Source organism: Haliaeetus leucocephalus, unplaced genomic scaffold (genome assembly GCF_000737465.1).
Source record: "Haliaeetus leucocephalus isolate CR32 unplaced genomic scaffold, Haliaeetus_leucocephalus-4.0 Scaffold2, whole genome shotgun sequence".
Classification (NCBI taxonomy): Eukaryota; Metazoa; Chordata; class Aves; order Accipitriformes; family Accipitridae; genus Haliaeetus; species Haliaeetus leucocephalus.
In genome coordinates this window covers 5,944,154-6,005,101 of record NW_010972438.1, presented here as the reverse complement: position 1 = coordinate 6,005,101, position 60,948 = coordinate 5,944,154, and the positions used below count along the sequence as shown (strand labels likewise).

Below are 60,948 nucleotides of genomic sequence, written 5' to 3'. Positions count from 1 at the left end.
GATTTGAACATCGCTCTTATGTAAAGCGAAGGCATTGAAAGTCGACTTTATTGTTTGTTTTTAATTCTTTTTTCATGTCAGATGCTGTTGGATCTCACCCGCTGCCCGTGCTCTGGGTGAGGGCAGGTATGTGCAGCTGGAGCGGGTGCAGCCCCAGCCCGGGGCCATCCTCCCTGCGCAGCCTTTCCCCAGGGCTGGGGCTTTGCCAGACGATGGTGGGTGGAGAAGCCCGTCCCCTCGACGGACACCTGAGCACTGACGTGCTGCTCTGCAGAGGCAGCAAACCCACAGCGGCATCCTCCGAGGCTGAGGGACAAGAAGCAACATGCATAATCCTGCAGGTAAAACTCCCTATGTGGGGTGAGGAGCTCCAGGAGAAGGTGGTGGTGACAGGAGGGGACACCGGGTGATGTCCCAGTCCTGGGTCCCCCGCTGCCCTGCAGAGATGTGACCTACAGGCTCTGTGGCTTGGGACAAAGGAGCAGAGGAAGGGTTTACTGGGGAGAGGAGTTTGAGGCTGAGCAGGGGAGATGGGTCTGCAGGAACCTGAAGTGGAGGGAGGAGGATGCTCCCAGGAGAAAGGGATGGGTGGGAAGGCGGACACTCGCAGTGCCAAGAGAAGTTTGGCTGTGAATGATTTCTGATGGATTGGGATGCTTGTTTTATAAATATATTTTTCTGCAGCTTTAACCTTGCCTCGGTGCATTCTGTGATAGCCATGTGTGCCTGGTGTGGCACACAGAGTGAGATGTTTGCTGCCTTTTTTGGCTGTTTTCTAAAATCGACAGCTGTGTGTGGGAATTGGGGCTTCTCAGAATGGGGAGACTTTTTCTCTCACAGCCTGATCTAAAGCCCATTGAAGCTATCGAAAGACTCCCCTCAACTGCCTTGGGCTTTGGATCCAACTGTCAGTGGGTGCCGCTTATTCCTGCCACAGACAGCGTCCTTTATTATGTATGAAAATAAACGTATGCTTTGCATACTCTCTGCCAGTGACTCCAGAGCCTCCCTAATGCAAGCAAAGGAGTGCTGGGGAGCATCCAGCTTTTCTATTTCTTTTCCAGCAATAAAGCCCATAGAAAATGTGTTGGCTGGCGTGTGTTTTCCTCACCTTTCCCTGAAGTTCAGGCAGAGTTTAGCACCCTGGTTCCTGCCACGAGCGGCAGCTTCCCCACCCCGGCTGCTTCCTCCCCCTCCTCTTCCTCGTGCTCCCGCTCCACCCCAAAGCTGCTACCTCTCCCCTTGCTGTCGCTGCTGTCTTTGCTGCAGGCTCTGGCACTACCGATGCTGAGGCCAAGCTGATAAATTCAGCTGAACCCGGCAATGTTTAATGGCCAGGCAGTTGGGTTTGGCCCGTGCTGGGGTTAACGTATTTCGGTCGAGCAGTAACATACGGTCTCTAAAGAGGCTGAAGTTTTGTGTGCAGGGTTCTGGTGGGGTAAGGAAATAGCTCGAGCATTGCATTGTGGTTTCCATAAACAGGAGTGCCTGGTAAAAAGCAATGGCTGAGGTGTATTTACACAATAAGATGAAGTTAGTGGTGAGTGTTGTGATAAGCTGTTGTCAACGCCTGCGGTGCCTTGGTGAATATGGTGGCTGGAACTGTTTGGGATGATCTTATCAGACTGGATTTCCAAGTGTTTAGCACCGAGCAGCTCCTGCCAAAGCGCTCGGCACCTGAGCACTGAGCTGTCTGGCAGCATGGTGTTCCAGTGGATCAGGTTCAGTGCTCTGCCCTGGCTGGGAAGGGGAGCTCTTCTAGAAGTCATTGCTGGGGCTGTGAAATAGATTTAGAGGCTGGAAGGTGAAGTGAGGATAGCCCCAAAAATGGGAACCGAAGATCTGGTTCTGCATCTTTGGCTGTGGCATCTTTGCTTTGTTTTTGCGAAATGCAGACTGCCTTCTTGTGCGCTTGTCTCCATGCCTTCTCCTGGGCAGCCCCCTGCAAACTGTACAGTGTCCTCCCCTTTCCTGGCTGAGCTCGCCCCCCCAAAAAAGTGCCATCTAAACCCAAGCTGCAGAGTTTAATTTCGCTTCTGGAGCAGCATGTCCCTCCGTGGCACTGCATTGCCTGCCTGCTCAGGGGATGCTAATATGCCCCACACAGAGCCCCCACCTGCAATCCTGACTCATCCTGGCTTGAACCAGAAGTGCCTGATTCTGGAAAAAGGAGAAGTTGCAGTGTGTAATTCAGCTTCCTTGTAAAACAGGCTGACGGTGCTCTCTGCACCTACCGAGGAAGATGCTGGGAACAGTCCTGCTGGCATCTGTGGTCCATTTTAATAACTGCCAACTTATCTTTTTTATGAAGCTGCTGGAGGCTTAAAGCAGCCTTTTCCTGCTCTTTCATGGTAGGGTTTGAACTCCTCCGCTTTGCACCTGGCAGCATTTTCCTCCTCTGAGTGAGTTCACTTTTTCTCCTTTTTTTTTCCTTGTATGCATGAAGAAAGATGATGCACAATTAAATGGGAAAGGGAGAGAGATGTCCGTGCATAGAGAGAGCCGTGGGGAGGCAACCAGGCAATTTAGTTTAGTGCTTAATATGGTCCAGCAGCTTTGCTGGGGTAGTGCAAAACTATGCACTGAAAATGAAGCAGTTTTCCTGGAGTAACGTTAAAAAAAAAAAAAGCATTTATATAAATTTTCGCTCACCTTAGTGCTCAGAGCTTTTAGCACAGCCTGGCCGGGCTGGGCAGCCAGCCCTGAGCTCTGCTCCGACTTGTCGGGTGCTTGCATAAATGAAGACAATTCTGACCTCTGCTGTTGGCCCAAAGCATCATCAGGCTGCAAAAAATTCAGCGCTTCCTGAGAAGATTGTATAATCTTAGCTGTAGAGTTGATCTTGGCATGCACTGCATGCTCTCTCTCCCCGGTAGCACTTCTTGGTACTTGCAGTTGGTGTTATAACACAGGTTACAAAACAGCTGGAGGTAAATCTTGTTTTCCTCCCCCTTGAGTGACAGGGAATCCTTGTCTGTTACTCATCCAGAAGCATAACATGATGATTACTAAAATGCAACATGGATTAAAACCATGTTTTTTCCCATAAATGAACAAAAAGCCTCAGAGCGCTTGGCAGGGCGGATGAGCAGATCCCAATCTCCAGCACCCTGCAGCCGTACAGCGGGAGCCCGGAGATGCTCGCTCACGTGGTGGTGAAAATGCTGCAAAAACCCAAGGTGTCTTCACGCGCGTAGCTAGGCTGAGCTCAACAAACTAGGATGGTCTGGGAAGGGGGTGGTTATTCCTGCACTTGCAATTAATTATAAAACTGCCGAAAGAGAAATAAGCCTCCCCTGATGGCGAGAGATTGGCATGAGATGTAAATCAGGGGCTGCTATATGTGGTCTAAATCTGCCTTCCTCATACGTCAGGCTGGGCTACTGCCACGAGCATGGTGCTGTTTAGGTGACTTCTAAGTCTGGTCCAGGCTGGCAGTTCCCACATAAAATGCACATATATTTTACGTTCCTTGTCTTCTTTCATATTTTTTTGTAATTTGGATAATGAAAATCAGTGAAGTTATCTCAAAAAGCAACAGAGCTGTCATCTTAGTAGCTACAGAAAGCTGAGAAACGCTGCTCTGAGAAGCAGACCTTTTGGGAGGTTTGGACCTTTCCCTGTTCCCAAAGACATGAGTTTATACATATGGTGCCCCTTGGCACCAGGGGAAGGAGCGGACCTCAGCAACTGGAAGCCCTGGTGCTCTTTTGGTGGTGGGGTGGTCTGCTGTACCTCCATTCGTCTTGGTGTGCTGGGGGGTGTGGAAAGAGACACTCAAAGTGGTCACGTCCACGATGAGGAGACTTGACTATTCTCACGTCCTGCGTCGTTGCTTGGTGTATCCATCTCAGATTTATCCCTTGAAATGCTCAGACAGAGAAGACATTAAAAACCCAAATACCCGCCTGTTGTGCTACCGCTTGGCTAGAAGCTGACGCCAGGCCACAGCCAAGGCTGTGTTAGAACACCCATAAAACCCGGTGTTTGGGGAATATATCCACGGTGGCATTTTAAGTAGGTAGGGAAGAAATGGAGAACAGAGAAGTCAGAGGCACATACGTATCTCCACTTTGCACTCTGATCCTTTAATGATCTTCTGATTAAAAGCTATTCCTAAAACATGCTGTTGCATTTGCCTTCATACAGTCTTTCTCAACAGTGGGCTATGGAGGAGTTAGCTATACGAGGTGATGCTCAGATGTCTTCGGTGGCTTTACACTGAAGCTGGGCCAGTAGGCCGTGGGGCGGCTGGATGACTTCTGCAGCGTCCAAGACCGCACCAGAAACCCGTCCTGGGATGGGGACATGGTGCCTGCAGCAACAGCAGTTTCACAGGGACAGGACTTTGCCCCACGGCTGCTGGGCTGGTCCAGGCCGGTCCTCCGGAGGAAGCATGTTCTCTTTTCACCCGCTTCACTTAGTTGTCTGCAGCTTTTCTATCATAGGGAATAAAATCCTGCCAGGGGCAATCTGCTCCACCCCAGTTATACACACAGCCTACTTGCCCCGTGCCTCTGAAATCTGGTCTCGCCAGTGCTTTCATAACCCAGCACGTGCTCTTACACTTGAGGAGTGGGGGAGTTTTTCTGAACCATGTCTCGCTCTGTGGGGCTATAGCTTCCTGAGGTCCATCGTTGCATTGCTGCCATATGGGTTTTCTGGGGTCTCAGGGCAAGTACAGTGCCATGGGCAGCATTGCTTTTGCCCCCAGGGCAGGGCGATCGTGATCCTGGAGATGTTTCCACAGCCTTTGAAACGCTGACATGTTGTTGTGTTGTGCAAAGCTATTTCTCTTTACCCGAATAATCAGCTTTTGGCAGGGTCCGGCTTGTGATAAGGTGTTGGGAGATTTGCCATGTGGTGCTGATGGGTTCAAGCATAGTTTTTGTGACTTCAGAAACAGAGTTCAGGATGGTGCATCGCCACCATGAGCTGTTGTGGCAGGTTGGAGGCAGAAGAAGGGTTAGGAGGCTGCGTTCTTGCCAGGGTGATTGCTACATCACCTGCTTGAAATCATTAGTTGAAGAGTATATTTGATTTTATGCCATCATGGATTTGGGACAATAATTTTTCATTGGAGTGTTTGTCAGTTTGGCTGCCTTAAGGCAGGTGTAATTGTATTTTTGCCATGAGCATCATGGGTTGCTCTGCAGACTCTGTGCACAACAGCCTCCATGGCACGGACATGTGTCGGGGGCACACGTGCACCCCGTTGGCACGCAGGCAGTGGTGATCCTCCTTTTTACAAAGCTAGACCCGGTGCCTGCGTGTCCTGGCCTGAGAGGATTTGCCTGGTTTTGCAAGAGCAGTTTGAGAAGCGCTTTGGTTTTTTCCAAGGAAAAAGCTACCTAGAGGGGAGTGGGTTTCGTATGCAGTTGTTTGGTGTCCAATGTTTGTCTCGGAGCTTCAAAAGTGAAAGTTCATGGTTTTGAAATATTCTTATGAGGGGAAAAAAAAGGAGAATGCATGCAACAACAATGAATTAGAAGTATAATATTTTTCCAGTTTGATAACATTTCCATGATTGTTTTCATAGTCCTTCAAAAACCTATATTTTGTATCAAAAAAAAAAAACCACCCACTTTTTTTTTGCAGTCTAAATTCCTCTTCTGCTGATTTGAGCAGTTACAAAATCATTGTTCTTCCTTTTATTTTCCGTTTCAGAAACCCCGGCTGGACTCATTGCTGAGAATCTTCTCAAAGCCAAAGAAATAGCCCTCAATGACTCTCGTGTTCCTGAACAGCTCAAGAATTACTTACAGAAAGCTCTTGATGTTGCTCTTGGACTAGACCCTTACCTGGATGCAATGGCAACTTCAAAGAGGTACGGGTACTCCTTTGTAACCTTCTGCTTTTTTCCTGTGATTTTATGAGTATGTTCTTAGATTTTTCTGTTCAGAATATGCCATAAACATGGGGGACAGTGGAAGGAAGAAGAATGAGAGTTAACTGCACCCAAATATATAGCAAAGTGTGCATGGACGTGTGTCCGTCCGTGTGTGCCTATGGCCTCAAGGAGACAAGGTGAGAACAAAAAGTCCTAACTCTAAATTTTGGAAGATATTCTACCAATTGACTATTGACTATGGCAATATCTGTGTTGGACCATATCCTGTAAAAAACCAGCAAGCCAGCCTCCACGCAGTGCCCGCTGAAAGGCTCAAAGAATGAGCCCCTGGGTCAAATTGGTGCTGAGATAAATAAAGAATGAAGAAAGCCTGCACCTCTGGATCCACCCTGTAATAACAGCCTTTATATGCAGCTTTTATCTCCAAGCGCTCAACAAACATTAATTAATCTGCTAACTAAATTACTCTAGTAACTAAACTAATTAATTAAACTAATTTAAGGTATCATTAATTCAGAAGTCCAACTGATACCCTCATTATTCTTTTTTGAGCTACAGTATATTACCCAGCCATGTGGGGTCTGCTAAACAATTCCCATTTATCAGTGTACATTTTGATATGTGGAAAAAGCCAGTTCTGTCTAAAATTGACAATGTGTAAACTGTTCCAGGCTGTGGATTACAGGAACGCTGAGTGTTCGTTCTGTTGCTGAAATAATAGCTGATAGTTGTTTGACTTACGCTTGCTGTACGATAATAGCTATACATTATCTTATTAAAGTTGTTAAAGCATTTGTGAGGGGCAGAAAAGAGGTTATATGAAATGTTCTACTCTTTAAGTCTTGGATTATCTGAGTGTGGCTGACACGGGTTATGAATTCTTTCTCATTTTACTGAGGAGTGGTAGGGGGAGCTGGGGGAAAAAAAAAAGCTCAAATGGCTCTAAATTCTGGCCCGCAGAAGTATCACCAGCCATTTCTGGTGGTTACTTTCTTCAGATAGGGTAATCTAATCTGTCTGGAGGCTATGGACTTCTTCCCGTCATCTGTTTCCTTCTCTTTGTAATAGGTAGCATCTCACTTCATCCAGAGACATCACAGGCCTGGCTTCTGTGAAATAGCATCTGGAGATACCTTGCTTTTCTCAGCAGTTAGTGAGGAAAACCATTTTTTGCCTGGTTTGTGAAAAATTTTACATTTTACATCTTTTCCCCTACTCTGCAATGAAACACTATTTTGGCTGAACCCCCCCCCGCCACCCTAGAGCTGAACGAAACCTGGCCAGGGCAGCTGGAGCCATTTACTCCAAACCAGTAGATAGACAGACACCTGTCTGGGACCAACTGGAAATGGGGAAGATTTGGGGTCGAGCAGTGGGGAACGCTTTCCTTCGGTCCCACAACCCCTTCTTCGCAAGCCCCTATGGCTGGAGTGGCTGCCAGCACTGAGACAAGCCTATTGCCAAGCCGGGTCCTCTTAGGACTGTAATTTAGGGATATTTATAACTCTTCTGGGCTAATTTTTCATGCTTACGCACAGATGAACCTTTTCCAGGAGTTCCCTCTTGGTTGCTGTTTTTTATGCAGGATATTCAGATTTTGGTTGTTACCATAATGTCGAAATTTCTTTCTTTTTCCAGAAAATCATCACCTGACCGTGGCCCGGGGGACGCTGGAGGAACTGAAACCAGAGTTAGGCTGCAGGAAGAACATGCCTTTGGCTCTTTGAACGGCAAGTTGGTCAACCAAGAGGATAAAATGACACCAGATTGGTGTAAAGGTTATCACTGAAGTTCATCATCCTCTACTCCGCCTTGAGTGGGGAAAGGATGAATGCCATGGAAATGTTCAGAAAACCTGGAAAATTACTTAAGGAGAAAGATAAGAACCTCCTGTAGGCTGTGATCTTCCTTTCGCATGAATTTTCCTTGTCCCCCACCTCCCATGCCCTTGTCCCCACGCACACGTTGGTGAGTGCTGTAATTCACAGTGCCAGCCCCATCCCTTAGAGAGCAGCAAAGAGATCATTGTCCTCACGGGAAGGGGAAGGAAGGGAAAAATCATGTTGGTTTGGGTTTGGTGGTGTCTGCTAGGGGTTTACGTGCTTTTGCGGTGCAGGTGGCCCATGGCCAAGCACCTGCACCTTTTCAAGTAGCAATACCCAGGCTTGTATCCCCATATAAAGCCTATTACACTAAATCTATTCCCAGATTCATTCTTCCCAGATGTTCCCATCTTTTGAGTAATATATCATCACAGTGAAGTACTCTTATAATGTATTACACTAATACATTGTTCAAAGGACACCACTGATGATAAATTTCTTAAATGATGGTGCTGTCTAGGGATAATGACTCTAAGAGCAAATGCAAGGTAATGTAGTGGTTTTTTTTTAACTGGGTTCCAGAAAGAATATGGAGACATCTTAAAGCCATTTTCATATGGGGGGAATGTTAAAATATGCAATATTTCAAGCACTATTTAACAAGCACTTGAACAATAGCAGCATTGATGATAAAGGTTCTACATTTAAAACCAGTCCCTTTATTCTGTTGTCTTTTAGCTGCATTTTAGATGAAATTTTGTCAGATTCTGTTGTTAAATCTTTATTTGAAAGTGTTTTAAGATTAGATTTTTTTTTTTAGTGATCACTTAAAATGTACATCTAATTTTCATTGTGAACAGGGTACAGTCTTTCCTATAGTTTTATTTTTAAATTTTCATTCTTGTCTTTCAACAGGCCAAATTTTTAGGATGTTTGTCCATATGATCAGAGCCAGGAAGATTTTATTAATTGGCAAGCTTAAAGGTTGCAGTATCCTTGCTATTGCAGAAGAATTGCCAGATGATGGCAAAATCTTTGCATGTACAGAAGTGCCGTATCTCGGAGCGAACAGCCAAGAAGCATTTGATTATTCTTCAGATGGCAAAAAGATAAGCATGCGAGTGGGACCAATGGCAGACACTTTGGAGGTAAAGTCAGTTGGAAGGGGATTTTGGGAGCTCTTGTGCAGAGCAGATTAAAGAATTTCGGGCAGGTCCTACATCCTCCCTGCAAAATGCTGGATGACGACCCTAGTTTGCTTGCAAATATGTGAACACACTCTTGCACTGGAGTTATTTCTTATTCGTGACAATGTATGATGGGACAGTTCTGTCACACAAGATACTTTTTCTCCTTTTTAACTAAAATACCGCAGCTTTTTGATCAGAGGAATCACCAGCTCTAACTGTAGGTCATTAGGCTTCAATGGCAGAGTTTTACTTGATGTGGGTGGGCTTTGTTTCAGGGTCTCTAATTCCAAATATAACAAGCTGGAAGAGTGTATCTGTGCCCTGCTGAGCCACCTCTTGAGTAGGACAGCTTGCTCCCAATGTTCACAAGAAGTGGGAAAGTCCTGAAGAAGTTTGTAATCCAACCACAACCTCTCACTATTTTCCCCCACTGAAAACACTGCAGACAATTAGACCCCAAGTTTCTCACTTCCAGAGCAACATGATAAGCTTCAGACAAGCAAATCTGTTAGCTGTATTTGTTTCATTCTGACTCGTGACTTTGTCCCAAGAAAGAGAAAAGCTTATGATTGCCAGCAGCTAGAGGAGTTTCACATTTAATTCCAGTTTATGGATCTCCAGGACATTGCTGCAGGTCCAGCACGCTAACAGGTGATGCCCATGCCGGGTTCATTAAATATATAGCCTTTCTATTATTAATGCAAACCAATTTGATTTGATTCCACTCCATTTTCAATCTGGATGTGTCAGTGTGAGCTTGATTGTAACCTTATTTGCATTAACAGGTACCATATTTGTTTCTAAATGAAATGGCCAGGAGCTTTCTGACCTCTGGCTTTCATGACCTCCAAGTTTGATAAGAAAGGAACAAAGAGCTTTGCCAAGTATATGAATAAACGAAACGTTACAGATCACCTGCAATGTGCAGCATTTAAAATCCCAGCTCCCCGCAGTGAGTGTGAAATTAATTGAATTGCTGTTGCTCTCTAGTGCCCATTCTGTGCAACTGACTTACTGTGACTGAATTAAAATATCTAGAGGCAGGCAGAGTACATGCTGTGTAGAGATTAAAGAAGGGAGCAAAGACATGAAAATTAAATCCTTAAAACGGAATGTTGCAATTGATTTTATATCCTCCGATTGCAACGCGAAGTAACATCCTGACCCCAGTTCTGCAAGTACTCAGGGCTTCAAATAGCTCTTGGAGCGGATGGGAGCGGAGATGCTCGTGTTCGGCAGGAGAGATCCCAGCACTGGGGACACCTCTGTGCAGGATTTCTGCACTGGGCTCTGAACTTTAGTTGCTCAACCTGGCAGGAATTTGGTCATTGGTACCAGGACAATCAGGATTGTCCTACAGGTCTTAATCCACCGTGGCTGTAAATGATGAAACAACGCATTTGGTCTCTCTGGTGCCTTTGCGTTTCGGGCTCATTGAGGTTTACGCGGCTGGTGTGGGGCAGCCATGTGGGAGCACACCTGGATTGCATGGAAGACGCTCAGGCTGGGGACAGTGTGCTGCCTTTTCCCTCCTAGAGAAAACCAGTTTAAGCTGGAGATCAAGCAGGCTTCCTCCACTGCCACATGGGCATGCTGAAAGGCAGGAGGACGAGGCAGTCACAGGCGGGAGATGGGCCAGGGATGGCAGAGCTGAGCTCAGCTTCATGGAGGAGGTGGAGAACAACGGTGTTTCTGTCCCCCACCGTCTGCAGGGAGGCTGGTCTAGAGCAGAGCTGGCTAACAGTTGTTGAAAAGCATCATGAGATTCAGGAGAGCTGGAACAAGCTCTGGCAAGGATTGCCTTTGTTGTCTATGCTGTCCGCAGCCTCAGGTCTCGTTCTTGTTCCTTTAGAGAAATTAGAGGGCAGAGAAGGTCACCTGCCATGTGCTCTTTGGAGGTGTTTGCTGCAGCTTTCTTGCTGTGGTGACTGTGGCTGAATTTTGCTTCCAGGCTGAGTGCAATAGGGCAGGACTTCTGCTTATCTGCTGCTTCTCAAATTTTTGCAGCAGTGCGAGCTCCTGGGAGCAGAGGATTTGCCTTGCTGCACCGACTCTTTCAAAGCACAAAAAATGTAATATGATATATAAATAACACTACCTGGCAGGGAAGTCCTTTTCTGCTGCATGAAGCTATGATTCAGAAAGTCCAAAATGCCAGAAGGTATACGATGTACTCTCACTTCTGGTGTAAAACTAGTCCACCCAAGAGTTACATCCTAGCCTTGGGTAGAGGCTACCATCCAAGTGCTGCAGGATGTGTCCAGTCCTGCGTCCACATCTGGCCTCAATGCCCTTTACAAAGAAAGCTGCCAGATGTTGCAGCAGTTGCCACAAGGATGCGGCACATCTGTGCCAGCGTGCCTCAGACAGCGGGGCCTTTGCAGCGCCCACGCGGCTCTGGCTCTTGCACCTACAACCGCGGCACATCAGGGCCGTGAGCGAGCGGAGGGCAGTGCAAAGGCAGCTCATCGGTCCGTAGCGGCACCTCGACCGGGCTTTCTGAAGCCTCTTGCTGCTCCTTTGCATTACCGCACAGCATTGGCAGAGTCGGCCAGATTCCCCGTCTCCTGTCCCAGATCAAAGCCAGCTGCAAAACATCTGGGATTTTGAGCTGTCAAAGGGTGATAAATACCAGACAGGGGCCACCCAGCTCAGGTAGACGGTGGGGTTCATTTTTCATACCTGAGAGCATGATGCAAAAAATCCACCTTTCCCACCCGTGAGGGACAGACGCTGCCGAGCTAGGTCCCCATCAAAACACGTAGCTCACATCCACCGTGGCACAAGCCTCTGTGCCCAATGACCTCAGTAATTTTTACGTAATATTTTGAAACGTGGACTGAGGGGGAGCCTTTCCTTGGGTTCAGGCTCTGATACAGGTGCTTTCAGTGGGATTTAGCTACCTCTTCAACATGTGCTGGGCCAGCATTTAAAAACCTTTCCCAACAAGCTCCTTAAGTCTAAACTCTGTCGTGCTGTGCCTGGATAATGTGCCTTGCCATACATCAGCTGTGAGCAAGAGGCCTGATCCTGCACAAAGCGCTTCCTTTAATTCCCGTGGACTTTCGGTTGAACAATGGATGCAGGATTGAGTTTGGAGGGAATGCAAACTACCAGGAAATTATTCCCATCCATGATTTTGATCCTTCCATTTTAAAATCGAAAATGCAACACAAAAAATAACACCTTGTTTGCAGCAGATTCTGCTGATTGCAGGGCATTGTGTAAGCATGTCGGGGTTTTCTTTTTTCTTTTTTCCCTCCTTTTACCAGACAGAATAGGTGAAGAGGTTGAGCTGCAGATCTCATTTCTCCTGTTTTGCTGCTTGTGAAGTCTGCCAACAGAATCCACCTTGACAAAGTCAAGGACTCTGCGTTTAATGTTGAACTGAGTGAATAAATTATGCATGAAATTGTGTCGGAGTCTCTAGTGTGCAGAATTGCTCCTTTTGATATGAAAGGTTAATTCAGAAAGGAGTCCAAAATAGCTGGAAATTGTGGGGATAAGTGGATAGTATTCACTGTTGTGAGCTGTTATTACTAGAAATTGCATTCCCTCTCTAGCTTCCCTAGAGATTTAGCTTTGCCGGTGAATATAAACTGTACTCAATAGAATAGCATTTAGGAGTAACAAGAGTGTATGTCCACATACAGTAAAATATTCTAATGGTGTTTTAAAAGGAAGCTGTACTTTTTCATGTATTCTGTGTACCCTAAGGATGGATTGCTATTACATTTAGGTCAAGAACAAGGCATAGGGAAGGTAATAAGTTTTGAGTACATCTTTATTACAAATATGCTGACTGTATGATCCATATCAAAGGAACTGGACAGTCATTTTTTTTCCGACTGAGTTTGTATGTGCCTTATGAGAGAGTGTTGTCTCTGATCAGGACTCCAATCAGGTGTTCTCTGAGCTTTGGCAGAAGACTCATTCATGTTTTCATTCGGGATGTCCTCTCCCTGATCTTTTGCTGTATCCGTCAACAGTGCTGCTGTGCCCTTTCTTATGCTCGTTTTCAATGCATCTCCTCTATGGAATGCAGTGCTACAAGTTTTTTTTTTTTCTTTTTTTAATCCAAAAGGAAGTTAATGACTCACTGTAAGCAAAAGCATTAATTTTAGCCAAGTTTGCTCTGAATTAAGACACTTCTTGTTGCCATCTGTTACCGTCTATGATGCCTCTGTAGCAAGGAGCAGGGATTGCACTGTAAACATTCAGGAAATTAGTTTCAGCGGGATATTTTTCAGGCAGATTATTTCCTTCTGGATCTCAGCTTTCCTCACAGTTGGAGAGGTTTGGGCTCTGCCTCTCTCCTAGCGAGGGACAAAGGCATCTCCAACGTGCTGTGAGGTCCTAGGCAGGGCCTGACCGAAGTCTACTTTGGGAGGACAAGGGTGGTCAATCGCTCCTCTTAACCCCCTCATCCATTTTGAGAGGGACAGCCCCGAGTTCTCCTCTCCACCACTGCACTGATATTTCCAGTGTTCAGCTCCACAGTCAGAGCTGCCAGTAGAGCGACATTTTTTCTTTCTGGCAGTCTTGGTTCAGCTGCAGGTGGTGGCAGGGAGGAAACCTTCTCCAGTGTGGTACCCAGGCCATGGTGACCACATGTCTGGGTGACCCACTCTCTGCTAGCCAAGGAACTCAAGGAGATGGAGCACTTTCCCATTCCCGTGGCTGTTATCCTCTTGTGTAGAGGCTGCTCTGGAGGCAAAGCTGCTTCATGGAATTTCATGGATTCCCCTTATACGCCTGGAGCTGTTTCCAGCTAAATAGGGAAAACCCAACAGCAATCTTGAAGCTGTGGAAACAAGAAGCTCAAATGGCAGGGTCCAGGTACGAACTCTGAGGCAGTGATGCAGGCATTTCCATATAGGTGCCTGGTACTAAGTATCTAGAAGAAATGAAAGGTGCCTAGGTGACCTTCGTGGCTGGCCGTTCAGGACTTGATGAACTGGCAGAAGAGAAATGCCTTCCAAACGGCGGCCTTGCACACCCGGGCAGTGCAAGGACAAGACAGGCGTGTGCTGGGTACACATACAACACAGGCACCCTCCTGGGATGAAAGCTGTGAAGTTAAAAGGTGGTTTATCTGTATCAGAAGATAGATAAGAAGGCTACAAGCTGTCAGCAGGTAGGCAGTACAGAAAGAGGGCTGAAATGAGAAGTCCAGCTAATATCCAAAGAGCTACACAACTCCATATGGACCTAATGAAGTCAATGCATAAAAGTGAGATTCTTTTTCATTAGGGAGCCATACCACGGAGCAGTAGTAACATATGTTCAGAGATGGCCACATCTGCTTCTGAATGTCTGTCCCCCACCTCCTCTGCCCGGGAAGGTTACAAGTCAGAAAGTAGTGATAAGTCATGATAATTACTTGAATTCGGCTTTGGCTCTTCTCTCTGGGGAATGAGACCTCTAATCTCTCTTCCTGATGGACTCCCGCTCCCAGCTTTCATCTTCTGACCCTTCCTAAAGTATCTACATTGGACAGACTGGCCGAGTTGCAAAGATGCCCTTCCACAGTAGCAAAAATATTCCTGCTGCTTTCCCCCAATACAGCTCAAGAGGGAACCAGGGCAAAAGTTTCTTACTGGTCATGAAATGAAAAGATGAATCCCAGGAAACCAGATGTCCCAGTTTCTGCTACGTTTATTATAAACCAGCAGATATTTGGCCTTAAGGTCTTCTTTCATTATAGTGTAGTATCAAAAGGTGTCCAAAATGTGGACTCATGAATGCTTTTGGCAGAGCTCCTGTGCTATCAAGCATCTGCAATTAAGTGTGACTATCCAGGCTCTCAGGCAGGCTTAATTTCTTAACCACTAACGAGCTCACAATGACACCAGTTTGCACAATAGAGTAATTCAGAGCTTCAGTGATCCACTTCCTGCTATTTCCTCATCTGAATGACGCACTCCCTGCTTCAGAAAGGCTCCTGAAATCTCTGTTTGGGAGCCATCAACCTCATTCCCGAAAACAAATTAGTTTTTCACATTCTGTTGCCATTTGTTGTTGATGCTTTCTCTCGTACATCTCAGGGGATCGCTCATCACTCATTGTGCACAATGTCTCCAAACACAAAAGGGAAATCTGGACGCAAGAAGTACTGTTAAAAGTTGTGGTAGAAACAGTGAGTTCTGGAAAACATAATTGTTTCTCTTTTCGCTCGAAATGCCAAGACTTGAAAGCATTTCTGCTTGCCGAGATAGGTGGATGAGCCGTTGTTTCATTGCAACGCACACAGATGCAGTTAAATAGTCCCAGATGGAATCTGAAATATTCCATAGCAGCCTCTTGGGCAGCGAGTGCATTAACTGCCACAGGAGAAGGCTGTAAAGGCTCCCATCTGGTCATCCATCAACACTTTTATACATTATCATCAGCAGCCTGCTTGGAGAGAAGGTGTGCCACATTTCTGAAAATCCAATTAGATGATAGCAGCCAGTTCTCTTTTATCCTCTCTGTTGCTGAGCCATCCAAAGCATTTTTTTAGATTAAAGAAACATCATTTTCCTTCATAGGAGCTGCACTGCTTTATCTCTATCATGACCTGTTCTTTTATGTGCTTTATAATTCTATTATTAATTGGGATTTCAACCATTTTCCTGCTACTAAAGTGGGACTTACTAGTTTGCAATTCCCAGGATCAGCCTTATACCTCTTTTTCCCAGACTGATATAATTGCCACTCTTCAATTTGTTAATAGTTACTCTTTTGAGAAGAGATAACATATTGCAGCACCTCAGCTGCAGGGTTTGATGCCAGTCCTCTCCCTCACCCTGATGGATTAATTCGCTTTGACTCTAGGTATGCAGATGTTTCTGCTGTCACTCTCAACACCACAAGTTGGGATGAGCCATCCTCTTTTATAGCCTGATTTTCTTGGAGAGTTTCAGAGTTTTGGGCACCAGCATTGCTGAAGAATTGTTTGCAAAGCATGGAAAACTCCCAAGATCTCCCCAAGTAATTCTAGCAATGTTACCTTAAAAGAACAGGATTCCCTCCGGTTTAGATTTTATATAAAGAACATTTTAATGACAAGACTTTAAGTTTCCAGGTAAATAATTAGTGTTTTCTCCAACATAATTTTTTTCCAGGCATTACATGCTGAGGATGAGCACTTTGATATAGTCTTTATTGATGCTGATCAAAGGAACGCTGTTAACTACTACAGCTTTGTCATGGATAACCACTTGCTGAGAATGGATGCAGTGATCTGTGTAGAGAATACACTCATGAAAGGACAAGTCTACCTGGAGAACATATCTGATGAAAATGTACTAGCTGTCAGAAAATTAAATACAGTGATTAATTCAGATCCTCGTGTTGAGCAGGTTAGTGCAATGCAATTGGTTAAGGTGCCTGTCGTACTGTAGCTATGGATTTTGCAAAGTACTCTTTAAAATGTTTCTTTTGTTGGTGCCATTATCTAGAGGACCTAAAATGAACTCAAATTTTATTATAATTCACCTCACTTGAGCTCTATGTATGAGTTTCTATATTCAGAAATGGTCCCTACTCTCTGTCTACGCCACATAGAGCGTTAAAGGCAAGATAAAAGTGGAGCACTTAAGAGTGACTAATCAGCTCCACAGCACAGCCAAGGAACCGCCGCTCTGCTTTAAAGGCTCTGCAGGCTGTAGGGCATCACCAGCACAACAGGAGTCAATAAAGTCCTACTTCAGCAGGACAAAAAAAAAAAAAAAAAAAAAAGTAATAGGGTGCATAAACAATATGCTGTGGTTCTAGAGGCAAAATTATACACTTCTCCTCCAGGGCTTTAGCAGTAGGCATGAATGATGCTACCCCAGGGACGCCGTGCCGTGGCTGCACCGGGGTGGCCGAGGGGCTGCCATGCCTGGGGGAGCCACCGAGGATGGCCGGATCCCTGCCTGCCCTTCGGCACCGTAAGGCTGGTCCCACGGTGGGAGAGGTGAGGTCTGCCACCTCCGTCCCACCCACCCCGCTCCCCACCACTGCTCCCCACGGCCCCCGGGGGGTGAGGTTCACGTTTTGGTGTGCGCCTCGTAGCCTTAAGGTCCTTGTCTATCTGCAGGTGAGGTGGTCTCTGGAGGTGCCTCCTGGGATTCTGTGCTGTTCTATCATCAACACAACTACCAGCTAATGTACCAGGAGCGACAGCTTTTCTTTCTAGGAGAGGGCAAGATTAATGACAATTTTCCATGCCCTGAATCTTACTGTTAGCCATTCAATGCATGTAGATAGCATGTGGTTTCCTATCTAATATTCTAATAGTCTGATATAGGTGTTGAATCTCCAACACCGACTGCAGCTTTCACTAAAGTGTGATAATGGTATCAGAGAAGGTAGGTGGCAAAACCCACTGACGTTCGTCTATGGGTGCAGATGTTCTGGCAAACGCTGAAGAACACTGAAGTGTTGCTATTGTGGTGTGCTGAGCTCCAAGAGTAAGACTGGAATATCCTCATGACAGCAGTAGCCAGGCAGTGGAAACCCAGAAACCTCAGCAGCTGGCACCGATTTAGAAAACGGAGTGACAAAACTGCATTTTTTTTCCTGGCATTTTTGGAAGCCATGAGTTTGGAAGAGGAATGTCAGCAAATACAAATGCCTGACATATTTGTGTTGGAAGGAATGTCAGCTAAAGAATAGGAGTAAGAGAAGAGCTACTTTGACCTAAGGAAGGAAGGACTATCCTTCATGTCAGCGGAATTTGGGTGATAGAAAACCAGGTACCGAGCAGTTGAGAACTGTGTGTGTGTATGCATTATATTTGCAGATAATTTTACCTGTGCAGAATGGACTGAGCATCGTTCGAAGGAGCCATGCACTTCCAGATGCAGTGATTGAATCCAAGGTGTGTGTTACCTCTCTGTGAGCACTTCTGGGAAAATTTTGACTCTGCTGAGCACAATGACAAAAATAATTTCCAGGGGTTTGGTGGGGAGAGCCCCAGCTCACATTCTGTCATGCCATGGCACTGTGCAGCATGGACTTACCAGCATAGGGCTTGGCACATATTAGCCTCACTAGTCCAGGGTTACACTAAAGCTATTAAATGCTGATTCCTTGCAAAATCTTTTGGATCAGTCATGCTGGTGCCATGATAAATCCCTGGAGCGGCTGGCGTGCTGCTCACTGGGTGTCTGTGCCCGGTGCTCTTCGGTCCTCACTTCAGGGGAGCGTGGGCAGATGGAGCCGGGGTCCAGCCATAATAAACCAGTGCAGTGTTTCTGAAGTAGCTCTTTTTTTGCTCAAAGGCAGCACATGATGCCCTCCTATGGTCTCCGAGCTGAGTATTTTCACGGCCTTAGATTTTGCTTGTCCTGTGGAAAAGACGGTGTTTTTATCTTTCTCCATTTTATGTTGTGGGCATCATCCAGCTGTAATGAAATTCCCATCTGGAATCGTAATGGCTTAACGCAGTAAATCCAGTCCCAAATGTCCTGATTGTTTTGCAGTTTCTGAGTGCTCCCAAAGCTACACCCACTGGTAATTCCTGGCATTTCAAACTCAATATTTTAAACATCTTGTATTTTCCATTTTGATTCCAGTCAGGGGGAAATGATGTATGGCAGCTGATCAGATGACAGCTTGGTTTAAGTTATTGGCTGATACCTTTATTTGCGCACCAGCCTTGTGAAGATATTTTGATTGCACTCCGCTTGAGCCAAATCCTGCCTTTGGAAACTTGTTCTTAGCCTCCGTGCCTTCCTGGAGCCAACTGAGCCTGACAGCAGGATTGGGCCCTGAGGGGGAAATAACTGGAAGACTTAATCAGTCATCTTCTAAGACATGGTACCTGACCCTTCTCCCATGGGAAGCCGGGTCGGGAAATGCCATACCCTACTCTCATGTAAGTGGAGTGGTCGGTGCATCTCCCCAAACCACAGCCCTTCTGCTCCATCATCTTCCACCTTAGTGCTTCTATTGAGACTCCTATCTGTAGGGATATGGGTGCTTTTTGGCTTGAATTAGTCATACCTTTTGTATTAAATAATGAGCCAGGAAGACATGGATCCCTGTTCGTGCTCCCACCTCATTCTCACAGGCAGAGTCCTTCAGAGCTATCACTTACTGAGCTTTGCACCTTATTGTGCAATGCATATTTGTTTTTATTTTAGAAAGAAGTGGTGAAGGATGACGTCTTCTGGGGTTATAACAGGTGCCGCATCCTTGACCGTCTGCGTTTGGATGGCAAGGTGGCTTACGTCACAGGCGGAGGGCAGGGAATTGGAAGAGCCTTTGCTCATGCCCTGGGAGAAGCCGGTGCTAAAGTAGCCGTTGTGGATCTGGTCCTTGCAAAGGCAGAAGCGGTGGTGTGTGAGCTCAGCCTCAAAGGTAAGCACAGGACTGACCCGCAGGTCCTGCTGTACGTAAGCCAGCGCTGAGTGCTGTAACGGGCTGCTTTCCTTGTTCAGACCTGACCCTTTCTCTGCAGTGCAATTATCTTCCATCCAGCCCTGATGGGGAATAAGTTAGAGCAAAGGATTTTCAAGCAGCAAATACATGCCCTGGTCACAAAGCTTCTCCTGTCCAGGCTGGTTGTCAGCATTGTCTCAGCAAACAGTCATCAATATCACATCATCTGCGAGAGTTATTTATCAATATAAACTCAACCAGAGAGGCAAAGTGATCCAAACAAAATTCCTTGCCAAGAGTGCCCGAAGGAAACACAGCAGTGAGCCATGACTGACAGGGACAGAGAAGGGCCACCTCTCGCAAATGAGATCTGTATAACCTGTATTGAACAAAAAGAGATGGTGTTCCTCCGAGTAAATCATGCAGCAGCCAAGGCACCTCGGGCTTCACTAAAGACGCATGACAGACATGGTCTACGAACTCATTAGCACGTACCCCCTCCCTGGCACCTCTTCCATACCTAATGTCTGGACTGTGAAGACAAAACCCCAAACCAAGGTAGAGGTATTGTCAGCCTAAAGCTCTCATTGTGCCCTCAAATTGATGCAAAGTCATTTTTTAAACCCTCGACTATAGTTCTTTCAAACGTGCATGCAAGGTCAGACATAGGAACGAAATACTAATAGACAGAGTAACTAAAATCCCAAATAAGAGGTAAAAATCTTCTAGAAGCCACTTCTATTTTAGCAGTAAAAACAGAAAATGTAACATAAAATTGAATTTCCCCCTAGAGTCGTGCTAAACTGCAATTGTAAAGGGGAAAAAGAAAACTAGAAATATAATTTTAATGAGAAAAGAAAGGAAGTGTTACTCATTTTGTAATTCCTTTTGTGAGATTACAGCTGAGCCTTCTTCTGAGTTCAGTGCTTCATTGCCTCTGAAGACGGAGCTTTACCCAGGAAATTTTCACATTCCCATTTGGATAAAGTCACCAGTATTTATTTCCACTCTGACTTCAGAAAGGGATCAGGCCATTGGAAACGATATTCTCCAGCAAAACCAGCCCCTGCAGATGTATTTCTATCACCCAGTCTCAGTCAACTTCCTGAGGAAAGGGAGAGGAATGGTTCAGTTCTGGTTTTGATACCATCCTGAGCCTCCTCAGAGAACATCCTAACCAAAAAGTCTCAGCCTGTACGATCCCAGCTCTAGTAAGCAGGAGACACTTTACACGGAGTGTCAGTGTAACGGTTAAAGCTCTGATTGCTGGTCTGATCCCAAATAATGACCTAGAATAGAAAGTGTCCAGCTCCTATTACAAATTCTTGAGTCATCCAGTCCCTCCTTCCCTGAAGCTTTTCATTTTCTTATGCACTAAAGCCATATGGTCTTGGCACAAAGTAGCTGTGCCCTACAAGTTAACTCACCTTTTGGACATTTTTTCACAGTGACATCCTGCATATCAAGTAGAGCTATTCAGATAGAAATGGGCTACTTGATAGAGCCGTGAGACTTTGGATGCCAACAGCCTATTTGAAAACTAACTTAACTTATCTCCAGGGCATTTTCAGTAGGAGTTTGATCATCCATCCTTCAATGGCTGCCCTACATCTCTGCTCCTTCACCGGTGGGCTGCAAGCTCGGAGGAGGTGGGGGGGTGTTACAAAATGCAGTCGGAGAGGTCACGAAGCATAGCAAATATTATTGCGGTCTAAAGTAAAGAAAATCTCGCTTCTCAGTCTTTACACATCTTTATCCTTTGAGGTCAAATATTCTCTATCAACTTGACCAGTGCTGCTGGTCAGGGCACATCTATTCCATCTCATGACGGTTTTTGAGGTTTCAAATTTATTGTCATTCCTCGTTGGAACAAACCCCAAACTTTGTAATGCTTTTGTGAAAGGGAATTATAATCAAATGCCCAATTTTGGAAAGGATGTGAAAAGGTCAGGTTTTCAATCTCTTTCTCTCCAGAGGTAACGAGAGAGTCTAGCCTGGACCTCAGAAGCTTTCCCTTGAAAACTTTTGTTGAAATCAATATGTTTCCATGAAACATTTTGGCTTCAAAGAAGTAACGTACTCTGTTGGAAATAAATTTTGACAAAAAGGTTCAGCTAGCTTTACTCTCAAAATATTCACATGAGTAAATTGAAGCAATCGTAGTATTAATACATATTTTTCCTGCTATAATAAGCACAAAGGAGCTGTGATTCCCCCCCCCCCCCCTTCTTTGGTTGTGGATCTCTTACTCAAAGTTGGAAACGCAGTGCCCCAAGTCATTCCCATACTGATACTTTTTCAAAACATTTTGCTTAGCTTTCTTAAACCGGCTTTGCTTCTTATACCAAGGAGCCCTTTACTGTCTTTTGGGATGGTGCCATCATTTCATGATGAGTTTTAAACATCAGAACCTCTCTGATCTCGGTTTTAGCTTTGTTAGACAGCTCGGGTGTATGTCCCTTGGCTACAGGGGTCTTTGTTTTTAGATCCTGCGTGAATACCTTTTTCAACAGTTGCTGATGGATCCTGACAGAAGAACCAAAAATGATGAAACATAACCAAAAAATCCTAAGGGTTACCTTCCACTACATACCCCTCTGTCTTCAGGGGGAATCGCTGCCTGTACCTTAAGGGAAGAATTAGTCTGATGGGATTTTTAGAATGTGCATTTTCACTGTAAACTATGCAAATGCCTTCCCCACAATGTCACTTCTGATCTTCTTGTCTATATGCAACATGTGACTTCCATTTATACTGAGAGACCAGAGATGAAGCTCGTGACAGGGGGGCCATCTTCACGGCCCCTGCAGAAGGGCACCTCGGGCAGATTCGGCACATGGATGTCTCTCCAGCACAGAGCCGCTGGGCTCCTCTCCTGCCCCTCTCATCACACAGCCGCCTCTGTGAGCATCACAGAACTAAATTGAGGACCGTAGGGATGCACTGGCACCATCATGCACGTAGCAGCATGGTCATGGGTTGGGTTTCTTACCTCCGGTTGGGACTACAGATTTTAAGCTATCTTTTCATAGTTTATTTTATTTATTGTTTTTAACAGATGGTTTGGGGGGACAGTGGAGAGACAGAGAGTGGATTTTTTTTCCTCTCTCAGAGTGCAGGGATATCAGCTGAATTGATTAAGGTCAAGTGTGGGACTCTGGTTTGAAGTGAGCGTGCCTTCACTGCTTCTTCGCTAGATACTCACGCGTGGCACCTTTTGTGCTGTTTTTGTGAACTATTGTATAAGATGAAGCCATAAATGGGGTGAGAGTTGGAGGGCAGGTGAAGAGCCTCATTCTGTTACCATTGGTAACACGCACCCATTTTGCCTGTAAATTGAATAAGAAAGATTGCAGCAGCTCCCTGTACGTTACATGTCTTGATAACAATTAGGAGGAGCAACGGGGGCTGTCTGGCTGTTCTTATTCTTTCAGCGTATTTAACATAAAACCTGTGATAAAATAAGAAGTCTTGTTTTGTAGGAGAACATGCATTCATTTTTGGAGGTGGCTGCATTATGGATCTGCCCTTTTCTCCCATGGAGAGCAAGGGGACCGTGGCAGAGCTGAAGGCCAGAGGGGACACAAGGTCCCATGGTCCAGCATGGGGAGCACCCCAGACCAGCATCACCTCGGGGCGTGCGCTCTGGCAGGCTCCTGGAGGCTTTGGACATCAAGGGAAGCTTTTCCATCCAAAAGCCTCTTTCCTGTCATTTTCTTCAGACATCACTGGGCAATTGTTGCTTTGCCTTGCTTTCATGGAAGTCTCCATCTCAAAGCTTCATTTGGGGAGAGTCTTCTCCTATTCTTCTAGGATAGGCTTAAGGCTTCTTTTAAGATTTTATTAGAATGATCTAAAAGAGGGACCAATAGGGAATACATTTTCCATTTAAATAGAAGTAAAAAATCTTGCTTTAACAGCTGTAACTTCCTACCTGGGCACTGTTTGCTTGCTGACTGCTGATCTATGGTCCAACCCCAGCAGCTGCCTCCCTCCTTGTGAGTCAAGACCCATTTCACCACAGCCCTTACTGGTGTAGCCTTGTTTGACTTTCAGGATGGGTGTAATCCTACTGGCATCAGGTGCCTCAGTAGGCTGCTTATTTTGTTTAATAATAAGGGTATTTAAAGCTGATTTTCATAGTAAATTAAATGAAGATATTTACGGATCAGCACTGGTGCGAAAATCAATGCCTGGGTTTTTCTAGGAAAAAAAGCCCATCTATTGCATGTTTCAAATCCAGTAAATCTCTTAACTTCTGAATGTTTGTATTATTCTGGTAGTGTGATTTGCGATAAATAAGGCCAGGCACCGTGACTACCACACCTGTGACCCTGCAGGTATTCCCAGTTAGCTCCCACCTAAAACTGGTTTGATTCTGTCTGAGGCTCCAAGCTGTCCGGATGCCGTAGTTCATCCAGAGAGCACTTTTTGGACAAACTGGTTTGATTTCTGCAGCATTCTGGGGGGCAACTGGCCTAAACACCATCTACATCTGAGCAAATGAAAGAGTCCTTGGCTTTACCTTGCTCCTGAGCATCCACCCACGAGTGATGCTGGTCTGTGGAAGCTGCAGTTGAGGGTTTGGACAGAAGATGGTGCAGTGTTCAAAGCTTCGTCCTGCTGGAGTGGCAGCCTCCACTCCTACCTCGGGTTTGGGTTTGCCTCCAACAAGCAAACCTCGAACCAGTTAGCAACTTTAATAGCAGTATCACTATAACAAGCACCTATTTTGCTATGATTTGTGGAGCGATGACTTAAGGTGGCACATATATATGTAAAATACAATATATATATATGAATTAACAAATAAACATAACATGGATTTTTTTTTTTCTTCCTCTATGAATTCCTGTACCGACTTCATCACTCTCATTTTAATGCAGGGATTAAAAGCATTGCCCTCGCAGCAGATGTAAGCAAACCCGAGGATGTGCAAAGGATTGTGGATACAATCGTAGCTCGCTGGGGCACAGTTCACATTGCATGCAACAACGCGGGAATCAATATGAACTCTGCAAGTGAAGATACTTCCCTAGAAGAATGGGACAAAACTTTTAATATTAATTTACGAGGATTATTTTTGTGCTGCCAAGTAAGCGTGAAATGCTGTACTGGTTTGTTTTGCAAATGCGTAACAATTTTCTAAGCATTTACTTTACCAAGATTTAATAACAATTTATTACTAATTATCACGATAAAATTGATCCTAGTTTTGGTGGAGTTAGGGAGAGATTTCCTTTATATCAATCACAGATTTTGGTCAATATTTTCAAAAGCAGCTGGTACTTACTGGCTGCCCAAGCCCAGTCATTTAAGAATGACCAGATTTTTTTTGGACAGTAGTTATCTGACGCATTCTGAAAACCAGAAAGCTGGGGGGGCCATTCCCAACATTAGTGATTATTTTGAAAAAATATTGCCAAAAGTGAAGAGGGTCTGAAATGGCAACGGGATTTTTCCTACATCAGCCATTTTTATACCAAGTTTTTATATCAAGTGCTTAAAAAAAATGTGTTAGCACATAAACTCTTCTGAAAAGTGAAGACTAATTTATTATCATGTCATTATTAGCACAATCACAAAAAGGGTCACTGGTCTTTCCTTTAATTTCTGTCACAGGCTGCAGGCCGCATTATGCTGAATCAAGGATATGGGAAGATAATTAACACAGCATCTATGGCAAGTTTAATAGGTGAGTGATGAGAGTTAACAGTTGTGCTTCAGAATCCATATTTTAATTACTACCGATGCTATTTGAATCAATTAAACCTGTATTGGGAAGGAGTAAATCACTGACATTTTGTATTAGAGGAAATGTACTACAAAATTTTTATTGATACCATTTTTCAACATTTATCTGTTCTCTATGTTTTAGAGCACTTATTACTTTTTATAGAAGAGGCGGAGTCACCTCCTCTGACTCCGATGCACTGATGGCATAGGAGAGGTGCTGGTGCACTCCCCAGGAATTTCAAGCAAACGCGTTTGAGTGCGGCAAGCTGTGCCCCCGAGATGTTTACGAGCCACCCGAATGCTTTTGCACTGGTTTTCGCCCCGGTACCCGCGGGTTTTATTTCATTATCGTTGCCAACAGGTGTCTCCACCAACGCTGCTGAATCAGCAGTGTCGTCAAAAGCGCCAATAAACCATCGTAACATATGGAATGAAATCCCTACTGCTGAGCTAATCTGGAAGGCAGTTACATGCTGGTGAACTGAGGCCCATGTAACAAAAATTGATCAATTACACAAATTAAGCATAGCCCTTTAGGAATTTATTTTATTGGTCTGGACATCTGTTGCAGTATTGTCCGAATCCAAAAATCAAATGGTGCCTTGGGTTGCCAAGTTAGGCAAGAAAATCTAGTAGCTATAAAAGTACAACTGAAAACTCCTGTATTAATATCATGTCCATCTGCTGAATGTTACATAAATATGCAGTCCTTTTATTTTCCTTGGGAATAACATTTATTTTTACTGTGCCCAGTTTGACATTCTGTGACATTCTGCTCAGTTTATTGCACAGTAACTTTAAATGTTTCTTAAAAAATGCATTTATAATGTCGTTGTTAATCTTTTTTTTCAAGTGTCTTTACCAGCTGTTTTACTTATGCTTAAACACAGGCACCATCCCTCCGCCCCAGCTTTGCAGACTTACAAACTCTCCCAAAGAAAAATAGTTTTGAAAAGAATGTAAGGCTTTAAATTTCAAATGCCCAAGACTTTTTTTTTTTTTTTTTTTGTGCTCTGCCCTGCACAGTGGGGCTCTGGTCTGGGCTTGGGCTGTCACCGTCCACATCCTTGTCACAAAGCAAAATTTACGGGGAAGTATTCCACCCTAGGGAAAGTTATGAAGCTCTGGAAATCGGCACCAGCTGGGGGTCTGCTGGTGTGGCACACTGCTCCTAGTCTTGCTCTTGCAGCCCAGAAGTGCTCTCCACTGCTTGAGGAGAGCTATTTCCCAGCTTCTCCATCAGGTCCTGGCACAGTTCTGCTGAGCCGGGAGGTGATGCTGTTCCACCGCGGCATCCATCCCAGCCCCAATTCGGGGCTGCACCTCCTCGGCTGGCATGCCAAGTCCACTGAGACCCACGCGGGAATCACGTTTAAGGGTGGTATCGGTCCTGGAGCAGGAACAAATACTGGAAAGCAACCCTGAGAGCAGCCTGGAAGGGTCATTGCAAGATGCATTTAAATGTCATTGAAAGTTAATGCATGCTAGGCCAGAAGTTAAGAGACGAAGAGATGTGTTTACCTTCTGAACCTGTTTGAATCTTGGCATTGAAAAAATCTAGTAGTTATAAAACTACGACTGAAAACCACGATGTTCATATCATGTCCATCTGCTGAATGTTAAATAAATATGTTGGTTGGTTGGTTATTTAAGTATGTTGGCCAACTGGCATAGTATGAAATGTTTCTAGAAATAGTTAGGGGATATTTTTTTTTTTTGGTAGGTTGAGTCCTTCCTCAGAGATAGAGGAAAATGAGGAGACACTTAGCAGGATAGGGAGGTTTTTGTTTGTGATTTTTCCAGATACACTGCTCAGAATCAGTTTTAATTAATTGAAGATAAGCTGCATACATTTTGCATATGTGCATTTTGATTCTGGTATTTCACTGGAATTGTTCCAGACGTACGTTTCAGCAGCGGAGATGAGGCTGCTGCGACTTTGCGATTTGCACAGGTGTAACTCAGATCCGTAATTTTTGCAGTGAATATCTTTAGTGGTAAGTGGTCTGGTCTTCTCTATCTGTGTGCACCTCTCATTGACATTACATGGCTGCTTCCAAGTCAGGCTAGAAGCCTTATGCACCGAACAAGGTTGCAAAAACATAGTGTCAGGTGTTTAAAATGTAATGCAGCTGATGTTGGCAGCGTTTTTATCTGCTTTCCTCCTGTCTTCTCCGTCTGAAACAGGAATGAGCGTCCTCACTTCCCAGATGCCCTACAAATTCAGATTTTTTTGGTGACACTGCTGGAGGCACAGCTTTATTTACGAGCTCTAGCCCCGTTTTGTACGAGTTTGAAGGGTCGCAGATTTGCTGTTCTGTCTGTAAGAGACCACCTTAGGTGAGGGCAGAGGAGGCAGCGTGGGGTGCTCAGCTGCAGAAAGCCCACCCAGCACCAGAGCTTCGCAGCTCCCGTTGCCGCCTTCTTAAGCTCTTCCAGTTGAGAGGGGCTAAGTGCCTCAGGAGGGGGAAATTTCATCTTCTGAATAACCTTCCTTAGATATTCTTAGGAAGACAAAAGCATTTACACGGAAGGACTCTTGAAAACCCTCTCTCAGCACCCACCCCAAATCAGAAAGCTGATTCTGATAGCTTGCAGCAACTTGCTGTTCTCACCCACGTGCGCTAGAGGTGCGGAGCCGGTGCCAAAACTCTTATCCTCTTAGCAAACGCCGAATGATTTATCACAAACAGACATGTTTGGAAAGTTTAGCAAAGAACCGCTTTTGGGAGGTTACAAGGTTAACTACCGAAGTTGTATGTAACTTGGAGCTGATGCGTGGCAATTAATCAAGAAATTACGTTCCATATCTTTTCGAGAACCCACACGGTGCGCTGTGTCTGGGGGCAACAGGCACACGCAGAGGACAAAGCGGTTCTGCTGGTCAAAATGCGAATTATTTCATATTGAACAAAAAATGAGCGCAGAAAAAAATGCTGGCAGAGGGGGGCCATGGTGTGAAATGCTCCTTGTAGCAAGCAAAAGGCCTCTAATTCTGACCAAACCTTCAGCACATGCAGAAAAAAAGAAACACTAATTGTTGCTCCCATCATGTGTGTGCTTTAAATCTACTCACAAACATCTATGTTCAAGGCAAAGGTCTTTGCTCCCATGGTCAGTAATTTGCAGCAGGGCTTTTGGCTCTTTCAGACTTTGGATAACTCAATTTGTTATCATCTTCTTTTCGCCCTTTAAATTGACATACTCAAAACCAACAGTTTTAGTCAATAAAAGCAAGAGTGGATATGTTGGGATTCCATGGATGGCAGCGATCTAGAACTGATGCACCGGCTTAACTTAATAAATTAAGACCAATTTAATGCCATCTACCAGTGCCGCTTACGCGCTTTTATCAAAATGCTGTGGAGTTTGCCTGCTGTACCTTGCACAAACGCAGCGATTCACTTTCTTCCAGGGTTCAGCGTTACCTAACCCTGCAGGCTACAATTGCTTGCCTTTGTGATTACTGATATTTAGCACTGATTTTCCCCACTCTCCCTCCACGAAAGTGTCAGCAGCTCAGCGCCGCTCAGTACCGATACGATGCTAATGATGGATCAGCGCTTTGCGCTGGATTTGTTTAATGAAGTCATAACGGCAGCCAGAAAAGTCCAAGAAGAGCCACTTTGTGGGTGTAAATCCCAACAGCTGGACCGACTTGGTTGGACTCCCGTGGGTTTAAAGCACTTTGCACCCACTGGGGATTTGTCCTTAAGTAGCTTTCCTGGGAACACTGCGAGTGTGCGAGCTGGCAGAGGGGCAGAGCCACCCGAGCACACAGCACTAACAAGCTTGAACATTGTAATTAGCAAGCCGATCATTTTCCCTCTCTGACTGACATGTGACATCTCTGAAACATTTTTCAAAAGCTTCAGATTTTGAAAGTGGTGGGTGTTCTGAATTTTTGGGACGCACCTGCGCTCACATCCACACAAACACTGATTAGATAATATGATGTGTTTGTTCAGACTATGGGTAATTTAAAAATTAAGGAGAATAATTTGTTCCAAGAAGCTATATATAATATAATATGTTATATAAAATCTATTATGCACTTATATCACATTTTATATCATATTATGCTATACTATATTAGTACTACAGTGTACAAGTATTTTGTATATAAACATACATATGTGTATAATATATGAATGTGCGTGTCTATATATGATTATTTCTCTTTCTCAGAAGTAGTAAAATATTACATATGTATGTTTAATACATTGGTTTTGGCTTTGCCCAAATATGGAACCTTTTAAATTTCTTTATTTCTTTTTCCCCTCCATTTTTTCCAGTAGCCCAGCTGCTGAGGCAAAAATGTTATATGGCAAAATACAGATTTAGATTTTTGTGTTGTGGGTGGCTAAATTCTTGTTGCTCCCTGCCTAGTATCAGGGAAAATGGCAAATAGTTCATCTCAATGCAGGGAATTGTCCATGTAGTGCCTAAGCTATCTTCATTTGTGGAGAATAAATAATTTTCTATTTCTGAATCCCTTCTAGTCCCACACCCGCAGAAGCAGTTGGCGTACAACACCTCGAAAGCCGGGGTCGTAAAATTAACACAGACATTAGGAACCGAGTGGATTGACAGAGGAGTAAAAGTCAACTGCATTTCCCCGTAAGTAAAATGTAGTCTCATTTTGAAAGTACAAAGAGAACGAAATGTTCTAAAAAGCTCAAATGAACAGTATCTCGGCAAATAAAGTTTCTAATTAGCAGGTGGATTGCATCCCTTTTTATGTTGTCTTTTCCTTAACAAAGGTTTAAATACTTAGAACCAAGCCTGCTCTGTTGCTGTGTATACTCAGGGATTTAAGAAGAGGTTTTAGCATTTGATAATAGGTTTTCCAATAACGTGAAGGGTAGTTTTTAGCATTTCTCTTCCAGATGAAATATTTCCTTAGTCTGTCCAAGCCTTCTGCGGTTAAAGAAAAGGCTTTTGACACTTAATAGACAATACTTCTTTCCCTTTTTTACTTGAGACAAATATATAGGCACTTTAAAAGCCACATTGTACTGCTGTAATTGAGATACTGTTCAGTTCTGACAATCACAGGAGGCCAGGTGTAATTTTGTAAATATATATATATATGTATATATATTTATTACAAGTTACATTTTCCTTATTTTTAGAGGCTTAAAGGTGTATGTTTTATTTTATGGTATTTATTCACAAAGAAGAGTTTTCTTGCCACATACACTTTTTCTCTTCCTGTTTCTCACACACATACCCAACACAGTCATTTTATTAAACAATTAACAGTGCATGATAGTGCTAAGCAAAAACCCAAGTGGATAGTGTTAATTGGAAGCGGTCAAATTCTGTAGACCATTGAAGTCAATCAGAGTAAGTAAGAAGGGCAGGATTTTAACCCAAGAGTTAAATTGTAATAACGAAGATATAATGTATATCAAATTAGGAAAAACAAATTACGTCTTTTAATCCACAAAGTGGAGTAAAAAAAATATATTTCAGAGAGCTCAATGGCAAGTGCCTCTGTTTTTACTGTGGGTCTGCTCTCAACTTCCTTGTGCTAGCTGTCTTCCTTATGATTATTTATTACTAATTATACCAGTGACTCCAGCCGTCGCTCTATGTGATCCACAAATTCTTTAAACAGCATTTTACTTTATAATGGGATTTTCCCCATGCCAATGCTATCAGCTCTGCAATAGTGTTCTCACGACTAGTGCTAGTGAATTTACACTGGCTTTCGGGAGCCGGGGAAGATGAAGGGAATTAGGGAAGCTCAGTACAACCTGGCAGGAACTGTATCTGAAAACTCATGGGTAATCTTTACCAACAGAGGTGGGATAGTAGTGCCGTATTCACAGCAATCACGGATAAGGAAGCTCTTAGATGAGGATTTACCCATTTCGAGAGCGTTTACATAAATTTAAAAAATATCCACTGAATGATCAAAACTCAGTGTTTTGTGTAAGTTGGAAGCAGACACTCGTACTTGAAGAAGTTATGTTTCTGGAGGCAGTTGTCAGAGCATGGAGAAAAGATAGTCGTGCCTCTCTTTTTCTACTTTTCAAGCCAAAACGGGGTTGCATTTTAGTCATCCCTACCTGTCTTAAACAACAGCTCTGAGCTCAAAATCCTACGACGGGAAGGGAGGGTTTGCTTTGCAGAGGAATAGCCAGAAAGAGCGCACAGAGGACAAACGTTTTTGCTGTCTTTGATGTCCCCCGTCCAGGACGGAGCAGTCCTGGCCCCGGACCGAACCGCTCCGGGAGCCGGGCAGAGTTTTCCTCCTGGCAGTCCAAAGCTTTGGCCGAGCCCCTCGTGCCGGGCTGCCCGGGGAGCAGTGGGCACCGTTCCGAGGAAGGAGCCCACAGCGGTTCGTGTGGCTCAGATCCCTCCTCGCCGCAAGCAAAACCCAGATACGCTTGAGAGTGAACAAATATTCACGTTTACCCTGCTGCCTCTACGAGATGTGAACCTGTGTTTCAGCGCAGATTTGGACCCATCCCCAGAACTGTGGACCCCACCGGTCTCGTTGTCGTGTCTCTTGATGCGACTCACCGAGGCACGGGGGCATCTTCAACCCTCTTGTACCCAACACCGGGCAGTAGCCTCAATGCAACTCAAAGCCGTCAGAGTACTTCGCAGGGTTGAAAAATGTCCCAAACGCACAAGTCTAAGCACGGGTGTCCACCCCAGCACGTAGTCATCTTATAACAGGAGGGGATCTTGAGGAGCGTGAGGAGCACAGAGGTGAATATACAGGGCGTGATGGTACCGAAGATAATATCTGGATAAGTAAAATATGTAAGTGTGTCCTTAAGTACTTTGCCCCTCCCGTTCACACTTGCATTAATGCTTTAAGGCGCTCTCAGCCTACCTCTGTCTGATGCTCCAAACACTCCAGTCTGGCCTTAAACATTATTTCACCACGCAAACCTTTTGGCCTTTTTTCCCTCTTCCTATCTGGTCACTTTTTATCAACTTAATTTCTTAATGAGTGCATAAAACTTATGCAGAGCGATGCATAAAAGTTATCAATGCATAAAATGTTATGGCACAGTCCTCAGGATAATTTATTGCATTTATAAAATTGAAGAGTCAGGCTTCTCCGGCTGGCCAGGCGAGCCTCATGTCCATGAGGAGAAGGTGGCCAAGACCCCCTGGATGTTTTGGCTGACTTTGCCTGTTGCTCCATGCAGCAGCCAAGCATCTCCGTGTTATAGAGGATACCACGCTCAGCCCTTCTGCCACCACCTAGTGCGACTGCTGCGCAGCCAATGCCGTGCAATATGAAGAAGGTGCTGGAGTCTTCCTGACGGGGACGTAGGGGTCAGCCTGCAGAGGGGACCCGGGTGTGAACAGGGACTTTTACAGAGCACTGCCTGGCAGCCGATGTCTGGCTGCCCACAGGGTAGTTTAGTCCCTTTGCTGGTCCCTGCCTACGTGAAGCGTGTTGGGTGTGATGGAGCAGGGGACTTTTGAGGGTCTCTGGTTTTTGGCACGTGCAGCATTGGAACGTTTTTGCAGCTGTTGCGCTGAATCAATGTCCATTTGGGGGGCTAATTGTATCTCCCTGCTTGATTTGCAAGGCATAAAATGCTATAATGTCATGACTTTTGGGATGGGCGGCTGGAAGTTGATCTTCAGCTCAACCCACAGCCGCAGCCAGGGCAGCTTGTGGGAGACCCAGTGAAACTCAGCAGTCCCAGGGGCTGCTGGGCTGCAGGGATTTGGGTTTGGGCTGCGATGAGCAAAGAGGCTTTGTCTCCTGCATGCCTGCCTTGCTCCCCTGGGATGGTACGGAGGCAGCCGTCTGGTGCTCTACCAGGCTTTTAGCCCGGTGGGTGCAAGGACTCAGAAAGCAGGTAGGGTGGGATCACTGCAGATTTGGGGTGTACCCCATCATGGGGGAAGGAGAGGCAGAGCTGGCAGGAGAAGGAGCACCCCAGCATCCCCTGAAGGTGTCCCAATTAAGCAGCATTACTATCCCCATTAAGCAGCAGTCGTTGCTGGTAAGTATCTTTGGACTTAAATCTTAATTCCGTGGGAGATGTCCCAATTAAGTGGATCTTGTGATTAAACACTTCCTGATTAAGTGGAGTGTACTTAACTCATTCAAATTAATAACTCATCTGAAAGAAATCAAGTTACACACAGATGGAATCTTTTTTTCCTCTCATTTGGGGATTGAGCGCACATAACAATTCCAGTTAAGTATCTGGTAAGTGATATTTTTCCTAATGTGTCTCTCGAAGTGGAAATGTTTTAGGCAATTGTGGGTTTTTTGTTGTTGGGGTTTTTTTTTTCCTAATGTCTCGAATTGTCCTGTGTATCAATAATGAAATATTGATGCTCATATCTAACATTAAGGAACCAGCAGTTTGATATTACATTGACATGCAACAGAAAGTACTGATAGGCTCAGCACTGCATACGAGATGAGGTAGGGAATTAATGCATTGGCAGTTGTCTTTGCTGGAACTGGTTAGAAGCCAACTAAAATCTGCCTAAAAGGGTTCGACAACATTAAATTGCCCAACTTGGCACCAAAGCTTTCCCAGAAGATGTGTAGTATCAATGACATGCCTAATATTTATAGTGCCATCAGTATGTGTGTTTGCAACTTTTAAGTTTTGTGCTATATTTTTTTCTCATTTATATAACAAAAATTTGTAATGAAGTTTTGTTATGTATCTAAATTTTTGCTACTTGAAGTGAACCTAAAGAAAGGCCCAGTGAGAGGCACAGTGCTGTGATTTACAGGTTGCAGTGATCAGACCAAAGATCATTTTTCCAAACAGATTGAAAAATGTCCTCTTTTCAGCAAAATCTGTTGTGCTGGAGGACTATGTGTCGTACGCCCTAATCTGCATTCTCTTGTGGTTAAAACAGATATGTAAATTAAAAAAATTATAAAATCACATGGATCTTATTCTGATCTCTGATAGTGTAAAGCCAGAATGATCATGTTGATGGTTTTGTAAGCACGGTGAGAGGCACGTAAGGAAAAGGAGTCCAATATATTTCTCGTCTGCTGCTCAAAGCATGTTTCTCGCTGAAGAAAACCAGTTATCGAGGAGATTGGGAGAGCAAGGGGGAGAGCGGGGGTCTGTGCTTGGGGGAAATAAGTGAACTGTCTGCAGTCCTATACTGGAATGTGTTTGATTTTATTACATTGCCAGAGCTAAAGTGATCTGCATCGCTCAGTGTTTCTGAACTGCTCTGGTGTTTATTGACAATTACAATAAAAAATAAAGCCGATATTTAAATCCTGCCTGCTTAGTGAAAACAGAAATATTTGGGGGGAAGTCTGAATTAGTTCCACTTTGTAACAGAGTAAATAGCAGATTTCAGCCTTCATTTAAAACAAAAGGTAAATCTCATACCCAGAATCCAGTGTGTCTCAAAAAATTATTTCCTTGGAAGTATAAATTGGGATGCCGATGAAGTTTCAGAACAAAACGCGTATTTTTATACTTTGTTCATTTCATATTTATCACTAGCTTGTTTGCTAATTTTCATTTGCAAGAGGCAATTCTTCCAGCTAACTGGCTGCCTCAATGGGCCACTGATTTCTTTGAAGTGACAGTCTGTAAATATGCATAAAAAAGAGATGCAATTAGCGTGTGTGTGGTTCAGTGCAGCCTGATTTCATTGGCAAGTTTACCCACAGTGTTGATAAGCTACATTATCTAGAAAATTGGCCGCTGAAAAACAGCACCTCTGATTGCCAGCAAAGGTTCCAGATAACAGGGTGCTGAAGAGAAATATAATTGAGGTTGAATATGTTAACCAAGGTGTCACATGCTCCTTAGAAGCGCTAATTTATCAGCATGTTGGAATTTTTATTAACATTTGGAATGCATTTCTACCACACTAATGAAGTGGAATTGGCAGTTCAGGTTTTAGTTATTGTCATTTCTGAGAAGTTAAATGTAATTTCTCGTTAGACACAGTTATGTAAATATATTTGTTCAGGGGTTGAAAAAATTATACATTTTGCAAAATACAAATATGTTGTTAAGGAGGAGTATGGCAAATCAGTCGCGGTTAAAGTCATAAAAGCCAGCCAAACGTTCGCCCTGCATTGTGCTTTCTGGAGCATCACTCATTTTTAGGGCACCTGAAGAAAATGAACTTAGCAGAGTTTTAATAAATGGTGTAGTCACTCCTTAATGTAAAAGAGGCAAGACAGAGAGATGCGGTGTGATTTGTCGGGGTATTGGTTTAAGGGGTATCGCACCGTGCTTATCTTTGCCTCTCCTTTTTTGTGTGGAAAGGGTCTGGTGCCCAGAAGGACACTGGCTTTTGTTTCCCCTGGTTTTTGACATGCGGGAAGTTGGGCTGTTTTCAGTTTCTCGGCTGTACACAAACATGCTGCGTGACATTATGCTGCGAAGTGATGAGAAAAGAAATGGGTAGAAGGGTGACAGTTCCCAAAGGCCGTGACAGACCCGGTTCAAGGCGCTTTCGGTTCCAATGCCATGCTTGTTTTCCGTAAAAAAATTTAAACTAGCGATGACAACGAGTAACCTAAAAGTAAGGGGATACTGCTATTAGCTAAGAAGATAGTACGTGTGTACTCACTGTAAAGAAAACCTGTAAACCTGCCCGGCAGTGGCAAAAGGCAATAGGAAAGAAGCGCTACCGAAGTTTGCATGACGACTTTCAGCAGAGGCAGAGCGGGTCTGACTTGCACATCTCCCTCGTGCTATTCCACAGTTTTCCTTCCGAATTAACATCTCGAAAACCTCTAAGGGCCGCCTTTCCTTCCAGGGAAAACCCTGTCCTAAACTCTTGGTTGTTGTGCTTTCGTGGCAGGGGCATCGTGGACACGCCGCTCATCCGCTCCAAGGACCTGCGGCCGCTGGTGCGGCGCTGGCTGGCGGACATCCCCGCCGGGAGACTGGCTCGAGCCACCGACCTGCAGGCTGCCGTCGTTTATTTGGCCTCCGAAGCCTCGGATTACATGACAGGTCATAATCTGGTCATCGAGGGCGGCCAGAGCCTGTGGTAAGGGGCGTCCTCCTGCCTCCCCTCTCAGCGGTATAGGTCACACTGGAAAGTGCCTGTTAGAGTTTAGCTCAGTCCCAGTTTTGGCCTGTGCGGCTAAGTGGCCAGCTGATATGAAACGATTGTTTTTTTTCTTTTGGGTGTTGCTTTGGAGACTCATATAATAAAAAAAAAAAAAAAAAAAGGATAAAAAAGCAATCTTTCATTTTCAACATTTTCATGTTTTTTCACTATGCGTTCAGATTTCTGTTAAATTAGTATTTAATGATATAAAGGCACATTTACTGCAGTGAAATTTGGCTATTACTTAGTTTAACAGGGGGCATTTTTAAAGCAATCGGTATTAGCTGGTCTGTGTAGTATATTGTTCTTAGGCGATTTTTTGTATTCAAGTTGTTCCAGTGACATCTATGAGTGGTGAAAAACAGTTGGATGTAGTGTTAAAAAAAATAAATTAGTTCATTGCATTTGAACCTGAATGTTGCCATTTTATATTTACTGGTGTTCTTAGTTTTTAACTGTGTTTATACAAACACCCACATAAATGCCCCTGAAAGAAAAGTACTGCACTTAACAGAGAATCATGGTTGGTAATTATAATGGCTCTAATCCAAAGCCCATTGAGGTAAGTGGAGACTGCTCATATACTTTAAGTTAAACCCATGTATAAATGTTGATACAACTGGGTCTTTGTTTTCCTTGATAGGCAGATGTAAGCAAAGGTCGTCTTCCAAATATTTTTTTTTCTCCCGTAAAAATCTGAAGACAAGTCTTGGGTGTAAATCAAGGCCAGCTCAAACGGTACCAATACAGTTCTGTTGGCTGAAGAGCTCATTTCGGCAATAGCGCTGGGTTCATTGCTTATAGGCAATAAAACGTGGTACAATAACACCACCGTTTCGATAACACTCTGAATTTATACAGACTTCCATCCTGAGGGCCTTTAAGCATAACCTAAGGAGAATTTACGGGAAGGAATTCACTTGCAAATCCTCATGTCATTTGTTTTGCATTTGGCAGCTCTTTGTTACCATAACATAAATAATTGTGGATGAATGTCATTACTTTGATTAAGTGCTACAAGTCCATACATTGGCTAGCCATTATTGTGGTGAATTGCTATAATGGCTTCAGACTTGACATTCACCGCCACGTCGTAAGGTATGCATCTCGCTGACGTACTATCATCGTTATCATGGATAAAGTGCAAGAAGATACTTGTCTTCATTAAATTTTCTATTAGACCATTGATAATTAATACATATCTCATGTTTCATCTCGAGTCTTTTTTCTGGGGAGTGTTGCTGTTAAGCGACTCAAGGCTAGAGCTTTTTGGCTTGAAACCCCTGCCTTGTGTGCATGATCTAATTTATTGACAATGCTCTGCAAACTCACAGGCTTAAGGAGAGCTCAATTTTGGATAAATCTTCAAGAAAAACAATTAAGGATTTAAACGTTTTATTATTTTTCTGGGCTCACAAAACCTTTTCTCTCCTAGCTCCCACACTTGCATCATTTTGTGTCATGCTCTGGAGGGCTCGGTGGAGTTCTCACATCCCTCTGGCTGGCTTTTCACCCAGAGGTTAATGTGCAAACATTGGTGAACTCATCAGGAGCTCTTCCAAGGGATCCTAGAGGGGCTTGTATACTATCGCTTGGACTGCTGGTGAACAGTTTGTTGCAGCTCCTACCTAAAGTGTAAAATAACAAACTTGAGCTAATTTGAAACATGAACTGCAGTTGGCACTGGAACTGTAACCAATGTTCTCGCTTTCTCGGTAGAAAGACAAAGAGCTGAACAGGCTGCTGAGGCTGAACTCCCTTTCCCTGTCTGGAGATGGTTGCAGGTTAGCACCAAAGGCACTGGCAGGGCGTTGCAGGAAGCTGAAGTTCATTGCCCTGGTGCCGGGTGTTTTTGGGAAGAAGATTTTCAGCCAGTAAGTGTCATGCTGTGACTTTCACAAGCTTCCAAATTAACTTTAAAAACAAAACCCAGACAGAAAGAAAAAAACCCAGACTTAAAAAAAAAAAAAAAAAATCAAAATGATCTCTTAGCTAAGCAGCCTCCGGTGTTTGGACTAGAGCTTGTCTCGCTCCGATCTGTCTGCCCCCAGGCTCTGCCTTTGAAGGGCTGAGCAGGCAGAGCAGAGAGGAGCGAGTTTCCCTGCACAGGTTGACGTTGGGCTTGGACCCTGTTTGGAGACACGGCCCTGCGTCCACGCGGACCCTGGCTCTGCCTCTTGTTGGCCCAGAGCGGCTGGTGGAAGAGGCCGTCTCTCACTCTGTGGTACAGCAGGGCTCAAAACTAAGCGGCCCGAGGGAGTCCGGCCACTCGGTGCCAAGTCCCCGGGGCGACGGGCAAACGCCCTCATGGCACTTTTGGTTTGCATGGCATCCTCCCTTGGGCCAAAGAAAGGGATCCTGGAGGAGAGCAGGTGTCGGGAGGGAAATGCATCTCCCCACACATGTGTGAGCCGGCCTGTCTCCTCCTCGGGACAGAGTTTCACCTCTGTCCTCCACCTGCCTGTACCCAGGGCTCCATCCCTTCACAGGCTCCGGCAACGACATTGTGGCTCTTCACCGTCTCCCCTGTAATTTCTTGGGGGAAAAAGCTGATTTCCACTCCAAGGCAGGGCTCACCGCGCAGCGGTGCTTCTGTCTGATAGGACCAAACTTTGCCTTCGGGCTGGGATCTGGTGGCAGCTCCCCGGGGAACGGGGCTCCCCGCCGGGTGCAGGATTGCACCCTGCCTTGGGCAGAGGGGGACGTTCATTGCTGCAGTCGTGGGGTCTTTTCTGGCAACGCAGCCCTAAAACGAGTGGAAGTGGCGATTTCCCTTTATAAGGGGAAAGCAAAGCTCGGAGGGATGCAAGAAAAGCCTTTTTTTCCCCCTCTTAGCACAGAAGACCCGAGGGAAGAAAAAAAAAAAATTTTTTTTGGAAAAAAGCACCTTTCTGAGGAATGCGGCTGTAGCTGTGGAAAGGCAGCATCTGTGTTCGGTGGGGTTGTTCGGGGCAGCTCAGCCCCGGCGCGGAGCGGTGCGGAGCGGTGCGGAGCGGTGCGGAGCGGCCGCGGGCGGAGGCGCCGTTCCCGGCGGTACCTCTAGGAGGAAACCTCAACCTGTGTTGTGTCTGCGGGAGCCGGGCTTCCCGGCTCTGCTATTCAACTTTTATATTGTAGCTAAGTTAGTACTTTTGATATTTCTAAGTTTTTTTTTTTTTTTTAAACATTTATGTAGAACACCACATAATTGCAGAAAAGATAATAGTCACATACCCTAGGGCTTGGTGTACACTTATGTTAAAAGTACAGCTTTTATTGGCAACTAAAGTAATAACCTTTCCATGTCAAATTGCTTTAAATTAAACTTAAAAAAAAAATGCTGGCTGATACCCACACTTAGTAATTGTCAAACATTAGCATAATGTGGAATACTAAAGCTGCCTAAATCTTGGGTTTAAAAATAATTATTTACTTAGGTAAATTCTCTATTCAAAAGCATAATATTAGATTTTTTTTTTTTTTAACAGTTTCCTCGATGTATATGTTAAAATGCAGACCTAAGCTTGACACGGAAGTGGGACCGAATGTTATTGTAGCCTTTGAGAGAAAAAGGGGGATTTTATACTTTTAGCTCATCCATCCACCATTGTTCACCACAAAAGAAATGTTTTAAGGTGACACCTCTGAAGGCATAGTGCTATGGGTGACGTCTGGTGACCCAAGACCAGTGACCTGGAATACCTGCTGGCTGCACCCTCCCCTGCAGCCCTGAAGAGCACCCATAAAGTTTCTCATGCTGGAGGACATCTGGGAGACGGGCATCTCAAGTATATGGGTATGCAAAGCCAAGGGCAGCAGGTCGGTAAAGTGCTTCCCGCAGGTGCATTTTACTTCTCTGTTTCAGCACGTAACTGCAGCAAACGCGGCCGGGACCGTTCAAATTTCCAGTGCGAAGCGGGAGAGGAAACTCTGAACTGTGAGATGTGGCTCTCTTGGCTCTCTGCTGCACTGGGAGGAAACTGGACCTACCAGGTGCCGTGAGGACACAAATCCTGGTGGTTTTCTGCTTTTTGGGAGGCCCAGGCTCTGACCTGCCCTGCTGAGGACTTTGATCTCTCTGCTAGGGCTTCCCTGGGGAGTCCACCGCAGCGCTGCGAGCCCACCAGTTCTTCCTCAGAAACACCTCAATGTTTTGCTGGAAGTTCAGCAAAACCCACTTTGGAACATTTTCTTAAAGAAATCAGCAGTTCCCTTAGGGCAAAAGGGTTTGTGGCAAATTCCTGTACCTTTGGCTAGCAAGGTAGAAAGGGATTGCCTTTCCCACTCCTTTAGGGAGCAAGAAGTTCTGGGAGGCTCTCGCTGCCTTTTCGGCCAGCTGACAGAGGAGCAGAAGAGAGCGGTAGCACCTGGGAACAGGAGGTTTATGATCTTCAAGAGAGAGAGAGAGTTAAACAGTTGTTGGGAGGAGAAACGCAAGGAGCTGAGGACTGAAAATTGGATACCTTTCCCAGCCTTGCCTAATACCATATGTGTTTTACACTGTGATTATAAATCTGATTATATATTAATTTCCACACTGTTTTAATTCTTTAAAGCAGGGAAGGGAAATACACGCTCTTCCTTGGAGAACCCCAATGCAGTCTTACAGCATATGCCTTCTCACCAGAACAGGTTGAAATTCTTCAAAACTCTCAAACCGCAGTGTTTGCTGCTAGATTTTCACCTACCCAGTGTCTTTTCTCCATTCAGTGCCTCCATCCTCTTTCTCTAGAGCTCTCCCTTCCCCACCTGCCCTACCTGACCTCTTTCCCCTGCTCTGCTGCCGGTGCTGCTGCTGTCGCCCCATCGCACCAAGGCAAATGGAGAGGAGAGGGACCAAGCAGAGTACGTTGACAGTACACACAGGTTACCCAGAAATACCTCTCATTACCAAGGCCTGGATTTAGCCTTCATTTACTTGCAGCCCAAATGACTCCGTCGCAATCCATGAAGCTTCTGGTACCAGGACTTCATCGGCGGCAGCAAACGCAGGAAGGCTCTTGTTCGTGGGTGAGTACGAGTAACTCCCACCTCAATCTTTTCCTATGTGAATACTTGAATTTGTTCTTGAATCCAGGGGTGGCCTGAAAATGTATCCAGGCATCAGGGAAGGCTGTAGATCCCACTCCCACTTTTGTTAAAGTCCTTTCCCAATCTGGGGCTCGGTGAGGACCAATTCAGCCCTTGCTGGCTTGGTTGTGGGGGCAATATGCCCTCCCCTGGAAGACGTCCTTCAGGACACAACCCCACGCGGCAGCTGCAAGCGCTTTCTGCCATGCTCTATTTGCTCCCCTTTCACCGGCGCAGCATGCTGTGTACAGACTCAGTTTGTGTCTTTAGGAAGCCTCATTAATTCACAGGATACATATTTTTTTGCTTGACAGTTTGTAACAGCTTCTTAAATGTGTAAACCAGCATTTTCAGATTTGTATTAAAATACCGACAAATAGATTTATGTTTCCATAGGCTACTTCCTATGTCCGGACAGACTACTGACACTACCTTACATGTACAGTTGTTGCATAAATGATATGTTAACGCATGAGAGAAGCCATTCATTTAAAACTGTTCAGAATGATTAAGGGCTTTAATTACAGCCCTGATTAAAACAAGGCTTGTGGTAAATAGCAAAATGGCAAATACTATGCTATTCCATTACAAAACTCTCTTGATGACAGTGTGGTTTGTCTCTGTTGCTTCTCTTACTGTCATATCAGCCATCCAATTTGGATGTTCAGATCCCACCTACAAAATGGTAACAGGCTTAACTTCAATGCTTACCTGTGAATAAGGTGTTGGAAGTGTTGTTTTGCTTTTGATATGCTGCACAGTGCCTGTGCTGCAATAGATGAGTTAGTTGTGGGACTAGGTTCGCTACTATACATTACTTTTCCCAGATCTCAGGTAGATGTACTCACCATCTTGCATGAAACCATGATAATGCTCTTCAGCAGGATTTCTCAGGGCAGTGCAACCATCTGGGAGATCAGTTTTCTCCCCTTTTGCAGGGGACTGTTGCCTCTGGTGGCAGAAATGTTGGTTATATTTAGAGCCTCCAGGCAGCACCACGCAGAGCACAAGCTTCAGTGAACTTCAGCAGTTTTCTGTCCAAGCGTTTCACATGCTTCTTTAATCTTCTACATAAAGTTTTTTCTTTATTTCTAACTTTAAACAGATCTTTCACTGCAGAAATGTTGGGAATTCTCCTCTGAGTGATAGAAATGGCTTGAGTGGGTCGCAAATGCTAGGAAGTTGTCCTCTCCTCTCCTCTGGTACTTTCTGGAGTTAGTCTAGTCGTCCTGAATGAAGAAGCAAATCTTCTCTCTTCCGAAGCTCCTCATAAATGTGCTTGCAGTTAATATGAGTCCTTTTATATTCTCTTCCTTCAAATTCTTTGGATTAAAACAAATACCGTCTGGTTCTTTTAGCTCTTTTGATTATATATTCAGAACTATTGTGTATCCTGGAAAATGAGTTCTTTTCAGTTTTCACTTTTCTTGACAACAAGCTGAAAAATTTCCCCAAACGAAAATTTTCTGCAAAAGTCTTGGTTTGTTCCAAGACCCATTTTTCAAATAAGTAACGTTTTGATGAAAAAATGCCAACCTGTTCTACTTAACAACTGTTCGTAGAACTGACGAGAGAAAAACAAGGAATTGGAGAAAAAAATTACCGAGTCTTTTATGTAGAGTTAATCTTTGAATATTCCTGTTGTTTCAGTAACAGGCAAGATGTTGGTACAAGTAGATGAATATTTAAACATTAGCGTTGACACTGACTTATCTTCTTGATAACATATTGATTGCGTTCTTTCTATGGAGATTATTATGGACTACCCATAGAGTCACTGAGCATCTTAATGAAGTCATAGGCTGGATGTTTATGTAGGTATTTCCTTAGAGGTTGGTTATACAATCTATGCACTGAATAAGCCCCCCCAAATGCACCTCAAGTGTAAAACCAGTCCGTGTTTCTGCCTTTTTATCACTGCTAGCCTGTGTGATTAGGTAGAAATGTTGGCGTTGTGATGCACTCTTAGCTTAGTATCTGTTATTAATTGCATTTAAAATGACCAATAGCTTTTCTCTTTACCAAAGCATCTGGAAACTGACTTAGGCTGTCCTTCCTATGGAAATGGATGTTTTTCAGGCATTAAAATTACACCTGAGAAGTGAGAAACTCCACAGCCCTTCCCACAGACAGCTGTAAATCCGTGCCCATGCTTTTGGGAAGTCTCTAAAGGGTGCTGTGCTCACAAGGGTGTCCCAGCGCACCCAAGGGACTGCAGCTGGGGACCTGGCTGCTGCCCCCACACCAGGTGAGAGGATGACGGCCAGGTGGCTGTCACTGCTATGAAATTTAATGGCAATGGAAGTATGCTGCTTGGATTAATACAGGATCTGTGTTATGTTAGTGGCACCAAATGAATTTTGCAGGGGGTGGAGATGTATGGAAGGAGCGGTTTTCTAATGAAAAACATATTTAGTGCAGTAGAATATATGCTAGTGTCTTTCAAGAGAACTTTTTTAAAAAAAAATGAACAGTATTAGGAAGGAAAAACATAAGTATATAACAAATTATGACTCAGAGCAAAACTCTCATCGACTTTAAGAAGGCGGTGGGATTTAATTTTCACTGTAGATATTAAGAAATGCCTCTCACTGACACGAAGATGAGAGGCGGAGAACGCTGATCTGTGGGACAGTGAACAGTTGTTAATTCCATTAATATTTAAACTGGACAGTAGGTTTGGAGTTATTCTTATAAATAGCTGCTTTCTGCAAGTCTTGCAAAGTCATACAAGTGCTCCAAGATCCTCAAAATCTTCAAAGAATAATTTGTCAGCCTCGTGGTTCTCATCCTATGACTCCCTCTGCACACCTGGATGAAGAAGTGTGTCATACAGGCAAGAGCACTTCTTCCAAAAAATGTTCAAGACAGCAGCAGTTCTGGGTTATTGAAACTATTTTTGTGTGGAAGGTGCCCCCCGCTAGGTTGGAGCTGTCAGTTCTTGGTGGGGTGGGCATCTCTTCTCCCCACCAGCGCTCTGGGGAACAAGCGGGTGGGTTTTCTGAAGCTAGGTAGCGTGGTCTTCCCTGGCATGCAGAAATGCCTCCTTGCTGATATCCCATGCTGAACTCCATCACAAAGTGATATTGGAAACCACCTATTCCCCAGGGCATTTGTGTGCTGCTCTGAGCGTCAGCTTCGGACAATAGGAGAGACCTTATATCCCGGGATTGCTCTAAATATAGTTAGCCAAATTGTCTTGCTTGGCCGGGTTCCATACAGACATTTTTAGGTTTCAATCTATGTAGGTTTACCCCTTATTTGAGGCCCAGCCTTGAATGAACCCTAGATTTGGAGTCAAACTGGAGATGTATGATACAATTTTTGATTATACAAGGGCCTGAAATTTGGACAGTACCAGAATAAATGCATATATTGATCCAGGGTTGTTTTAAATTAAACTGGGTTCGCTTAAAATATTCATGAACTGGAAAGGGTCAGTTAAAAGCTTCAGGCTGTGAGATTTATAACAGGCTTATCAAAGCAGATGCGTTTTGCATCATTTCTAACTTTTGACTGGTGAGAAGTTTAGATTTTTTTATAAATACATATACATTTTCTCTAGCAAATGTGTGTGTATATTTATATATATATAATTTTTTTCAAATACATCCCCATATGCACCCTCACTCTCAGAACATTTTGCTTTTACTCTCCCTGCGTTTCAGTAACTTGCCTCAGCTGTGCGCCGTGTTGCCTTCCAAATGCAATGCATCATAAATTCATGATGGTTTGCCAAGCAAAAGAGGGCATTGAGTTTCTTTATGAAGAGGATATTTTTGCAAACTGGACCTCATCTATATCCCAGTGGAATTTTCTGATGCTTACGCATTACTCCTGTACAAAACTTTTAGGGAGTTATAGATCAGACATCAAAAACAGTAATTAAAGTCCAACTCACTCTTCTTCAATATTTGTCTATCCTTTTCATTAGGGAGCAGAGACATACCTTTCCTCTCCTGTAACAGTCAAATCCAAACAGTCAGTTTAATGACCAGCCATCAGTGCTTCTGCTTCTCAGATTTCCAAACCTCGGTTGGAGAATATTGCTTATACTGTTGTGTGTACCATTCAGTGTACGTCATCTAAGTCCCATATACATAGCTGGGTATTCAAAAATATTTGCACATAGACAATTAAGTGCAAAAAGCAGTTACCAGGTGAACAGTTTGGTTTTGTGCTTGGAGCCTGGATGCCGGTAATGGATGTGGGCATTGAAACTGCGCTGGTACCCATTTACTGAGAGTAGTCACAAGGGACTGGGAAATTCTGAAATGTCTAAAGTAAGCCTGCTCTCTTTTAGGGATGTTATTTTTTATTCAAGCGTATTCTGAAAGCTCATCATAGAGTGAAATAAAGCTAAAGAGGCCCGTACGTAGTACTTAGAATCAAGCCCAGTTTGATACTGGAGGTCATGGCACTGCTGCAGTTTGCATCACTCCTTGTACCAGCTCTGCTGTACCACTGTGTACACTCCACACGCACGTCCTGCTCCTACATAGTCTGCTCTCCTCTGCTCTTGCCACCCCAGGTCACCACCTGGAAACTTAATGAAAACAAGAAGCATGTGAATGCAACGCAGTTCTCCCAGCAGACACATCTCCTTGGTTTTTTGGTTGTTTTTTTTGTTGTTTTGGTGTTGGGGTTTTTTTTGTTTGTTCGTTTGTTTGGGGTTTTTTTGAGTGCTGGCAGAACCTCACTTCAATGACTGTAACCAGGCACCCAGATGCTTCATCTGGTTTTGAGTCTGAAGAAGTTTCTGAGATGCTTGGAGAGAGGAGAAACCTGCCCATAGCCAAGTGGTGGACCTTGTTCCTAGGACTGCTTCAGTGCCTTACAGAAGAAAAGCCATCCAGGGAAAGCAATGCAGGTTTGGTAGACCTGACCTCACACACAGGAAGGGTTTGGCTGTGTAAAGATCTCACAAACCTCTAAAACCCACTTTTAACTTTGGGAATGGGGCTGGGAAAACCCTGTGCAATGCGTCACCACAGCGTTACCTGCATTGGTCTCAGAAGGAAGCACGTGATGGTCTGTGGAGACCCTGGGTCTCCCTGCTTCAGGACCCAAGTGAGCCTTTAACAGTGGCAGATGAGAGCTCATGCAGAGTACAGCCGAGGAGTTTTCATTAGTCTGTGGCCTCTGCTTTAAAGACCTCTGATTGAATGTCCTCAGGAGCACAGAAGCTCCTGGAGCTCTTGCTGGGATGATAGGCCTTTGCAAAGATTTGGCTCTTCACTGCTATTCAAGCCTTAGAGGGGTAATTATGCTACAACTGACTTATAAGCTTGTAGGCTTTCAGCTGTCTTTAATTTTACATTAGACAAAAAGTGATAAAGAACTTGTTTTCTGTAATCTATGGATTTAACTTTGAATAGCAGGTGGTAAATGTTCCAACAAATATGTATATATATATCAAATCTGTGAGTGCCCAAATATTTACATCTTCAGCCAAACAAAGGCTGGAGACTCACGTTGCCTGAGGGGAAGATTGTTTTAGAGAAACAGGTTGAAAGGAAATAAAGAACGGGAATTACAAATTTTCTTTCAGAGATGAGTGGTTGCGGTAGGGAGGAATCGTGTGCCTGATAGATCGCTGGCTTAGAGAGATAAGCCAGCTTGCAAAAAGGGGTGTCCTGTTGTCTTTTGAGCCATGGTCTGGTTTCTTTGAGTACTGTGCACATTTGAATTGAAGTCTGTACAAGGAGCACGCCAACAGTAGTCAAAGTTTGTACCAGCTTTCCCAGCATGGGCTGTCAATCTGGTTATATGGCAAGGGTATATGATCTGTAGCTGATGTACGGATTTGTGTTAGATGGCAACACTAGTAAGTCTATCAGTTCTTCGTTGCTAGGATGGGAATCAGTAGGAACATCAATGGATTTATCGTGGTCCATGAGCCCCAAAAGCCTGAGAACTCTTAACATTTGTAACATAAAACTCAACAATAGGGAGATAGGAGCTTTTTGCTTTCCACACTGGTCTGCCATTTCAAAATCTAAGAATGGCTAAAATCATCATGTGTTTCATTTACTAGATGGCTGTTAAGCAGAGAGAGAACTTCTCTGGATAATGAAATCTGTACAAATATCCAGTCCCTTCTTGAATCTTGCAAAGTTGTAGTCTTCAAGGACTTTCTGTTGCACTTGAGCAAATTGGGAAAATATGATAACCACCAGTTTTTAAATTTCCCATCTTTTAATGTTCCCCTTATGTTTTGAGTCAGGGAGATCAGAAGGTCCTAGTTGATCTATATTACCCACTTCTCTCATATGCCCTTTCCTTTAAGGTAAACAATCCCAAGTAATTTCCAGCTCTTCACACAGGGCTTTTCCACAGCTTTGATTATTCCATCACTTGCCTATGAACTACTTCTGAGTAATACTGGTGTGCTAGCCCATAACACAGCAGTTCTGGTCTATACCCTGGAACTATAATTCACCAAGTTTTGAGGTTTCTTCTCCCAAAGACTGTGCATCAATTACAGGTGCAGAACTTCAGTTGGACTTACGGACCTCAGCGATGTAATGCAGCGGTGTATTTTCCCACTGGAAAACTTGGTTTTTTTCAGATAATGTTGCATGTCTCTGTTGCTAGTTTATTACTAACAGAGGACAAAAATTTGTGTATGTCTGTGGACTAGTGGGAAGTCTTAATCTTCAGGAAGGTTTTCTAGACTGTTAAGAAAAATACTGTTAGTATATAAGACACAAGGGATAAAGACTGCCTTTGACCTTTGCTTGCGGGCTATTTACAACAAGTTCGAACCAGACTTGCACTGCGCTGCCTAAGTGGTGCCAAAACCGAGGCAAGTGCAGGATAAATGCCAGGACAAACAGGTATACTTTGCTATGCTTTTGATGTGTTCAGTGACAGATGCTGAAGCTTGGGGGTTTGCATGGGTATGTGTCACCTGTCATGAGCTGCAGATAGATCCAGGCCTTTTTTAAAGAATTAGGGAAATGCAGGCAGGTGCAGTACTCCAAGGCAGAAGGAGGAAAACAGTGAAGAATGTCATCTCTCCTCCCATCATGGCTGATGCAGCCTTTCCTGTACATCAACACACGCTAAATCTCTCTCATCCAGACTTCCATCATCTTTTATCTCCTTTGCTGCTACATCTTTTAGTCTCGGACACAAGCTGCTGATTTTCCTATTCAAGGCTCTGCTTGGTATATCTTAATATATGTGTTTATCAGTAAAATTTCACCGTCCTCTCTCCAGTAGATAGAGATGGGGCTTTTTTTGCCAACTTAGTATAATGGTATAGAGGCTTCTTTCTATGTTGGCTGAACACTCCGTAACAATGTGCAAGCCTCATTTTCTTCCTCCAGCTCCTTCCCTTGCTTCCATGCTTGCAAAAATAGTTATGGCCGGAGTTAGTTGTTACCCACCCATTTCCAAACAGGAATAATTGACACAACACTTACGGTACCGATATCTGGTGCTTCTTGACCAGTATGGCTGAGGTAATAAGGAGCGTATTAGTGATCCAGACATAAAAGTAGAAGCTTGCTTCATATAAACATAGCCTAGGACATAATTTACTGGCCATGTCACATGAGCAGGATTCTGAATAGTTTGGTAGAAGAGAAAAAGTAGATGGGAAAATGAAATGATTAATTGTTGTACATACCTGAAGTACAGCAAGTAGAAAATAACTGTGAAGTTAAAGGGGCATTTAATTTTTTTTGGAATTAGATTCCGATGTATCTGTAACTTCATGAAAAGAAAGATAAAAACATTCTGGAATTCAGCTTTTCAGTTTGCTGTATTTTACCATATGATTGAGTTTAAATGTATTGGTATATTGGATATGTTTTTCCATTTAAAAAGCTCTTGTAAATGAACTATTTATTTACATGAAAGAAAAGGATTCCCAGTGCAGCCCACGATACTTCTCCCTCCAAGCCTGCCTTGAAAGAAGGTTGCCTTTTCATATTTGGCTCCAGCTTTCAATGTTCTCAAAATTAAAAAAAAAAGTATTCTTAAAACTAAATAAAACATATATATCAGTATTTCTGGCTGAATGAATGAGCAGTTCCCCTGAATAGACCTATTTGAATGGCTACTCAATGTTTTGTTAGAAAAGTATATTAAAAAGTTGAAACAGCCTGCTGAATGAAGGTGAGGGACAGAAACAAAATATAAAATGTGTCATGTGAAAAAAGAGCCCCTTATCCAAGAAGATCTTGGTAAAACTTTAAATGGAAAAGTGACACTCATCAAATGATTTCTATATCATCTGCACTGAATAATTTACTTTTGGGTGAGATTCACTAACATCATTGCAGAGGAAGTGTAATTGAAAATTATGAAAGCTATATCTTTATTGTGTATTACAGCACATGCCTTTGATATGGCGTTATGTCTGCCACAGCGGGAAGTGTTTTTCAGAAAAAGTAAAATCTCTGGGACAGATTCTCAGTGGTGTAATCAGTGTTACTCCACTGAGAGCATCCTATGTAAGCAAGCTTCTGCCTGTACGCCCAGAGTCCCGCATCTCTGTAATCACCCAGACAAATTACTGATTAATTTCAGGGAACGTTTATGTGGGTAGAGCTAAGGAAGAGCTCTGCTATTTTGTTTATAATGGACAGCTCCAATGTGATTTTAAAATTTTGGGGTCTTCTGCTCAAAGTTTATTTAAACATATATTTTCTCCAAGTGCAATTTAAGTATGTCTTGTTAATGATCGCTATAAAATGTCACAGGTCCCTGTGGCACTGTGTACATCCTCGATCTAAGCAGCCTGTTATTTGAGGTCTTGACCATGCACTGCCTTTGATAGCACAGACCTTTCCGCTTCAAAAGGTGCTTCAGAAGTAGGGCTCTGAGTCTCGAGGAGCTGGTCTGAATACAGAACTGGTGTCTTAATCAATGAAGATATGCTGGCTAAGGACTTGCTAAATGTCTTTTACAGTGTACATAGCAAGTCCAGTGCACTTTTTCAATTCCTCCAAGAGTATCTGAATGGCTAAGGCCCCATCCCCAGGTGATTTGTAGAAATCCACCCCTTGCCAAGTGCTGGCAAAAAGGGGCAATGCTGGTTTAAGGTGCTTAAATAATGTTTGAGCAAAGGGTTTTAGCCTGGCCATGTGCGCTGGGGCGAGCTCCATCTGGGCAGAGCCCCAGTGCCCCAGGACAAGGGCCACCAGCTCCTCCAAGCTCAGCCGTTTCCCAGATGACTTGTGCTGGTGGAGAGAGTCTGCCCAAAGTAGAACACCATGAGTGACATTAGCATTCGGAGAGCATCTGTTCAGCCATCCCCAGTTAGCGTATGACTGTCAAACTGAGACACACGTCTATTCCCAATCCAACTCCTTAACCCCTGCTTTGCCTAACCCACTGCCACGTCTCCCTGGGCTGTTTCTCATGGGAGAAGCAGGCCAGTGCTGTGCTCGTTGGTAGGCACATGAATTAATTATGAAGGCCTGACTACCTTATTAGCAAACATCTTGCTTGCCAGTGCAAAGAGAGTGTGCATGAACCCCCTATGGACAGTTCTTTGATGTACCATATATATGCCTTTCTTGGCCATATGCCCTATCCTGTTCAGGGACGTGGCTTTACTCTACTGGAAGGAGAGGTGGAAATGTTGGCAGCCTTGGTAGTTAGGAGGTATTAACTATTGTGAGTGAAAATGTGTGAGTGTGGTGTAAGGAGCTGGACGCAAAGAGGTGCAGATTTCTTCCTGATTTCTTCAGGTGAGCCTTGGCTAAAGAAAGGCTGGCAACCACCCTCGTTGCGTGTGTGAAACAGTGCCTGAAATGGCCCAGGATGCAGAATAGCACACCAGCTTTTCCAGGATTTACTTGTGCTCTTCCACAAAGGGTAATGGCACAAAACATTTTTTTTTTTTTTTTAACATGGGCTTCCATGGCTCCTTAGTGCAACTTCCATTTCCATCACTGACAGAAAGCTTACTCTGTCCTCCCCTCCCAGAATATATATGTATGTGTGTGTGTGTAGACGAGTAGAATTTGTATGTTAATCAACAGTTGCACAGTACTTCAGAGCTCTCTGTGCAGCATTTGCCTCTTTGGAAGAAAGGACAGTATTTTTGTTACTTTTAAAGAGGTTGATGGAGAAGAACTTGTCTTGTTGGCTGTGTGTTGGAGAGATCTCCAGAGTCTTCATCATTAAACTGTCAGCATTTGCCAAGAGATATCACACAGTAACCACAGGTTTTGCTCTGCTACCTCCCCCAGGGAGTGCTGGTTCCCCAGAAGAGCTCAGTGCAGGACCAGGACCTGAGATATTAATCCGGAGAGGATTTTGGCTTTCGATATCCTTTCAACGGCGGTCATTGCCATTGTGAGATATGTATCACCCTAGTTCACATCGTCACATCACGAGCTTCATCCCTAGGCCTGCAAGGATGTTCCATTAGTGGCTGGCCTTGTGGTAGAGTACTGGACCGAAACCCTCAGGGCTGCAGATTTGACTATCCAAAGGCCTCCTTGTGTGACCTTGGGCAAATGCCTTAATCCCTCTGCTCATGCAGCCATCTGCAGCCTACCCAGATGTTTGGGGAGGTTCTGGCACACTTGTGCCCTGATCTTGTTTTGAGCTCTCACGGCGCAACTCTAACATGAATATTGGTACTTAAAAGGATGCGTTGCATGCTTTGTTTCTCTTTTAAAGGCAAGAGATTTTGAACTTTCTGTGAGTTCATTTATTTATTAACACAGAATGTTTTTAAGCAAGTTTGCTACTTAAGACTTTGCAAGTAATTAAATGAGTTTGTTCAGCAATGACAAATTATTATTTTCAAAGAGTTGTGAAAAATGCCAGTGTGCTTGTATTCCAGTCCCTGAATTGTTAAAAAACCCATTCTCATAGGTGTCTTAAATGTAATGCATTTTCAGATACCATTTATAAATGTCCAGTGGATAGAATTTTATTATTTTTTTTTAATTTCCTTCATCTGATCTAGGTCTTTGATAAATACTACAGACAAACTGAGTGCTGTAGGATCAATCTTGACAGTTCTTCAATAAAAGGCTGTGTGGTTCTTCGTCAGTGTCTTCCTTTCAGTGACAGCTGCTTTGTTCTTTTTCAGTCAGATTTTCTAGTTAACACATCAAAAGTGTATCTGTGTACACGCAGTACTGAGAAAACAGTTCAAAGAGGCAGGAGATTCACTTTTAACTCTTCACTGCATCTCCCTGCACTTGTCACAGAAGATAGCTTATACAGAAAGCTTCAGAACAAGGTGAGGAGTTCACCAAGGAGCACTGTGAAGTACAGCACATGTGGATTAGTCTTAAAACACAAATTGGTCAGTCAATCCACTTACCATCCCAAATTAGCTTTCTTTCGAGCCAAGCCATTAAGTGATAAGTTTTCAGGTTTAGGCAGCAAAAGCCTCGCATCGGACACAGATAAAGCCATATGTTTGATCAAGCACTGAAGTTTTGTCTGATGGTTCTTGCTGTGGTGTCAATACCTTAAAACTAATTAAACTGAGTTCAGCGTTCAGTTTAAACTCATTTCTTTGGAGGGTTGCCATCAGCTTCTAAACCAAGGTAAATAGTAAGGACAAGCAACTGCTTTGCATATCACTTCTCTTATCTATTGTGGTTGAAAACTTATTTCTGACCACATTTTTAATTGCCCACGCTTCACCCACCAGCTCAGCAACACAGTGCACAACTTGGAATGGTTTCTGCTACTTTACGGCTATTAAGCATTGCTCAGGTAAGGAGCCAGATCAGCAGAGTAAAGTGCTAACTCAGGAGACCATATTCCAAGCATCGTAACCTAGACTGAGCAAGGTTTCAAACCTGTGCTAAAATCTAGTAATGTTAAGTCTTACGGGAAGATGGGGATGGCAGCAACATCCCGTAATTTGGGCACAACAAAGGAACCCACTTCCCAGCTTCATCGCCGATAGCCGGGGAGCAAGCACATCCCCTGCCAGCGCGAGCTTCTCCTTTCTCTTTTTATTGTTCCATTCATTGCTCCTATTTCTCTGTTTCATTCTTGCTTTAATTGCACAGCAGTTTGGAGCATCCATGTGCCTCCATAACCAAAAGCTACGCTTCCTATCTTAAGCAAGAGGATGTGTCGCGTGTTGGTGGGAAGCAAGAGAAGATCTCATTGTCCCAGCAGTGCCGGGACACAGGAGGTGAGCGGTGGCCCCATCCTTCCCTTCCTCCGATCTTCACCCGGTGCTACTCCGCTCCCTTGTGTGGTCTCTGTCTGCAGGTAGGGGCTACAGCATCTGGCGGTGAAATTCCCTGTGTTATCCAGACCTCGCCTGTGAAGCGTAAGTTGTTAAAGGCACACAGAAGCTGTGTGTGTTCAGACGCGGCTGTGTTCTCCTTAGCTCAGCACTACCCATCGGCTCACACTGACACGTCCTCTGTTTGACTCCTGCAGATAATGGAGACCAGAAACACACGTCTTTCTGGAACGAGCCCCACCGGACAAGCTCTCCTCAGGCTGCTCTTGTCGTACCCTCCTGCGGTACGTACAGCCTCAGACATGAGGCGACAGAGCGTGTGGGAAGAGAACATCAAAGCCAGTGCTTGTTACGGACCCTTCCTCGGGTCCTGTCATCTCAGGAGTGGGCTGGATACCCCGGTGGCAAAATCACCACATTTCCACAGAACAGGATTTATACAGTCTGGGGATTTTGTGTAGCAATCCTGGTAGAAACCATCAAAGGAAGGACAGCTGGTTGCAGGAACAGATAAGGAGGTACGTACCGCACAATAAGGATTCTTCCAGGAAAACGAGGGGGAGCTGGTGATTTATGTGCAGTGGAAATTAGTCATCATTAAACCAGATGGGTTGGAGGAATGAGAAGGGGAGCTCAGTCCTGGGTTGGACTCCTGGGAGGTGGAGAGTGAGTCCAGCAGACACATTCTCCAGGAGAACCACAAAATTGTCCTAGGCTCCTCTTGGGCGCAAAGGAAGCAGAAACAGGCGCAGGACAGGACCTCTGGACCCTCGTACCTGGGAACATCCAATTGCTTTGCAAACACCAGGGAATGAAGCACCACCGCCTGGCGGGATTCTTTATCCCTGTTTCTGATGGGACACAGAGCTGTAAATGAGCAGGCATCATTGGAGTACCTGGAAAACAGAGATGGCCATGACTGAAATTTTGTGTGGACATGTTTCGGTTAGAGAGGAAGAGTAACACAGTAAAGACAAGAGGTAAAGAAAACACTAATGAATGAAAGCCTCTGGTACAGAGGATACGTTTTCCATTAAAGAGATGATTTCTGACTTAATGTTTCTGGAATGCATTCTAGTAGATGACCAGTAATCATTATTTCTGGAAAAATAAGCTTCTCCCTCTCATCTATACTGTATCATCAAATGTTACATGAAATTTGCCTAAACCCAGCAAAATAAAAAATACTGCAGGTGTGATTTAGGGTGGAGAATTAGGCACTGAACAGGTGTTATAAATGATTTTAGTGTTTAAAAATGCCCAATAGAATACTCCCTTGGGGTAGCTGGATATGTGTTTATGTATATTTGTTTTGCAGAAAGGTGACTTTGCAGCTAGCTGGTGAAGGAGGCACAGTACAGGGCAGCTCCCTTCAGAGAAGGTGTGTGGGTGCAAAAAAAGAGGTGCTGGAGCAACCAGGTCTATCACTTTGCCCTACCCTGATCATTTCTGTGTGCTCACACTTCCAAAAAGCTGGGTGTTATCCAGCAAGTTTTCATCTCTTTGGTTGGTTTCTCGCACCTCCACGCCTGTCTCGCCTCTCTCACGCCGCACTGGCTGAGATATAAAATCTTCAGCGCTGGGCCCATTTTAGCCAAATTCCTGAATTCTTTTTCCACGCTGGAAAACATCAGTGAGAATGGTCCCATTAATTTCAGTGTTCCTCTGCCATCAACCGGCATTAGCAATACTGAGTAAAGCATCTGGAAAAATTTTTTTATATACTGTCAGCCAGGTAGAAAGGTGGCAAAAGAAGTGCATTAAAAAATCTGCATTTATTTGTCAATAGCAGAGTGTGCACTGTCAGTAACCTCTGGCTTACATTGTTTTATCATGTCAATATTTCATAGCATCATAATGCTATTATACGGCTGACTAATGGGAATGGCTATTAGCAGTGTTGATGTAGTTTGAAAATAGCAATCCATATTTTATGGACCAGAAAGAGACCAAGCCTTTACCTTAGACCTTAGCAAGCGTAAAAAGGGAGATAATGTAAATGAAATTTACCTTCTCATTTCCATCTTCCCCCAATTAGTTCATAATTCACATATTGTCCGTCTGCTTTCATGCTTTGAATGCACTTACACAAATTAAAATATCCTGAGGAGGTCTGTTGAAAACTCATCCTTTTCTAGCTTGAGGTAACAGAGACAGCTCTGCTCTGCCCAGCCTGAGAGCCTTACTAAATCACAGCTGTCCTTTATATTATGGGCTAGGCAGTATTTTGAATGATTTACTAAAGTTAGCAACTAAGCATATGGATCGTTGCTGCGGGGTCTCTTGGCAGGGAAGAACGGGGGACAGTGACTCCCCAGGGCTCACCTGCTGACCATAATATCTGTGACCACAGTCAGGCTTGGTGCAGATGGAATAGTTTAATTGTGAATGCACGTGACCCAGACCTTACCGAGAGGGAATAAGTGCCGATGGACTGATCCGCAATGTGCTTGGCTTGAACCCTTGTCCCAGCACCCACCTGGCCTGAAATCCAGGGCTGCAAGCACAGACTCTTCCCCTTGGTGCTCACTGCAGTGCTGGACCTGCTCGTGCTGCTCCGTCCCCTCTGCCCAGTGGTGGCGGATGAACCGTGCCGGTCCCTGAGCACGAGCAGGAGCTTGCATGCGTCCATCTTCTCGGTCGGGAGGAAGCGGAGTGTTTTGACCTAGTGGGATGCAGAACTGGAGTTGTGCACATCATGGACAACTGTGCCCTTGGCCATGACCCTAACAGGAGCTGAGGCAGAACTACAAGAGAGATGTAACACACCGTGCATTGTGTTGGATGTAAAGTCCTCCCACGGTGAATGGCACTCTGTTAGCTCCGTGGGCACTAGGTTTAAGGCACTGGTCCTGTTCACCTGCCCGAGTATCCAAATACATTAAACACTTTGGTGTCTAGCAGAGAATGCCATAGCTCTGCCTCAAATACCGGTTCCTCTTACTTAAAATGCAGCTCCCCCTTACCTTGGAGGCCAAAAGGAGACACATTGCTGCTTTGAACCTATGCAGGTTTCGAATACACGCTATGGAGGGGCCAAGAAAAAAACCTATTAGGCTGTAATCGTCAATCTTCTGCACTAATCTGCTCTAGACCTTCATGAAGTTAAGTCTATGACATTAAAGAGAGAAGAGAAATGAAAATTGCAAATGGACTGTGAATAGCCTGACTCTGAAAAGCTGCCATAATGCGGTTTTACACAGGCCAACTAAATATACTTTAATAGTAACCTAATGGTGGAGCTAGAAATTAAATAGATTGTGTGTTAATTAGGTATTGGTTAATGCTATTATTTCACTTCATTATTCCATATTCCACCCCTGAAAACTGGAATCCACCCTTGTACTGAGAGGCTGAAGTTCTCCCAGGCAGCGCAGACCTGAAGAAGACCCCATACATGTATCACTTACACCCTACTGAAGCTTTCGGTGTGTGACACGAGTGCATTTAGTCAGTGAGAACAGCTGGAATAACATATCTGAACTTTGCTACTTCAACAATTAGCAGCATATTATTAGTACATTATGAACTTGTTTCTAAGAAAAAAAATAATCTCCCCAAGCTAGAAGATCATTAGTGAAGTATTTAGAGAAGGTGATGGGAAGCTTTCATCAAGACATCCCGTTAAAATGTTTTACATTTTTTACCTTGGCCTTTATTGTCCTCATTACACAACATGCATTATTTATTAAAAATGCTGTCCACACAGTAGTGGGCAGCAAATTGCCCTTTAAGCTAAGTATTAATGAACAAGTGTAAAAACTTCCTGAGAAGGGGAGGATTTGGAAACCCAGAGGTCAGCCTGCTGCATCCCAGAGAGCCAGATGTGTTCTCAAAGTTCATTTTACAGTCACGGACATGATGTCAACGCTTCATGTGAATGCAGTGGGTTGTCCGTGCTGAGGTTAGCTTGCTGGAAAGAGTGGTAAAGTAGCTCAAACTAGTGAAAACTGAATCTATCCCAAGGCTTCTTAAAGCTTCTTTGTCATTTATGTTTTCCTTTGGATCAAGGCACCAACTGTATGCAGCATTTTCTTTTGGTACAGCCATTGATGGTCCAGTAATGGGCAAGAGTTAGACTACATTGTGGCAACAGTCGATTGCAGAATGAAAAGGAGAGGAATGTAAAAGATAACTAGGTTTTCCCAGGGGAAAAAAAAAAAGAAAAGTCTGATGTATTTGAGTCAGCATTATAGGTGCTCAGAAATGAGATAATTTTCTAGTGGGATTTTGCAAAAAATCCATATTTTCTTTTTTTCCCTCTGAAATCAGGTATTTTTATTGAGCTGGTTATGAACAAAACTTATTTCTCTTTTTCTTTCTTTCTTTTTTTTTTTTTTGGTAGTCATGTCATGTTTAAAAGCCTACACTTTCAAAAACAATTGGCATGCCTTCACCTGTCCCTTGAGACGTTTTATTAGCTCCTGATTCACAGTGAGCCCAAGCCTTTGCTCTCTGGCAATCAATTCTCTTGGGCAGCCACCCAAAAAGAGCAACTAAAACCAGCAATCATTTTCTGAAATTCAGAGTGATGTGCAGTTTGCACCATCAGCTGTGCGAGGGTGGATTTTAGCATTCCTCTAACGCCTGCGTGGGGGTGCTGGCTCTCCCCATGAGCAAACGTGGGGGTCCAGCACAAGGGGACAGGACTCGACAAGTTCAGTGACATGATTTTTCACCCCTCTGGGATCTTACCCAGCCTGAACAATTGCAGATGTAGGTTTGTAGGATAGGAAGACCAGATTATTTTCTCCCTTGACTGTTTTATTATTAGCCTTGCTTAAGCATTTTGTTCCATGTAATCTATGTGACTGGAGTCTATATTCTTCCTAAACTTTATAAATACATCCTTTGCATACTTTAAACTTTTAGTACCATGGCACTTGCCAAGTTAATTTTCAGTCTTTTCTTTGTTACTCCTGGCTTATCGTTTCCCAACTCCTGCCCTGACACAGCTGTAAATCCTCTGATTCAAAGTCTGCACCGTCAGAGACCAACAGCAGCTTATCCGAGCAAGGAGGGAAGAACCTGGTATTCAGTAATTAATGTAGGAACCATCAGATCATATGAGACCCCAGGCTATGGAGGCCTAATTTTGTAGGTAAAAATGACCCATAAGAGCTGCCCTGGAGCTAAATGCAGTAATCTTTACAGTAGGTCAAAGCGAAAGAGCAGGCCAAATGAAATGCCTCCTCCTTGCTTACGTTCTTTACAGGCTGGCGCATGTCTTGTATTTTAAGACATTTCAAGCCCTTTCTGCTCTAATTATGTACAACGGTCTCTTCCTCCCACCTCCTTTTTTTAAAATTTGCTAAGATCCTTCTTTCAGGGATGTCTTTTGGCAACGGGCTTTGTCAGCTGCCTGCTGTGCAGCATTTCTGTTTTATCTGTTCCAAACTAGTGTTGCTCTATTAGCGCAACTCTATTGCTTTTCATCCCTCTCAACTAGCTGGGTTGGAGGGCTGCAGGAAAAGTGTCTTGGTCATAGGCTGTGGTTTAGAAGCATATGATTTAATCTCGGAAATTTGAATGGAAATATTTTAGGGCAAGGTTTTCACTTTTCTGGAAGTTAAAAGGAAATGGGAAATGTTAGCTTGGAGAACAGAGTGCAAATCAAGCATTTGTACAACATAGACAAATTATTACCACCCCAGTTCAGTGAAACAAAAATCATAAGGTTGTTTTTTTTTTTTTAAAAGGAAATTGTAAATATGAATAGTAATCCAATATTTATTGGCCTTGCTTTCTTCAAAATATATAGTTTCCAAATCTGAATTTAAATATTTATGCAGTAGCACATATTCCTGTTATAGCTAATATAAGTAATATATTTATCTTTCAAGGCAGCAATATTTTTTCACTCAACCTTGACTTTTAAGTTTAAATATGCGGATAGGAAGTGGTGCTATCTAGAAGCTGTTGTCACTTATTTCTATGTACAAATCAAGATAATTCAGACTGCTCTTTTAAGAAGTAGCATTTTTTTATTTCTGTGCTCCAGCTGATCAAGCAGATTATGATGGTTTATTGTCAGTTTTCATTTTTCTTCCTTGAGTTAGAGAGATTTCTGTACATACCTTCCAAAATGAGGAGGTGAATTTCCACAGCCAGTGGAAGTGCTGGGAAAAAGTTTGATGATAAATTATGCTTTTCCCTCTAAAAATCCAGGATAAGATTTTCATACACGTGAAGTCTGTCTTGCATCATTCTCACACTTTAAAGGGCATATGATGGGTATATTTAGAAGAGCACGAAAGGGATTTAGGGTAACTGAGGCTCTTGTCCATATCTCTGAGTAGGTGGAAACATCTGTTTCTGTAGGACATTTTTGATAGATCCCTGACATATTCTTGTCTGGTATTAAATCCAGTGCATTTATAGCCATTTACTCCTGCCGAGGAAGTGATCCTGAGACCCTTCCAGTTCTTGCTCATTGAGTTTCCAATCCTCAGTTTTGCTTTGGCACTGAATTTTCTTTTTATCGGATGGAATCCCTAGATACAGTAAGTTTTACTTTATTGTCCTAGTGCTCAAGGGATAACTTTTCCCCTAGAGAGGCCTTTCCTCCATCAGTTTTACTTCCTTTTCTTTGTCTTTCACCCAGTTATATAGCAAAAGCATGTGGCAACGAAGGATTTTTTTTTTTTTTTTTTTTTTCCCTCTGGAATAGGCCACTTTGGCCTGCATTGGTATCTTCGTTAATGAGCCCCTGCCAGGGGCCATGGGCTCACACCCTGGGGAAGAGCCAGGTCTGTGCTACAGCAGGCGACTCGCCGGGTATGGGGGGAGGAAAGATGCCAAATGGCTCCCTTGTCCTGGGAAGCAGTTTTGTCCTCTTTTGGGAGACAGCAATGTTGGTTTTCTTCTGTCCTGCTGAAAAGGTTTGAACCAGCTCTGGGAAACACCACGGTCAACTTTGAGAGAGGTGTGGCTCCAAAATTGGTCCTTGGCCTTTTCATCCCAATAGCAGAATATGTATAAAGTCTCATTTTCAGAAGGGTTGGTTTGGGATCAGCTCCCACTGGTTTTCACTGAATTTTTGAGTGCTCAACCCACCAATTAGTCCAAAAAGTGTTTCATGGGCTGGAGACTCTGTGGCTGCACCTCATTCACTGTATCTTGAGCTCTTCATCCAGGAGGACAGCAGTGGAAGAGTCTTCCCTTCCCCCTGCCCAAAAAGGAAAGTCTGTCATACGCCAGCATTGCAACAGAAATATTATTCTGTCAATACAATGGCCCTTGGGATGTCAATGGAAAAAGTTAAAAAACCTGAAGTCAAGAGAAAAGCCTAATACAGTTGCACTGACTTTGCGTACACTTTGAATGAGCCATCACTGTGTCAATCAAGTGTCTAAGACTGAGCAATCTCACAATGTCAGTGCAAGCTCTGTGCTAAAATCAATGGCAGAGTTCCTATTAATATTTGGGATTTCTATTTTCTTAGACTTTTAATGCTATTTTCTTATCTTTTGAATATTCAGTAATGCATGTGAGAAATATTGCTGCTTTTCAGCAGTCGTCTTGTTTTCTGCATTAGAAGTTGTGTGACAGTAAAGGGTTTTTTATGAACCCACTTGCTGTCTCCTTTTTGTACAAGGATGCCTTGAGAAGATCTCTGATCAGCTCTGTGCACATATACTAAAAGAACAAGATGTTCCCTATGTGGTGAAACTCCCTGTGGTTTTTAAACTTGTCATCACTGCC

The 60,948-nt window shown here is 43.9% G+C and overlaps 1 protein-coding gene across 1 annotated transcript; it reads left to right on the top strand.

The window, feature by feature from the left end:
• The first annotated feature begins 212 nt into the window (after positions 1-212).
• Positions 213-35,946, top strand: LOC104835325. The gene is made up of 12 exons (XM_010573260.1): positions 213-360; positions 5,668-5,827; positions 7,490-7,623; positions 8,590-8,822; positions 15,971-16,207; positions 17,635-17,694; positions 18,079-18,093; positions 18,980-19,196; positions 24,104-24,312; positions 24,840-24,912; positions 29,456-29,573; positions 35,751-35,946. Exons 1-12 carry the CDS (start codon positions 213-215, stop codon positions 35,944-35,946), a joined length of 1,800 nt encoding a protein of 599 aa, XP_010571562.1.
• The last annotated feature ends 25,002 nt before the right edge of the window (positions 35,947-60,948 follow it).

Excerpts from the sequence above, each read along its gene's own strand:
- LOC104835325 (XM_010573260.1), top strand. The coding sequence starts at position 213 with ATGGTGGGTGGAGAAGCCCGTCCCCTCGACGGACACCTGAGCACTGAC. Across the intron at positions 16,208-17,634 it reads CAGATCCTCGTGTTGAGCAG|ATAATTTTACCTGTGCAGAA; the intron begins GTTAGTGCAATG and ends TTATATTTGCAG. Across the intron at positions 24,313-24,839 it reads GATTATTTTTGTGCTGCCAA|GCTGCAGGCCGCATTATGCT; the intron begins GTAAGCGTGAAA and ends TTTCTGTCACAG.